This window comes from Myxine glutinosa, chromosome 12 (genome assembly GCF_964187855.1).
Source record: "Myxine glutinosa chromosome 12, kmMyxGlut1.1, whole genome shotgun sequence".
Taxonomy (NCBI): Eukaryota; Metazoa; Chordata; class Myxini; order Myxiniformes; family Myxinidae; genus Myxine; species Myxine glutinosa.
In genome coordinates, this window is record NC_136272.1 from 113483176 (window position 1) to 113555264 (window position 72089).

General features: G+C 46.5%; 1 protein-coding gene across 1 annotated transcript; it reads right to left on the reverse strand.

Moving 5' to 3' along the window:
• Window positions 1-1524: 1524 nt before the first annotated feature.
• On the reverse strand, window positions 1525-34607 carry LOC137437344 (endothelin receptor type B-like). The gene is made up of 7 exons (XM_068131690.2): window positions 33970-34607; window positions 32276-32388; window positions 31735-31939; window positions 31456-31608; window positions 28737-28870; window positions 11821-11929; window positions 1525-4785 (listed from the first exon to the last, which is right to left on the reverse strand). Exons 1-7 carry the CDS (start codon window positions 34390-34392, stop codon window positions 4636-4638), a joined length of 1287 nt encoding a protein of 428 aa, XP_067987791.2. The 5' UTR covers window positions 34393-34607; the 3' UTR covers window positions 1525-4635.
• Between the last annotated feature and the right edge of the window lie 37482 nt (window positions 34608-72089).

A 72089-nucleotide genomic window follows, 5' to 3' on the forward strand; every position in this document is an offset into this window, starting at 1 on the left:
GAAATCATCAATTTTCATCCAATTGACCTGATATTTATATTTACCATTTGAGCTTTTGTCATCAAATTTTCAACAAAGCTTTATTATGAGAATATGGAGAAGGCAAATTAATAATTTGGTCAAAAGGTCAAAGGTCAGCGTCCCATAAAATCGCCAATTTTCATCCGACTGACCTGAAATTTTAAGAATTTGCATATTGGGTCACTGAATTGTTTCACGAATCAAATGCTGGTAGCTGATTGTTTTTTTGTTTTTTTTAGATCAAAAGGTCAAAGGTCAAGGTTGCGTAAAATCACTAATTTTCACCCGATTGACCTGAAATTTAAAGAATTTGTATATCGGGTCACTGAATTGGTTCCCTTTTCAAAAGGTAGGAGTCGATTATTTTTTACATCACAACGTCAAAGGTCAAGGTTGCATAAAATCATCAATTTTCATTTTGTATTTTTTAAAACTGTTTTCATTATTTCAAGCTTACTGAAAAAGAAGAAGAATAAGAAGATGAAGACATCTGAATACAAACGGACGCGGATGGGCTTTGCATTTTCAGATGCTTTCTCGTTGTGTTTATGGTGACGTGGGTGTGGATGTGTTTTTGTAGTTTCTGTTGATTGGTGGGAGGATGTTACAAAGGATGTGACTGTAGTGTCTTTGTGGTGTAGTTGTAATGTGTCTAGGGGCCTGCGGGTGGTTGTATATGTAGTGGCATGGGTGATTAGGGTTGGCATTTGACATTGCAAGGAACTGTGCACCTCTCATGTCTAAGTGGTCTTTGATTTTTAGCATTTATATTTCTGTGAGTTGGGGCTTGATGGGTGTTGTTAATGTGTAACCTGTGATGATGTGAATAGCTTTGTTTTGTGTGGTCTGCAGGGTGTTGAGATGTGTGCTTGATAGGCTGGAGACCCAAGATGAGCTGGCATAGTTGATGGCTGATCTAATGTACTGTTTGTATGTTGGTGACGTTGTTTCTTCGTGGTGTCCGAAGTCGGTGCCTGTGAGTGCCCGAAGTGTGTGCAGCCTGGGAGTGCATGTTTTTTCTGTTTTAAAAAAATGTTTGTGACGTGATCTGAGAATGACATGGATGTGTTAAAAGTGACGCCGAGTATTTTTGCTTGATGTGTGTGTGGAATAGGGATGTCGTTCAGTGTGACGTGTGGTGCAGCGCTATGTTCCTTGGTGTAATTTGTTAGAAGAGTGACCGGTGATTTTGAGGGGCGACTTTGTCTGTTAATGGTGAGCCAGGTTTGTAGAGTGCTGAGGAAGGGTTGAAGTTGTGCTGTGGTGGTGTTCATGTTGCTATGAGTAGAGGTGATGGTTATATCGTCCGCATATGAGGCTGTTTGTATGTTCTCGGGTGGTTGTGGAATGTTGTGCATGAACAGATTAAAGAGTGTGGGGGTGAGGACTGAGTCTCGAGGGACACCATTCTGAAAGTATTGTGTGCATAAATAGAGACAAGTTGGATATGCTGCAGTCACGTTGTCATCTGACATATTATTGCAGGAAGATCCACAAAAGAGCAAAATTTAATGGTTTATTGTCGTTCGAAAAGGCAAATTGTGATCAAGTTCGCGTACAAGTCGCATATGAACCATTGTTACACCTGGACATCAACATTGGCACATCCTTCAGTAACATGATCCAACAAGCATTTCATCTTCAATAACGTCATCAATATGCATACTAAAACAAACACCTTTAATACAATCACCGCTTTGTCACGTGAGGACAACGGTAACCACAGGTTAGTCTCTAATAATGATCCCCAAATAGAACACCATGACCAGTAGGTAACACGACTTCACTCCTCAAGTTTTTGATGTGACCATCACTGTGGTCACCACACAGACACAAGAGGGGGCTCTCTCTCTCTCTCTCTCGCTCTCTCTCTCTCCCCGCACAATCCGTGTTGCGTGTCGAACCTCTCATGTTTAGACAAACATTGAACATTCACAAAGTTGATAAAAGCCTTTTCTTCATGTCCATCGCTCTAAGAACCCGAGTCTAAATGAACAGGACATGCTAGGGAATCTCCCTTCGTCCGTGTGTACCGTGGGAATATGCACTGCAGACAGTTTATTTTGTGCAGTTAAAAACAAGGGGACAGTGTTGTGTCCTTGGAGGGTCATAATGGCCCAAGTGGCTTCCTCCTGAGTCTGGGTGGTTCACATGCCTGAGAGTGAGGGGCACATGTGGTTTACATGCCTGAGAGTGTGGGACACATGTGGTTTACATGCATGAGAGTATGGGCCACAGGTGGTTTACATGTATGAGAGTATGGACCACAGGTGGTTTACATGCCTGAGAGTGAGGGGAACATGTGGTTTACATGCCTGAGAGTGAGGGGCACATGTGGTTTACATGCATGAGAGTATGGGCCACAGGTGGTTTACATGTATGAGAGTATGGACCACAGGTGGTTTACATGCCTGAGAGTGAGGGGAACATGTGGTTTACATGCCTGAGAGTGAGGGGCACAGGTGGTTTACATGCATGAGAGTATGGACCACAGGTGGTTTACATGTACAAGAGTGTTGGACACATGCAATTTAAATGTATGAGAGTGGGGAACATGAGGTTAACATGTATGAGTGTGGAGCACATATAGCTTACATGTATGAGGGTGTGGGGCATATATAGCTTACATGAACGAGAGTGTGGGGCACATGTGATTAAGATGATGGCATGGCTATATGCGGTTAACATATACGAGATTATGGGCACATGCAGTTAACATATATGGGTGTATGGGCACATGCGGTTAACATATATGAGAGTATGGTACATATGCAGTTTACATAGATAAGAATACGGGGCGTATGTGGTCTTAATATGTGAAAGCAATGTGCACATGTGGTTTACATGCATGGGAGTGTGGGACACGTACATGCCACTTGTCGCTTGCAGAGAACAGTTTTAATGATTCGAGACACAAACACTTGTTTCGGATTAAAAACAAACGATGTATTCATCCCATCTCTCTAACCACCGGTCCCCTCCCCATTGTTTTTAGTGAACAATATGAAATTTGTGACGTGTCTTATATAATGACAACACAATGAAGTTCAAACAAAACGAGATTTTATGAAATAGTGAGGATTAAAAGAATTTAATACATGGCTGGTTAATTCAGATACAAGCTACTTTACAATAATAAAAAATATTTAAACACAAACATGGCTGGTGATGTTGAGTCATTCAGTCACTGTAATAAAAAATCTGTACCAATGGGCTTTTTATGATCAGTTATCGAGTCACGGAAGCGTTAATCTCTAGACAAAGCAAATGAAAACCTTTGCTGAGATTTTGAGAAGAACTCAACAATCATTGATTAATAATCCATCGGTACCTGGTCATTCATTATGACCTCACACTACTCACTAGTTGTCCCATGCCCAAGCTCTCAATGCAGTAAACGTAGGGGTGGAGATGTGGAAGGACATGCCAGGAACAGTAGAATGAAACACCAGGGACACTGGGAGGAAACACCAGGGACACTGGGAGGAAACACCAGGGACACCGGGAGGAAACACCAGGGACATTGGGGAGGAAACACCAGGGACATTGGGAGGAAACACCAGGGACACTGGGAGGAAACACCAGGGACATTGGGAGGAAACACCAGGGACATTGGGAGGAAACACCAGGGACATTGGGAGGAAACACCAGGGACACTGGGAGGAAACACCAGGGACACCGGGAGGAAACACCAGGGACATTGGGAGGAAACACCAGGGACACTGGGAGGAAACACCAGGGACACCGGAGGAAACACCAGGGACATTGGGAGGAAACACCAGGGACATTGGGAGGAAACACCAGGGACATTGGGAGGAAACACCAGGGACATTGGGAGGAAACACCAGGGACACTGGAAGGAAACACCAGGGACACTGGAAGGAAACACCAGGGACACTGGAAGGAAACACCAGGGACACTGGGAGGAAACACCAGGGACACTGGGAGGAAACACCAGGGACACTGGAAGGAAACACCAGGGACACTGGAAGGAAACACCAGGGACACTGGAAGGAAACACCAGGGACACTGGAAGGAAACACCAGGGACACTGGAAGGAAACACCAGGGACACTGGAAGGAAACACCAGGGACACTGGAAGGAAACACCAGGGACATTGGGAGGAAACACCAGGGACATTGGGAGGAAACACCAGGGACACCGGGAGGAAACACCAGGGACACTGGAAGGAAACACCAGGGACACTGGGAGGAAACACCAGGGACACTGGAAGGAAACACCAGGGACACTGGAAGGAAACACCAGGGACACTGGAAGCAAATACCAGGGACACTGGAAGCAAACACCAGGGACACTGGAAGGAAACACCAGGGACACTGGAAAGCCCAAGGTACATGTGTGTGTAGTATTTGGTCATATGATCCAATAATCATTGTGTATTGATCTGCCAAGATTTTCATGACCTTGTACTTTCGTTTTGTTTTATAGTTTGTTGTTGCTTTTTTTTTACAAAAGATGTTTCATCTCGGACTTGTTAATTTTTGGAGACATCTGTGCGTCTCTCGCACACAACTAACCATGCTACCATTTCCTAATCCATTCCCATGCTGCGTTGTCTTTCGCACTCCTTGGCCCGCACTCTCCATCATGCGCTCAGGTGAAGCTGAGCTTGTGACTGCACCTGGAGCTGCGCTTGGAGCACACGTCCGCACCGTGTAGTTGTAACTTGCTGCCCAGTGGAGGAGCATCATTGCGTCCGCTGTTGAGCAGCCGTGGGGGCAGATTCCAGCAGCACAAGCACGACTGCGGAACAAAACTCAGCTTCAGCTCTAAGGACAGTCAATGAGATTTAAAATTACAATAAACCACAACGACACAAATTTACCAATGCCAATGCGGGTTACATGTACGAGAGTGTAACCCACTTGTGGTTCACATGCCTGAGATTGTGGGGCACATGTGGTTCACGTGGCTGAGAGTGTGAAGAACATGTGGTTTACATGCCTGTGAGTGTGGGACACATGTGGTGTACATGCCTGAGAGTGTGGGGAAAATGTGGTTTAAATGCCTGAGAGTGTGAGGAACATGTGGTTTACATGCCTGAGAGTGTGGGGAACATGTGGTTTACATACCTGAGAGTGTGGGACACATGTGGTTTACATGCCTGAGAGTGGGAGAACATGTGGTTAACATGCCTGAGAGTGTGGGGAACATGTGGCGAACATGCCTGAGAGTATGGGGCACATGTGGTTCACGTGGCTGAGAGCGTGAGAACATGTGGTTTACATGCCTGAGAGTGAGGGGCACATGTGGTTTACATGCCTGAGAGCATGGGGCACATGTGGTGTACATGCCTGAGAGTGTGGGGCGCATGTGGTTTACATGCCTGAGAGCGTGGGGCACATGTGGTTTACATGGCTGAGAGCATGGGGCACATGTGGCTCACATGCCTGAGATTGTGGGACACATGTGGTGTACATGCCTGAGAGTGTGGGGAACGTGTGGTTTAAATGCCTGAGAGTGTGAGGAGCATGTGGTTTACATGCCTGAGAGTGTGGGGAACATGTGGTTTACATGCCTGAGAGTGTGGGGAACATGTGGTTTACATGCCTGAGAGTGTGGGGGCACATGTGGTGTACATGCCTGAGAGTGTGGGGCACATGTGGTTCATATGCCTGAGAGTGTGGGGCACAGGGGTGTCGAGAAGGGAGGTCAAGAGGGATCGCTGCCTCAGGGCCAGGGGTCCGTTGAGGGGCCCGAGCTTCTCCTGTTATCTATCTATAATTCCAGTAATCTCTGTGTGTATGTGTGTGTGTATGTATGCGACAACGATTTCTCGACAACTACCGGTCCGATATACTTGAAACTTGCCAGGTATATTGCTGGGGACCCGAGGATGTGCCTTTTCAAGGTTTGAAATTAATCGGACAAGTACTTACCGAGCTATGGCGATTTAGCCGTTCGCCGTTCGCTTTGGCGTTGCGAATGGACCAAACCATTGCATGTAAATAGAGGGGGGGGTTCTGTGGTCGTTGCGAATGGACCAAACCATTCATGTAAATAGAGGGGGGGGGTTCTGTGGTCGTTACTGCCACGTGGTTTCAAAGTTTTTTTTTGTTGTTGTTGTTTGCACGCATGTTTTTTTGCACCCACGTACGGGCACGCCCTAGGATGTTTACACACACACACCCCTACACAAATTTTTTTTTTTTTTTTTTTTTGGCAAGGAACGGGCACCCACGTACGGGCACGTCCTAGCTTATATATAGTACGGGCATGCCCTAGTTTTTAACAATACAGTGAAACCCCTCATCGGCTCATCCTCATTTCCTCATCGTTATATTTAAACCCACAAGCTGATTTTGCTTTCCTTGCCGGAAACAAAACAACATTTACTACTGTACTGTTCATGGTACAGTTTCAAACTTTACAGAAAATGGTTATTAAGCAGAAATGTGCCTTACAAAGAAATGGGTTTGTGTCCTCTTTGTCCAAAAACAATAATTATTAACCATCTTCGCACGTATTCACCTCCGCCACCAAAGGTGGATGGAGGTTACGTTTTCACCCCTGTATGTTTGTCTGTTTTTACTCCCGCTAGGGAGTAATGCATTCGTGTGTGTGTGTGTGTGTGTGTGTGTGTGTGTGTGTGTGTGTGTGTGTGTGTGTGTGTGTGTGTGTGTGTGTGCGTTTGTGAACAAGATATCTGGAAAAGTTCTGAACGGATTTGGATGAAAGTTGGTGGGATGATTGCCCTTGGGGTAAGGAAGAATTTATTAGTTTTTGGTGAAGCTCAGGATATTATTCCGGATCCAAGAATTTTTTGGGGAATTTTTTTTTCTGTTTTCCTTTAAAAACCATTTTCTCTGCAATAATTGGACCGATTGAGAGCAAATTTTTACCATAGGAGGGACTCTGTCTGCAGAATATTTCAATGGTAATTATGACGTCACAGGTCACGTGGGTCGGCCGCCATATTGTTTTGAGTGAAACACTAAAATCCAATTTTCTCCAAAACGCCTGAACAGATCGAGGCCAAACTTTGCAGGCAGAATCGCATACTCTTGACGAACAAAAAACGTCAGTGAGCATGACGTCATGCATCACATGGTTTCAGAGTTATGACGTTTTTAAGCGCAAATATTTAAAACCTAGCTCCTCCCTCATTTGTGATCCAATCGAGGGGAAACTTCACAGATCTGTTCAGCATATCAGTCTACTAAAATGTCCTTTTGGAATTTGCGATAGGTCACGTGGTTTTGCAGATATCGTTAATTAAACGCAAATAATAAAAACATTTATATCCCTTGAACCACTTCATTGATCGACGTGAAACTGCATACTTTAGTAGAGGTCATGAAGAGTAACAAGTGTGCAAAATTTGAAGATGATTGGATGTACGGTCTGGAAGCTGGAAGTTGTTATTGCGTGAAAAAGAAGAGTCTTCGACTGTGGACGATTAATTTTTTTATCACATGTGCAGACTTGCAGACATCGTTTGACACAATGTCCCGGGTTAATTTGAACCTCAAATAAAATTATAATTCCAGATTTGTCAATGGCTGAGGTATATTAACAAACGAATAAAACAGATTTGGCAAAATTCGAACTTTTTTTTTAAAAGATCGCATATTCACCCAAGGTTGAGAGGCTGAAGAAGAAGAAACCTCGCATGGGCTTCCCCGACTAAAAAATAATTCTGGCTCTGCGATTTTCAGGTTTATTTATCTATATATCTACATATCTGGGCAGTGTCTGTTGTCACTGAACTACTCCCTGAAACTTTTATTTCCGTGGTGGTGAAGTGTTTTTAATAACGTGGTGGTGGTTTTGAATCACGTGGTGGTGAGGTATTTTGAATCACGTGGTGGTGAGGTATTTTGAATTATGTGGTGGTGAGGTGTAAAATGATGTGGTGGTGAGGTGTTTTTAAATCACGTGGCTGTGAGGTGTTTTTAATCTTCTATATATTCTATATATATATATGTCTGTGCAGTGTCTGTCTTGTGTTGTCACTGAACTACTCCCTCAAACTTTTGTGAAATCGTACTATTCCAACTTGACCCACGGCGGGAGTATGCGCTCTACTGAGTGGCGTTCTAGTTGTCCATTTGTTTGTTTGTTTGTGAACAAATTATCTCAAAACGTTGTGGACAGATTCGGACGAAATTTGGCAGAGATGTAGCATATGTAACAATGACGAAATGATTAGATTTTGATGAAGATTCGTATTCGGATCCGGCTACTAGAATTTTTAAAGTGATTCTTCACCGTTGGGAGATGGGGCCAAAAACTATACATAGCAGGATATCTCAAAAAGTTGTGGACGGATTTGGACGAAACTTGGTGGACATGTTGTGTGTGTGACATGGAAGGATGGATTCAATTTTGGTGAAGATCCGGATCCAGCTAGTATAATTTTTTAAATGATTCTTCACCATATGGCCAACCAGGTGGAGGTATTCTCTCTACTCAGTGCCGTTCTTGTTCTTTTCTGTGTTCACGCTCGATGGAATCATCAGGTCATATGTGAGCATGACGTCCTCATTTTCAATGATTGCCCTTGGTTCGTGTTTCCATGAGTTTTCTGGTACTGGGATGTTTCAATTTTTGCAGACATGCCAATGATCAATTTGCATACTTTGTTGTGCCATTGTACGTAAAGTTGTTCTGATTTTTTTTTTGCATCCTGTGAGCAGGTGACTAGTCTGTTTCTGTCTTGCAGAATCTACACTTGTCCGTCTGGCTCAGTCCCACCATCTTTTTTAATCCATTGGTGTAGTGTCCTTGATCTTTGGCATTTGTTATGATTTGTTTGCCGTCCTAGTTGATCCGACTTCTTCTTAGCCATTCCAATGAGCCTTCTTTGTCTATCCCCACTCTGTCCAACTCCTTTTTGTATTTTCCTGCTCTTTTGTCATTCTCCCAGTTGTTGGTGTATATTTCTTGTTATGTATTTTTATATATTTATTTTGTCCTTTTTGCAATTGTTGGGGCTGTATTTGTTGCCGTTTCATTTTCCTGTGTGGCATCTTCTATTCTGTAAAAAAATGTGTCATAATATATAAATATAACATTCTCCTTACTAACTTCCCCCTCCCCTTCATCTTTCTCTCTCGTTCTCCCCCATTCTCCCTCTCTCTCTCTCTCTCTCTCTCTCTCTCCCTCTCCCTCTCCCCCTCTCCCTCTCTCTCTCCTCTAACCTGTCCTCACTCCCTCCTCAAAAGTGCAGCACTCTCCTCCCACACCCCTTTCTCCCCCCTCCCTCTCTGTTTCTCTTGCTCCCACCCCTTTCCTCACCCCCCCCCCCCTTGGTGTGTATAACGACGTATGAGGTATTGCTCCCCTCCACTCTTCCACGCTTCCACCCCCTCCTCATCTCCCCCCTCCCTCCCTCTCTTCCCCATTTTTTCCCCCCTCTCTCCCTCCTCTCTTGGTATTCGCGTCAGTGAAGTAATGGGTGATATTTGCTTGTGGAATAATAAATTTACACTTTCCCACGTTTGCATTTAAATAAAGTTTCCTCCATGCACATGCCATCATGTGACCATACCACCAAGCATTGTCATCATTTGACCATACCACCAACCTGCCATGTCATTGTGCCACCATGTACCATGTCATAATGTCACTGTGCCATCATGTCACTGTGCTACCATGCCATCATGTCACCATGTCACCATACCTCCTTGTACCATGCAGCTTGCACCATTTTTTTTCTTCTTTTTGTATACTGAATCGAGGCTCGTGAAAGAGCTAACATTTATTTCACAAACAAATCAACCAGACAAACAAAATATATAAAAAGAGGGAGCGGAAGACAAGATGGGGAGAGAAGGGGAAGCACACAAACACAACATTTGAGAGCAGGGAGATGTGTGGGATGGAGAGGGCTTGGGGGGACGAGGCGTGGGAAGGGAAGGGGGGGGGGGGGGGTGGGAGAAGTATAAAACAAAAGGACACCAAGAACTTCCAGGACAGAAATTGGTATTTCAAAAAAGTGGATTTGGGGTGAAATTAGCGGGGGTAGAAAAGATCAAGGTTTTGGATGTGGAAAGATAAGAGATGGTGGTGAACAGATGTTTTAAAGACCTGGAGTATGGAGTGGGATTGACGAGAGTGAGGGAGTTTGTTCCAGAGGTGGGAGAAAAGAGGAATGAAGGAGCGAAGGTGAGCAGAGAGTCTTGATTTTGGCAGTTTAACCATAAGAGGGTTGCAGGCAGATCTTGTGCGACCTGTAGGAATATTTGGGGACAGAGCCCAGAGAGAGCTGTGGGGGGGGGGGGGGGGTGGGGGGGGGGCAAGGCCAGAGAGGAGTCGGTAGAAGACGGAAAGACCACCAACCTGCCTGCGGTGAGTGAGTGAAAGGCCCTTGGAGTTGGCTTCATCGCGGGAGATTCCAATGATTCTGAACGCTTTGGTTTCAACAGCGTGAAGACGAGCTAGGTGTGAGGCAGGAGCACCAGTCCAGAGGGGAGAGCAGTATTCCATTGAGCTGCGGATGAAAGCCGGATGTGGTGAGCAGCTCAGGTGTGCCAAGGAAGGACTTCGCACGACGGAGGATGCCCAGTCGGCGACTGGCTTTCGAGGCCAGATTTGAAATGTGGTTTTCCCAGGAAAGGTCATGGCAGATAGTGAGACCCAAAAGCTTGAGTGACAGAACTTGTTGGAGAGGATTGTTGAGAAAGTGGATGGGAGGGTTGTCCAGTCGGTATTTTCGGAGAGACATCGTAAGAGTGTGAGATTTGTCAGGATTGAAAGACATGTTCCACTTGTTTGCCCAGTCTGTGATTTTGTCCAGGTCTGCAGAGAGTGAGGAGGCTGCAGACTGCCGATCTGAGGGATGAGGAATGGAGCGACAAAGAGTAGAGTCATCAGCAAAGAGATAGAGAGGATTTTCAAGAGAGTCATAGAGATCATTGATGAAGACCAGAAAAAGCACAGGGCCCAGAACCATGCCATCATGTCATCGTGCTACTATGCACCATGTTATCATTTCGCTGTGCTACCATGTGCACCATGTCATCATGTCACTGTGCTACTGTGCACCATGCCTTCATGCCACTGTGCTACCATGCACACCATGTTATCATGTCACTGTGCTACTGTGCACCATGCCTTCATGTCACTGTGCTACCATGCGCACCATGTCATCATGTCACTGTGCTACTGTGCACCATGTCATCATGTCACTGTGCACCATGTCATCATGTCACGGTGCTACCATGCGCACTATGTCATCATGTCCCTGTGCTACTGTGCACCATGCCTTCATGTCACTGTGCTACCATGCGCACCATGTCATCATGTCACTGTGTTACCATGCACACCATGTCATCATATCACTGTGCTACCATGCACACCATGCGATCATGTCACTGTGCTACAATGCGCACCATGTCATCGTGTCACCATGCAGCTTGCACCATGCCATAATGTCACTGTGCTACCATGCACACCATGTCTTCATGACACTGCTACCCTGCACACCATGCCATCATGTCACTGTGCTACCATGCACAACATGCTATCATGTCACTGTGCTACCGTGCACACCATGCCATCATGTCACTGTGCTACAATACACACCATGTCATCATGTCACTGTGCTGCCATGCACACCATGTCATCATGTCACTGTGCTGCCATGCACACCATGTCATCATGTCACTGTGCTGCCATGCACACCATGTCATCATGTCACTGTGCTGCCATGCACACCATGTCATCATGTCATTGTGCTACCATGCACACCATGCCATCATGCTACTGCAATGTGGGCGGAATTAAAGTGGGTTGTGTTGTACTGATCAAGTCACCTCCCTCCCCACCACTCACCCTGAAACAGTTTTTGAAGCGTTTACTGACGAAGTACAGCACGATGGGGTTGATGCATGAGTTCACAGATGCTAGATTGATGCCAATGTAATCCAACACCAACAGGAAGCTGAAGATGCATGTTAGAGAGGGCATAAGCAGCTCACCACCAATATATAATAAACTGTTATAAATACACAGATGGTGTACATCAAGAGAATACATTTGTGGAACTTTTAATTATGTTATCCATCACTCAAACAAGGGATATAACGTCATCGACATATTACGTCTGTAAGGTGGTGGGGAGTTGGGGCAGGACGAAACGGTGAAAAGGAAGAGAATGGAAGCATTGTGTAGATAGCCTGTCTGTGCTCCCCAGCCCCCCCCCTCAATCCCCCGACCCCAGCACTGCCTGTGCTGTGTCCCCCAAATATTCCTACAGGTCGCACAAGATCTGCCAGCAACCCTCTTCGGGTGAAACTGCCAAAATCAAGACTCTCTGCTCAACTTCACTCCTTCCTTCCTCTTTTTTCCCGCCTCTGGAACAAACTCCCTCACTCTTTTCAATCCCACTCCACCCTCCAGGTCTTTAAAACAGCTGTTCACCACCATCTCTTATCTTCCCCCATCGAAAACCTTGATATTTTCTACCCCTGTTAATTCACCCCAGATCCACTTTTCTGAAATACCAACTTCTTTCCTGGAAGTTCTAGCAGTGTCCATGTGTTTTTATTTTTCCTCTCCCCCCCCCCTCCCACGCCTCCTCCTCCCAAGCCCCCTCCCTTCCGATGTCCCTGCTCTCAAATGTTGTACTTGTGTGCTAACCCCTATCTCCACATCTTGTCTCCCGCTCCCTTTATTTCGTCTCATGTGTCCGTTTGTTTTTTTGTCATTAATGTTTGCGCTTACATGAGCCTCGATCTTGTATACAAAAAAAGAAGGTTTGTATGGGGGAAACAGTACAGTAGAGTAGGGTAGGCGAAAAAGAGAAGGAAGGTGAGGTGCAGTGGAAAAGCAAGTGAGGGAAGAGGTGTCTGGTGGGAAAGATGGGAAGGTGAAGAAGGGATGGGAAAGGGAGAAAGGTGATTGCAGGGGAGGGAGGGGCACAGAAGGGGTGGATGGAAGGGGAGGGATGGGAGAAAAGGGGATGAGAGGAGTGGTGAGAGGAGGAAGAGGGAAATCCTGGGGAGGGGAGGGTGGTTTGAAGTGACTACACTTTTGAGGTCCTGTGCTCCTGTCATGTGCATATAGTTTACAAGGAAAAGTATGGGTGTGGCATCATGCATATAGTTTACAAGGAAAAGTATGGGTGTGTCATCATACATATAGTTTACAAGGAAAAGTATGGGTGTGGCATCATGCATATGGTTTACAAGGAAAAGTATGGGTGTGGCATCATGCATATGGTTCATAAGGAAAAGTATGGGTGTGGCATCATGCATATAGTTTATAAGGAAAAGTATGGGTGTGGCATCATACATATCGTTTATAAGGAAAAGTATGGGTGTGTCATCATACATATAGTTTACAAGGAAAAGTATGGGTGTGGCATCATGCATATGGTTTATAAGGGAAAGTATGGGTGTGGCATCATGCATGTAGTTTATAAGGAAAAGTATGGGTGTGTCATCAATCATCATACATATAGTTTACAAGGAAAAGTATGGGTGTGTCATCATACATATAGTTTACAAGGAAAAGTATGGGTGTGGCATCATGCATATAGTTTACAAGGAAAAGTATGGGTGTGGCATCATGCATATGGTTTATAAGGAAAAGTATGGGTGTGGCATCATGCATATAGTTTATAAGGAAAAGTATGGGTGTGGCATCATGCATATAGTTTATAAGGAAAAGTATGGGTGTGTCATCATGCATATAGTTTATAAGGAAAAGTATGGGTGTGGCATCATGCATATGGTTTATAAGGAAAAGTATGGGTGTGGCATCATGCATATAGTTTATAAGGAAAAGTATGGGTGTGGCATCATGAATATGGTTTATAAGGAAAAGTATGGGTGTGGCATCATGCATATGGTTGTCAGGAAAAGTATGGGTGTGGCATCATGCATATAGTTTATAAGGAAAAGTATGGGTGTGGCATCATGCATATCGTTTATAAGGAAAAGTATGGGTGTGTCATCATGCATATAGTTTATAAGGAAAAGTATGGGTGTGTCATCATACATATAGTTTACAAGGAAAAGTATGGGCGTGGCATGCATATAGTTTATAAGGAAAAGTATGTGTGTCAAATCATGCATATAGTTTATAAGGAAAAGAATGGGCATGGCATGCATACAGTTTAAAAGGAAAAGTATGGGTGTGGCATGCATATAGTTTATAAGGAAAAGTATGGGTGTGTCATCATACATATAGTTTACAAGGAAAAGTATGGGTGTGTCATCATACATATAGTTTACAAGGAAAAGTATGGGCGTGGCATGCATATAGTTTATAAGGAAAAGTATGTGTGTCAAATCATGCATATAGTTTATAAGGAAAAGAATGGGCATGGCATGCATATAGTTTAAAAGGAAAAGTATGGGCGTGGCATGCATATAGTTTATAAGGGAAAGTATGGGCGTGGCATGCATATAGTTTATAAGGAAAAGTATGGGTGTGGCATGCATATAGTTTATAAGGAAAAGTATGGGCGTGGCATGCATATAGTTTGAAAGGAAAGGTATGGGCGTGGCATCATGCATATAGTTTATAAGGAAAAGCATGGGCGTGGCATGCATATAGTTTATAAGGAAACGTATGGGCGTGGCATGCATATAGTTTATAAGGAAAAGTATGGGCGTGGCATGCATATAGTTTATAAGGAAAAGTATGGGTGTGGCATCATGCATATAGTTTATAAGGAAAAGTATGGGTGTGGCATCATGTATATGGTTTATAAGGAAAAGTATGGGTGTGGCATCATGCATATGGTTTATAAGGAAAAGTATGGGTGTGGCATCATGCATATAGTTTATAAGGAAAAGTATGGGTGTGGCATCATACATATCGTTTATAAGGAAAAGTATGGGTGTGGCATCATGCATATAGTTTACAAGGAAAAGTATGGGTGTGGCATCATGCATATGGTTTAAAAGGAAAAGTATGGGTGTGGCATCATGCATATAGTTTATAAGGAAAAGTATGGGTGTGGCATCATACATATCGTTTATAAGGAAAAGTATGGGTGTGGCATCATGCATATAGTTTATATGGAAAAGTATGGGTGTGGCATCATGCATATGGTTTATAAGGAAAAGTATGGGTGTGGCATCATGCATATGGTTTATAAGGAAAAGTATGGGTGTGGCATCATGAATATGGTTTATAAGGAAAAGTATGGGTGTGGCATCATGCATATGGTTTATAAGGAAAAGTATGGGTGTGGCATCATGCATATCGTTTATAAGGAAAAGTATGGGTGTGTCATCATGCATATAGTTTATAAGGAAAAGTATGGGTGTGTCATCATACATATAGTTTACAAGGAAAAGTATGGGTGTGTCATCATACATATAGTTTACAAGGAAAAGTATGGGTGTGGCATCATGCATATGGTTTACAAGGAAAAGTATGGGTGTGGCATCATGCATATAGTTTATAAGGAAAAGTATGGGTGTGGCATCATGCATATGCTTTATAAGGAAAAGTATGGGTGTGGCATCATGCATATAGTTTATAAGGAAAAGTATGGGTGTGGCATCATACATATCGTTTATAAGGAAAAGTATGGGTGTGGCATCATGCATATAGTTTACAAGGAAAAGTATGGGTGTGGCATCATGCATATGGTTTATAAGGAAAAGTATGGGTGTGGCATCATGCATATAGTTTATAAGGAAAAGTATGGGTGTGGCATCATACATATCGTTTATAAGGAAAAGTATGGGTGTGGCATCATGCATATAGTTTATAAGGAAAAGTATGGGTGTGGCATCATACATATCGTTTATAAGGAAAAGTATGGGTGTGGCATCATACATATCGTTTATAAGGAAAAGTATGGGTGTGGCATCATGCATATGGTTTACAAGGAAAAGTATGGGTGTGGCATCATGCAGATGGTTTATAAGGAAACGTATGGGTGTGGCATCATGCATATAGTTTATAAGGAAAAGTATGGGCATGGCATGCATATGGTTTATAAGGAAAACTATGGGTGTGGCATCATGCATATAGTTTATAAGGAAAAGTATGGGCATGGCATGCATATAGTTTATAAGGAAAAGTATGGGCGTGGCATGCATATAGTTTATAAGGAAATGTATGGGCGTGGCATGCATATAGTTGATAAGGAAAAGTATGGGCGTGGCATGCATATAGTTTATAAGGAAAAGTATGTGTGTCAAATCATGCATATAGTTTATAAGGAAAAGAATGGGCATGGCATGCATATAGTTTAAAAGGAAAAGTATGGGCGTGGCATGCATATAGTTTATAAGGGAAAGTATGGGCGTGGCATGCATATAGTTTATAAGGAAAAGTATGGGTGTGGCATGCATATAGTTTATAAGGAAAAGTATGGGTGTGGCATGCATATAGTTTATAAGGAAAAGTATGGGCGTGGCATGCATATAGTTTATAAGGAAAAGTATGGGTGTGGCATGCATATAGTTTATAAGGAAAAGTATGGGTGTGGCATGCATATAGTTTATAAGGAAAAGTATGGGTGTGGCATGCATATAGTTTATAAGGAAAAGTATGGGTGTGGCATGCATATAGTTTATAAGGAAAAGTATGGGCATGGCATGCATATAGTTTAAAAGGAAAAGTATGGGCGTGGCATGCATATAGTTTATAAGGGAAAGTATGGGCGTGGCATGCATTTAGTTTATAAGGAAAAGTATGGGTGTGGCATGCATATAGTTTATAAGGAAAAGTATGGGTGTGGCATGCATATAGTTTATAAGGAAAAGTATGGGTGTGGCATGCATATAGTTTATAAGGAAAAGTATGGGCGTGGCATGCATATAGATTATAAGGAAAATATGGGCGTGGCATGCATATAGTTTATCAGGAAAAGTATGGGCGTGGCATGCATATAGTTTATAAGGAAAAGTATGAGCGTGGTATGCATATAGATTATAAGGGAAAGTGTTGGTGTGGCATGCATATAGTTTATAAGGAAAAGTATTGGCGTGGCATGCATATCGTTTATAAGGAAAAGTATGGGCGTGGCATGCATATCGTTTATAAGGAAAAGTATGGGCGTGGCAATCCGTGGCATGCATATAGTTTATAAGGAAAAGTATGGGCGTGGCATGCATATAGTTTATAAGGAAAAGTATAGGCGTGGCATGCACATAGTTTATAAGTAAAAGCATGGGCGTGGCATGCATATAGTTTGAAAGGAAAGGTATGGGCGTGGCATCATGCATATAGTTTATAAGGAAAAGCATGGGCGTGGCATGCATATAGTTTATAAGGAAACGTATGGGCGTGGCATGCATATAGTTTATAAGGAAAAGTATGGGCGTGGCATGCATATAGTTTATAAGGAAAAGTATGGGTGTGGCATCATGCATATAGTTTATAAGGAAAAGTATGGGTGTGGCATCATGTATATGGTTTATAAGGAAAAGTATGGGTGTGGCATCATGCATATGGTTTATAAGGAAAAGTATGGGTGTGGCATCATACATATCGTTTATAAGGAAAAGTATGGGTGTGGCATCATGCATATAGTTTACAAGGAAAAGTATGGGTGTGGCATCATGCATATGGTTTAAAAGGAAAAGTATGGGTGTGGCATCATGCATATAGTTTATAAGGAAAAGTATGGGTGTGGCATCATACATATCGTTTATAAGGAAAAGTATGGGTGTGGCATCATGCATGTAGTTTATAAGGAAAAGTATGGGTGTGGCATCATACATATCGTTTATAAGGAAAAGTATGGGTGTGGCATCATACATATCGTTTATAAGGAAAAGTATGGGTGTGGCATCATGGATATAGTTTATAAGGAAAAGTATGGGTGTGGCATCATACATATCGTTTATAAGGAAAAGTATGGGTGTGGCATCATGTATATAGTTTATCAGGAAAAGTATGGGCATGGCATGCATATGGTTTATAAGGAAAACTATGGGTGTGGCATCATGCATATAGTTTATAAGGAAAAGTATGGGCATGGCATGCATATAGTTTATAAGGAAAAGTATGGGCGTGGCATGCATATAGTTTATAAGGAAATGTATGGGCGTGGCATGCATATAGTTGATAAGGAAAAGTATGGGCGTGGCATGCATATAGTTTATAAGGAAAAATATGTGCGTCAAATCATGCATATAGTTTATAAGGAAAAGTATGGGCATGGCATGCATATAGTTTAAAAGGAAAAGTATGGGCGTGGCATGCATATAGTTTATAAGGAAAAGTATGGGTGTGGCATGCATATAGTTTATAAGGAAAAGTATGGGTGTGGCATGCATATAGTTTATAAGGAAAAGTATGGGCGTGGCATGCATATAGTTTATAAGGAAAAGTATGGGTGTGGCATGCATATAGTTTATAAGGAAAAGTATGGGTGTGGCATGCATATAGTTTATAAGGAAAAGTATGGGTGTGGCATGCATATAGTTTATAAGGAAAAGTATGGGTGTGGCATGCATATAGTTTATAAGGAAAAGTATGGGCATGGCATGCATATAGTTTAAAAGGAAAAGTATGGGCGTGGCATGCATATAGTTTATAAGGGAAAGTATGGGTGTGGCATGCATATAGTTTATAAGGAAAAGTATGGGTGTGGCATGCACATAGTTTATAAGTAAAAGTATGGGCGTGGCATGCATATAGTTTGAAAGGAAAGGTATGGGCGTGGCATCATGCATATAGTTTATAAGGAAAAGCATGGGCGTGGCATGCATATAGTTTATAAGGAAAAGTATGGGCGTGGCATGCATATAGTTTATAAGGAAAAGTATGGGCGTGGCATGCATATAGTTTATAAGGAAAAGTATGGGCGTGGCATGCATATCGTTTAAAAGGAAAAGTATGGGCGTGGCATGCATACAGTTTAGAAGGAAAAGTATGGGTGTGGCATGCATGTAGTTTATAAGGAAAAGGATGGGCATGGCATCATGCATATAGTTTATAAGGAAAAGTATGGGCGTGGCATGCATATCGTTTATAAGGAAAAGTATGGGCATGGCATGCATATCGTTTATAAGGAAAAGTATGGATGTGGCATGCATATAGTTTATCAGGAAAAGTATGGGCGTGGCATGCATATAGTTTGTAAGGAAAAGTATGGGCGTGACATGCATATAGTTTATAAGAAAAAGTATGGGCGTGGCATGCATATTGTTTATAAGGAAAAGTATGGGCGTGGCATGCATATAGTTTATAAGGAAAAGTATGGGCGTGGCATGCATATAGTTTGTAAGGAAAAGTATGGGCGTGGCATGCATATAGTTTATAAGGAAAAGTATGGGCGTGGGATCATGCATAGAGTTTATAAGGAAAAGTATGGGCGTGGCATGCATATCGTTTATAAGGAAAAGTATGGGCGTGGCATGCATATAGTTTGTGAGGAAAAGTATGGGCGTGGAATGCATATAGTTTGTGAGGAAAAGTATGGGCATGGCATGCATATAGTTTATGAAGAAAATTATGGGCGTGGCATGTATATAGTTTATAAGGAAAAGTATGGGCGTGGCATGCATATCGTTTATAAGGAAAAGTATGGGCGTGGCATGCATAAGTTTGTAAGGAAAAGTATGGGCATAGCATGCATATCGTTTATACAGAAAAGTATGGGCGTGGCATGCATATAGTTTATAAGGAAAAGTATGGGCGTGGCATGCATATAGTTTGTAAGGAAAAGTATGGGCATAGCATGCATATAGTTTATAAAGAAAAGTATGGGCGTGGCATGCATATAGTTTATAAGGAAAAGTATGGGCGTGGCATGCATATAGTTTGTAAGGAAAAGTATAGGCATGGCATGCATATGGTTTATAAGGAAAAGTATGGGCGTGGCATGCATAGAGTTTATAAGGAAAAGTATGGGCGTGGCATGCATATAGTTTATTCGGAAAAGTATGGGCGTGGCATCATGCATATAGTTTATAAGGAAAAGTATGGGCGTGGCATGCATATAGTTTATAAGGAAAAGTATGGGCGTGGCATGCATATAGTTTATAAGGAAAAGTATGGGCGTGGCATCATGCATATAGTTTATAAGGAAAATATGGGCATGGCATGCATATAGTTTATAAGGAAAAGTATGGGCGTGGCATGCATATAGTTTATAAGGAAAAGTATGGGCGTGGCATCATGCATATAGTTTATAAGGAAAAGTATGGGCGTGGCATGCATATTGTTTATAAGGAAAAGTATGGGCGTGGCATGCATATAGTTTATCAGGAAAAGTATGGGCGTGGCATGCATATAGTTTATAAGGAAACGTATGGGCGTGGCATGCATATCGGTTATAAGGAAAAGTATGGGCGTGGCATGCATATAGTTTATAAGGAAAAGTATGGGCGTGGCATGCATATGGTTTTAAGGAAATGTATGGGCATGGCATGCATATAGTTTATAAGGAAAAGTATGGGCATGGCATGCATATAGTTTATAAGGAAAAGTATGGGCGTGGCATCATGCCGTATCCATACTCCGCAGGTGGTCGTGTTAATAAGCCAGCTGGTTGCTCTTGCTTGTTTACATAAATGATCCAATGATTTATCGTGAAGAGTTAACTTTTTTTGGTGTGTACGATGGATGACCTGTGGGTCTCGCCAATATTCCGGTCATAGTATAAACGTTGTATGAGCAACGTTGTACGATTGTGAATATTAATGTATAATTTGTTTTACAAAAACGCGAATCTGCATAATATTTGATGTTTTGCACGGATTGAGTGGAATCATGATTGGTGATGTAATTACCTCTGCCACCAAAGGTGGATGGAGCTCATGTTTTCACCATTGTTTGTCTGGCTGTCTCTTTGCTAACAAGTTATCTCAAAAAGTTGTTGATGCATTTGGACGAAATTTTGTGGAGTGCTTGGATATGTGTCAAGAACAAAATGGTTAGATTTTGGTGAAGATCTGGATCTAGATCTGAGATTTTAAAAAGTGATCCTTCACCATTGAGTGATTGGGCTAAAATACGATACAGTCACGTGAAAAAGTAAGGACACCCCATGTAAAGTTTTGACTTTTTCAACATATTTCAACATACAGCTATTTGATCTTCATTTCAACAATATTGACAGATAAAGGTGATATAATATAACAAATATCATGTAACATTTACATTTTGTAGTCCATTGTATAATTTAAATAAACATAAATGCAAATTTCGCAAGTGGAAAAAGTAAGTACAGCCTTGGCTCTTATAGCCATATAATAACCATATCTAATAGTGGTATTGCTCCCTTTGGCAGAAACAACCTCAAGTAGGCGTTTCTTATAACTGTCTACCAGTCTCTGACATCGACTGGGAGAAATTTTTGCCCACTCCTCCATGCAGAATTCTTTCAGCTGTGCGATGTTTGAGGGGTTTCTTGCATGCACAGCTCGTTTCAAATCCCCCCACAACATATCAATGGGATTTAGTTCCGGCCTTTGACTTGGCCATTCCAGAACCCTCCATTTCCTTCTTTTCAGCCATTCCTTGGTGGATTTACTGGTATGTTTAGGGTCATTGTCATGTTGCAAGGTCCACCTTCGGTTGAGCTTCAACTTTCTGACAGATGGCCTCACATTATCCTCAAGCACCCTCTGGTACAGTGAAGAATTCATCGTGGATTCCATGATGGTGAGCTTCCCAGGCCCTGATGCAGCAAAGCTGCCCCAAACCATAGTATTTCCACCACCATGCTTTACAGTTGGTATCAGGTTCTTGTGGTCAAATGCTGTCTTTGGTTTTCGCAAAATATGTCTTCTGGTACTGTGGCCAAATAGCTCTACCTTTGACTCATCTGTCCAGAGCACATTGTTCCAGAAGAGCTTGTCTTTGCCTCGGTGTTCATTGGCAAACTTTAGTCTTGCCCTGATGTTCTTTCGCGACAGAAAAGGTTTCCTTCTGGCACACTTCCCATGGAGATCAAATTTGTGCAGCCTCTTTCTAATGGTAGACTCGTGCACTTTGACATCATCAGTGGCAAGAGCTACCTGTAGGTCCCGTGATGACATTCTGGGGTTCTTAGAGACCTCTTTCAGCATCTTGCGGTCGGCTCTCGGGCTGAACCTGCTGGGGTGGCCTGGCCTGAACAAGTTGGCAGTTGTTTGGAATCTTCTCCACTTATAGATGATCTTCCGGACAGTCGAATGATTGATTTCAAATTGTTTGGAGATCTTTTTAAATCCCTTCCCAGGCTCGTAGGCATCTATAACCTTCTTTCTGAAGGCATCAGAGAGCTCTTTTGATATAGGCATGGTGACGCTGCACACTTCAACAACAAAGGGCAAACGAAACTAAATGTCTGAGGTTTAAATAAGACAGGTTCCTCCAAGATCCTATCTAACGATGTTGTAATCATTTGCACCTGAGCTGGTGCACCTGATTCTAATTTTAGGTATTTGAAGTAGTGATAAATGTAGGGGTGTACTTACTTTTTCCACATGCGAAATTTGCATTTATGTTTATTTAAATTATACAATGGACTACAAAATGTAAATGTTTCATGATATTTGTTATGTTATATCACCTTTAGCTACCAATATTGTTAAAATGAAGATCAAATAGCTGTATGTTGAAATATGTTGAAAAAGTCAAAACTTTACATGGGGTGTACTTACTTTTTCACGTGACTGTATATAGCACGATATCTCAAAAAGTTGTGGACGGATTCGGTCGAACTTTGGGGGACAGGTTGGGTATGCGACAAGGAAGAATTGTTTCAATTTTGGTGAAGATTCGGATCTGTTTCTGCATCAGATCATTTTAATTTTTTTAAAGTGATTCTTCACCATTGAGTGATAGTGCCAAGAATGATGTCTCAAAAAGTTGTGGATGACATTGCAAAACTAGGAGGATGAGTTGGGTATGTGAGCAGAACAAGGCGATTCGATTTTGATTTAGGTCTGAACCCAGATCCGATCTATCAGTGGGATACAAAACGTAAACTGTTCAGTCTGACGAAGGTATGCTCTCTACCGAGTGCTGTTCTAGTTATTGTTGCTTTAGGACTTAACCACATGAACGATTATAATTATTGCTTTGTAATATAGTTGTTTCATTAAGCCACCGCTATACTACAGGATAGTGGGAGGCTTGCTTATTGCTGCTTTGAGCTTTCCATTATCGCCCCCCCCCCCCCATTAGAGTATTTCTTCAATTAGCGCCCCCCAATTTTAAGGACTCCAAGACCATCATTTCGAGAAAAAAAATCTTCATGCATGCCTAATGTTCCCAATTTCCAAGCAGTATCTCGGAGCCGGCTGGGATTTTCAGAATGAAAGTTTGCATAAATAATGGCAATACAAAGTTTGCGCGGTTGACACAATTGTTTTGATCCTTGACTTAAATTTTAAGGTCATGAACCAATTATAGTGTGGTGCTGTGCACACACGACTCGATTGCCAGAGAGGTAGGCCACAACGCGTGGATACAAACACGAGTCTTTATTAAGAGCTCGCTTATCAGCACTGGGCGGGCTCGAGCTTAGAGCCCGCATATATGTCCCGAGGCCACGCCTTGCCCCCAGGTGTGGCCGATCGGCCGAAAGGCGGGGCATGCATTTCAGTTCCCCGCCTGGATGCTCGCGCCACCCACTGGTGCACGGAATTATTACCCCTTGTGACCGCCACACGCGCCCCCCCAGAATTCCCGCGCACCTGAAGGGTGAGCTTGCGGGGAAGCCAGATGACCCGGCCAAAACGTCCCCTGGCGATGCGTGCAGGGCTGTGGGTTAGCGGGACGGCAGGGCTGGGGGGTGCCGGGGGTCTGACCGCCGGGGGGCGGCCTCGACGCGGAGGCAGAGCTGCTTGCGGGGGGTGGTCCAGATCGAGGTGGGCCGGCTTGAGGCAGTCCACGGAGATACGATCCGGGGCACCACCAATGTCCACGGTGAAATGTTTGTCGTCGGTCTCCAGCACGCGGAAAGGCCCGTCGTACAGGGGCCGCAGCGGTGCCCGGTGGGCGTCGTGTCGGATGAAAACGTACTCCGCCGTGCGAAGTTCCGGGGCGACGTTGGAGGGCGGGCAACCGTGGTGTGCCGTGGGTACCGGGGTGAACCTCCTGGCGGCCTCCTGCAGGGTGGAGCGTTGTTGCGCCACGGACCAAGGAGCCGTGGAGTCGGGGATAAACTCGCCTGGCACCCGCAGCAGCTGTCCGAAGACCAGCTCTGCCGAGGACACGCGCAGGTCGTCCTTGGGCGCCATTCTGAGGCCCAGCAGGACCCAGGGGAGCCTGTTGGCCCAGCTGCCGTCGTGGAGGCTGGCCCGGAGTGCGGCTTTCATGGAGCGATGAAAGCGCTCGCACAGGCCATTGTCCTGGAGGTGGTAGGCCGTGGTGCAGTGCAGTTTGACGCCGAGCCCTTGCACCACCGCGCCCCAGAGCTCCGAGGTGAACTGGGGGCCGCGACCGGACGAGATGTCCGAGGGGGCACCAAACCCGGCAACCCACGTGGCGATGAAAGTGTGTGCGATGTCAGCCGCAGTCGTCGCCGCCAAGGGCACGGCCTCCAGCCACCGGGTGGTGTCGTCCACCATGGTGAGGAGGTGGGTGAACCCCCGCGAAGGGGGCAGAGGTCCCACCAAGTCGACGTGGACGTGGTCGAACCGACGCTTTGGCACCGTAAACGGGGCCAATGGGGCCCGGGTGTGGCGGTGGACCTTTGCGCGCTGGCACGCGAGGCACGTCCTGGCCCAGTCGCGGACGTCCTTCCTGAGGCCATGCCAGACGAACTTTGCCACGACGAGCTTCTGGGAGGCCTTCGTGCCCGGGTGTGACAGGCCGTGGATGGCGTCGAAAACCGGGCGCTGCCAGCCAGCGGGCACGATGGGGTGAGGCCGACCGAGGGAGACGTCGCACAGGAGGGCCGTGCCCGCGACGTCGAACGGCACCTCAGTGATGCGGAGGCCCGTGACGGCAGTCTGCAAGACCTGGACGCCAGGGTCGACGGTCTGGTCCTCCGCCATCTGGGCATGGTCGATCCAGAGGTGGACCGCGTGCGCGATGGACCAGGAAAGGCAATCTGCCACCGGGTTGTCTTTACCCGCGACGTGACGGATGTCCGTCGTGTACTCAGACACGGCAGAGACGTGACGTTGCTGCCGGGCCGACCATGGCTCAGCGACCTTGGCCATCGCGAACACAAGGGGCTTGTGATCAACGAAAGCCGTGAACGGGCGGCCCTCAAGCAAATGGCGGAAGTGTCGGACCGCCAGGTGGGGCGAGCAGCTCGCAGTCGAAGCTGCTGTAGCGGCGTTTGTGCGGGCGAAGCTGCCGGCTAAAAAACGCCAGGGGCTGCCAAGCACCACGCACCCACTGCTCGTGTACCGCGCCCACCGCATAGTCCGACGCGTCGGTGGTGAGGGCGATCGGTGCATCGGGCACCGGGTGCGCCAGCATGGTGGCGTTGGCCAGGGCCAGCTTTGCGCCCGCAAATGCCGCGGCCATCGGCTCCGACCAGGCGATGTCACCTTTGCCCGGCTTGCCCCGGAGGGCCTCGTGCAGGGGGCGGAGGAGCTGGGCGACGTGGGGCACGAAGCGGTGGTAAAAATTTACCATGCCCAGGAACTCCTGGAGCCCTTTGATCGTGCGGGGGTGTGGGAAACCCATGACCGCCTCCACCTTGACCGGTAAAGGGACGGCCCCGTGCCCGGTGATGCGGTGCCCCAAGAAGTCGATGGCGGCGACGCCGAAACGGCACTTTGCGGGGTTGATGATCAGGCCATGCTGGCCCAGGCATTCGAAAAGCGTGCGGAGGTGGAGCAGGTGCTCCTCCCGGGACGCGCTCGCGACTAGGATGTCGTCCAGGTCGACATAGATGAAAGGTAAGTCACGCAAGACACTGTCCATGAGCCGTTGGAACGCCTGGGCCGCATTCTTCAACCCGAAAGGCATCCGCAGGAACTCAAAGAGGCTGAAAGGGGTGATGATGGCCGTCTTTGGGACATCGTCCGGTTGTACGGGGACCTGGTGGTAGCCCCGGATGAGGTCCACCTTGGAGAACACGGTCGTGTTTGCCAACCGGGTGGAAAAGTCCTGGATATGCGGGACCGGGTAGCGGTCGGGGGTGGTGGCATCATTGAGCCGGCGGTAGTCACCGCGCTGCCGCCATCCGCCGCCGGGCTTCGGCACAATGTGCAGAGGAGAGGCCCAAGCACTGTTGGAGCGCCGTACGATACCCAGCCGTTCCAGTGTGGTGAACTCCGCTTTCACCACGGCGAGCTTCGTGGGGTCGAGTCGGCGTGTCCGGCGTAGACCGGCGGCCCGACCGTGGGGATATGGTGCTCCACCCCGTGTTGGACGGCCACCGCTGAGAAGGTGGGCCGCGTGAGGGCCGGGAAACTGGCGAGGAGGCGGGTAAACTCGTCCGCTGCCGGAAGCGTGCAGCCTAACCTCGCCGGGACGGAACCTTTCAGCAAGCCGCTTGGCAAGCCGCTCGGTGAACAAGCGAGCGAGCTGAAGGTTTCGGCCTGGACAAGACGTCTGCGCTTAACGTCGACCAACAGCCCATGCGCACATAGGAAGTCCGCGCCGAGCAGGGCCATTGGCACGCTGGTGGTGACGAACGACCATTGAAAGCGCTGCCCTCCGAACCGCAGTGAGAAGCAACGCTTCCCGAATTTGCGGATGGGTGTACCGTTGGCGGCAAGCAAAGCGGGGCCCTGGCCCGCGGCTTGCTTGTCGGACGCGGAGGCAGGGAGGACGCTTACCTGCGCTCCTGTGTCGCAAAGAAAAACGGCACCCGGACAAGGTGTCCGTGATGAACAGGAGGCTGCCGGAATGGCTGACGCTCAGGGCCGCAAGTGAGCGCCGGCCCGGTCGTTTCCCGACCCGTCAAAAGAACACGGTGGGCGGCACGTTCTAGCCTTGCGGCCGAACCTGGCATGGTAGTAGCACCAGGTTTGCGGCGGTGGCGGCCGGGTCGGCCGTGCCGGCGGCGGTGGTGGTGGCGGCAGCGGTAGTGGGTGGGGCGCAGCAGCGGCCACGAGGGAAGCCGGGGGTGCTGTAGCCTCTGCACCGGGATCCACTACGGCAGCACCGTACACCGACCGCTTGTCGCAGGCCGCGAAAAACTTGTCGGCCTCTCCGGCCAGGGCGCGGGGTTCCGTGATTTTGGAACCGGCCAGCGCGAGGCGCACCTGTATCGGTAGCTGGCGGAGGAAAAGTGCACGGAACAAGAAATCCGGGCGCTGGTCTCCAAGCAGGGACAGCATGAAATCCATCCGGATGGATGGTCGTGTGTCGCCGAGGGCGGGAAGGTCCAGGAGGCGGTCGGCACGTTCGACCTCCGTGAGCCCGAACGTGGCAAGGAGGAGACGTTTGAGCGCCCCGTACTTGTGGTCGCCCGGCGGGCACCGAAGGATGGACACGACGCGGGCGGCTGTGCCGGGCCTGAGTGCGGCGAACACGTGGTAATACCGGGTCTCATCCGCCGTGATGTCCTGGAGTTTTAACTGAGCTTCGGCTTGCACAAACCAAACGTCAGCTTGCGCTTCCCAAAACTCTGGGAGTTTGATTGCGATGGCGTTGGTAGCCATGGCGTGTTCGGGGGTCAGCAACGGCTGAACCAATCGGGGTCACCAGTGTGGTGCTGTGCACACACGACTTGATTGCCAGAGAGGTAGGCCACAACGCGTGGATACAAACAAGAGTCTTTATTAAGAGCTCGCTTATCAGCACTGGGCGGGCTCGAGCTTAGAGCCCGCATATATGTCCCGAGGCCACGCCTTGCCCCCGGGCGTGGCCGATCGGCCGAAAGGCGGGGCATGCATTTCAGTTCCCCGCCTGGACGCTCACGCCACCCACTGGTGCACGGAATTATTACCCCTTGTGCCCACCACAATAGACATTTTAACATCTTTCACCAAAACTCGACAAAGATTTGGCCGATCAGACCAAAATTTCCTTCTCTAGATGTCCTATAGCAATGCGCATTTACGCTTTATTTATATCATATCCCTCTGGGATAAAGGTCAAGGTCAAATGATGGTCTGAAAAAAAAAAAGAAGCTTTTTTTCTAATCGCTCAATTTGGCAATACGGAATCTCAATGGCCGCTTGGCCTTTCAAAATGTTCTTTCATCATCATAGTGTGCCTGCACTGAAATTGTGCACCTGATATTTGATTCATGTCCTTGACCTACTTTTTTTGGATTGTGACCTCAGCGCTTTCCCTTGGCGAGTGCTTTGTGATCGCAGATATCTAAATTAGCATTTGCAATGTTCGTTAAGTAAATTATATGAGTTCCCTTACACGAAACTTCAATGCAGGGCTCACTGTTTCAGTAAGGACCAACTCTGCTGTCTGGAGTATCCTTTCATGGTAAAATAGTTGCAGTTGACTCTACTGTTTACTACACCATTAAGTCATACATACACTGCCTAATTGGTAGTTGGAGCTGAAACTGCCTCTACTGCTCACTGTACTGTCAAGGCGATCATCAAATGCTTGATATAACGCCTCAAGTGCCCACAGACTATGTATGCTGCCCAGATTTTTGAATTAAGAGTGTGCTGACATATTGGTAAATTGCTGCCTTTGTGTATTTGCTTCGTTAAGGATATTGGTTTAAGCTGATCTGGGTGATTTCGTTAAAGCATGTAAACTCCTTTTTGGCTAAACGTCTTGTTTACTCCAACTGCTCAGAATCTAGGCCGCGAATGTCTCTGTGACTTAAGGTATGATTAGCATATTTTGGGCGCCATCTTCAGACGGTCGCATCCCCATATCACATCACAATATGTAACGGCTTGGTCTTGGGTGTGTCAAATGCGATAAATTGATTGACCCTGTAGGTGTGATACCTGAGCAGATCACAACGGTTGGGGTCCACGTGGCTGTACACTGTGTTCTTGAGCATCCGGCTCAAGTGAAGAGGCAGCCAGCAGAAAGCGAAGATCACAACCAGGCAGAACACCGTCTTTGCCACCTCTCGGCGCTGTTATAAACACACCCGGGGACTGAATGAGTGTGGTTGTAAACAATGTTTTTTGCTTGAAGTGTGCAATGAGCAACATTATGGTCTATCATACGTGCTCAGGTATTTTGAGACCACCTTAAACCTCTTGGCTCACCAGATGACAATGACATTTAGACACCATCCATGACCACACCGTGCACATATGTAAGTTGTTCTGTTCAGTGAGAGAACATTATGGTGGATTCCAGCCAACTGGGGAAAACATTTGTATTTCAGGCACAATATAGACGTGCTCGAAGGGAAATAACAATTTTTGTCAGGGATAGATCAGGCGCCATTTATTTATTATACTCTAACATGGCAGAATTGTTTTTTAAATAAACATTTCTCATGTATAATTATCGGAGAGTGTCTGTCTTTTTATGCTTCATTTGCTGAATGCCACAGGCATTTTGTTTTTGGGTTTTCCGTCTGTTATTGTATCCGTGCCTTATCAGTTTTTTGTTACCATAATAGATTGTGGACCAACCTGTGAAGTTTTCTTGTTCTCAAAGTTTTGTTCTGAAGGCTCTTTTAAGGATCATCACCGAGCTTCAGGCAGCTTCCAACTGCAGTTCGTTTGTATTAATATTACCAGGGCTGTTTTTAAGATCTCCGTGAGATTCTTCTTTGTCGTTCTTGTTGCTCCAATTATCACGAATACAATTGTGACATTCTTCAGTTTCCAGGATACTGTATTTTAACGTAATTTTTGAGATCCTAGTATTTGGTTATTGATTTCTGCGTTGTTTATGCCAACATCGCTGGGTAGTGGGTACTGACATCTCAATTAGCAATGGCACCTTTTCTTTTTTTGTACTTAAGTACAAAGTCTTGCCCTGATGTTCCTTGCCCTGCTTTGCCTAACCCTAACCCTAACCCTAACCCTAATCCGGTTGCAATGCTTTGTTTTCTATGTCCACACTCGGTGGGATCATCAGTTCGTGTGCTAATGTTATGTCTTAATTTTCAGTGATCACTTTTGGTTCATGTTTCCATGAGTTTTCTGGAACTGACATATTGAATTTTTAGCAGAGGTGCCAGTGGATTACAAAACCAACTTTGCTGTGCCTTTGTGTGTACAGCTGTTCTGACACGAGTGTTTTAATCTCAAGAGGAGGTGACTTGCGCTTTCTCTTTCTTCCTTGCCAAATCGAACCTACACCTGTCATTTTCTTAAAGCCATTTGTTTAGGGTCCTTGGTCCTGGGTATTTATTATGATTTGCTTTCCATCGCAGTTGAGCTGACCTCTTTTTAACCATTCCAATGAGCCTTCTTCATCGATGCCCAATCTGTCCAACTCTTTTTTTCATATAACTTCTTGCTCTTTTATCACTCTCCCATTTGTCGGTGTATATTTGTTGATATTTCGCTTTATATTTTTATTTTGTCCTTTTTACCTCCATCAACGAAGGTGGGCTGAGGTTATGTTTTCACCCTTGTCTGTTTGTCTGTCTGTTTATGTCTGAGCAGGATATCTCAAAAACGTGAGCGGATTCAGATGACATTTGGTGAAACAGGTTGGGTGTGTGACATTGAAGAATTGATTAAATTTTGGTGAAGCCTCGATTTAACTCCCATTATCTCTCCCATAAAGCCTCGATTTGTGAAGTGCTGCAGAGACTGTTGTCCTTCTGGCAAGTTCTCCCATCTCAGCCATGGAAGTCTGTAGTTCTGTCAGAGTGGTCATTGGGTTCTTGGTCACCTCCCTGACCAAGGTCCTTCTTGCCTGGTTGCTCAGTTTGGTCAGACAGTCAGCTCTAGGAAGAGTCTGGGTAGTTCCATAATCTTTCCATTTCCTAATGATTGAGCTCACTCCCATTATCTTGGGAACTTTCAACAGCAAAAATTGTTTTTGAACCTTCCCCAGATCTATGCCTCCTCACCATTCTATTTTGGAGTTCTACAGCCAGTTCCTTGGACTTCATGGTGGGAGTTTCTGCTCTGACATGCAGTCAACTTTGGGACATTATATAGGAAAGGTGTGTTTCTTTCTAAATCGTGCCCAATCAATTGAATTGGCCACAGGTGGACTCCAATAAAGTTGTAGAGCCATCTCAAGGATTATCAAATGAAATTGGATGCACCTGAGCTCATTTTGGAGTGTCATAGCAAAGGGGTTGAATACTTATTGACTCAATACATTTCAGCTTTTCATTTCTAATTATTTTATTAATGTTTCTCAAAAAGAAATTCCACTTTGGCATTATGGGGCATTTTGTACAGTTGGTAATCTTTGCTAATTGTTTTGCGCATTTGTTTGTGATTTATTTGGTGGCCATCTTTTACTCCAAGGTACTGTATTTATATGATGCTTTGTTTTGAAGTTCCCATATTGTTTTATTTCGGTTGATTTTTATGTTATCGATTTTCTTGGTTTACCTTGTACGAATGTGCACTTAGCACACTTATCTAGACCAAATTCCATTTGGATGTCATTGGAGTTTCACTCATTTCAGTTGTTTTTCACTAATTTCACCATTCCTGTCTCTTTGGACTTTTTCTATCGGATGTTGGGGTGTACCTGTGTCCTTGCTCATTAATAAAGCTGTTGTGTACATACCTGCTTGGTATGGTCGCACATAGATAGGCGTAGTTTGCTGGCTTTGCGGCACAGCATCTCGCTTGCCATGAGCGTGTAGAAAAAGCCAGTTACCGCAAGAGGAAGGCAGAAGTAAAATCCAAACACCCACCAATCCTTTGCGTGGCTGTAAAACTGGGCATGTGGAAAGTTGAACAATATCTTCAGTACACTTTGTATATTTTCATAGTATTTGAGGAATGCAATGACGTCATATAACCGCGTGCGTCCATGCCGGAGTTAGTGACCCCCTTTTTCCACCTGCAGGAACCCAGGTAGCCTCTGTGGTTGCAGCATGCAGGTGCGCAGTGTGCGCTGTCGGTAAACCATCGTGATTACATCGAAGGCGAGAATCTCGGGCACGGCGAGCAGAAACGCGCACAGCCAAATGGTCACGATCTCCAGCGAGGTCACCAAAGGTACTCCCATACCCTTGATGCGGCTCCAAGAAGCTACAGCACGGTATCTAATGGGAGGGTTCGTAAGCTGCAGTTCAGCCCTTTGGGAATCTCCAGTGATTCCAAACACAAAACTTCCTTTTAGTGAATTGTAAGTTCGCTGCTATTTTCACGGAGGCACACCTGATGCACACCGGGGTGCACACGGCACAATATTTATTACCTGAGTCCAAAGCAAGAAAGTGGACCAACCGGCTCATATTTACAACCTAATGGAAACGGTTCGTGCATATACATTCATTCTTCAAACAGCTGTACAATATTGAACGATTAGCAATGAGAAGAAGTAGTAGAAGACAGAGGGAAAGTGTGATAAGAGTGATGCGAACGGCATATGGGAATACCTTTCCACGCTCAGGGCACACAGGCTGATGACGGTGATACCCACAGAGGCTTTCTGAAAGAAGGGAACCATTTTGCAGACGACTGAGCCAAAGGGCCAGTCAGCGGCCAACAGCTGCAAATGACACATCACGGTCATGCCTCCATGAAGCACTGGTTGTGTCCTTCCAGCCTATGCAATTAGGCATGTACACCTCTGTGTATAGTCGTATATGCACACACATGGAACTTATTATAAAGCATACGAGACGTTTTACCTGTTTGTTTGTTTGTTTGTTTGTTTGTTTGTTTGTGAACAGGATATCTCAAAAAAGGTTGTGGACGGATTCGGACTAAATTTAGTGGAGAGGTTGGGTATGTGACACTGACGAAATGATTAGATTTTGGTGAAGATCCGGATCTGGATCTGAGAATTTTTAAAGTGATTCTTCATCATTGAGAGATACGGCAAAAACCGATATAGAGCACGATATCTCAAAAAGTAGTGATGGAACAAAAATCTTCACCGCAGTCAAAGGTCTTTTGCACTCTGAATCAGGTTCTCCTTAAGGATTTGACAGTATTTGACTCCATTCACTATTCCCTGTAAACTTACAAATCTCCCAGTCCTTGCCGCTGAAAAGCATCCCCATAACATGATGGGTCACGGTCGGGATGGTGTGAGATGGTGATGAGCTGTGCTCGGTTTCCACCTGACGTAGTGCTTTGCTTTCAGGCAAAAGAGTTCAGTTTGCATCTTGTCAGACCACAGAATATTTTGCCTCATGCTCTTCGAGTCTTTCACGTGCCTTTTTGCAATATGGATCCAGATCAGATAATTGTTTTTATTTATGTAAGTGATTCTTCACGATTGAGTGATGGGGCCGAAAAAAAAGTTGTGGATGGATTATTTGGGTGACATGAAGAAGCCGATTCTAATTTGGTTCAGGACTGAATCCGGATCTGGCCTATCAGTGGGATACAAAAGTTAAAGCGTTCGGCATGGTGGAGGTATGCTCTCTACCGAATGCTCTTCTACTTGTAATTGTACTTGTAGTTAGCGTTATATCGAGTAATGTGTTGGAGTTAAATGAATGAGTGAAATCAGATCACCTTACTATAATTCACCAAATGTCTGTCTGTCTGTCTGTCTGTTCCCAGGTACCGCAAAAACGGCCGAACCGATCGCAACGAAATTTTGGGTGGGTAATCCTGGGACCAACTGGAGTAAAATAGGCTATATTGTTTTTCCAATTTTCCAGTTTTTCCAAACACGATGGAATAATATTTACCGATATGAACAGTGACGTGGCCTTTATTGAAATTCTACAAATACTGTTTAGATTTTGATGACTTGCGTGTGATATGATTTAACGGATGTTTATATGAATCGTTTAAAATAAAAAAGACTTCAATATCTGATATTTTTCCTTTTCATTTGGGCCTCCCAATTGAAGCCCTGCCCATAGGGCGGGTACCGTTGCTAGTGTGTTAAATTAAATGAATCGTAAAGTTAGAATGTTGGATGGATCACAGATTGTTATAAAAGGAACCATTTTATATCCACACGTCACTTGTGGTCTATATTAAAGTTCCAACAAGACTGGATGAGGTGGCAATACGAAACCCCTATAGGACACCAGCAGTCAGCACACACTGCCTGCATCTTAACAAACCATAGTGCTATATGTGGAAGTGAACGAAGGAGTAATCCGACCTTGTACATGCTGATTGGGATGGCGATAACGATGTAGAGGAGGTCGCCCAACGCCAGGCTCCCGATCAGCACATTCGGTCCGTTCCGCATGCGCTTGTTGCAACAAATGATGCGAAGCAGAGTCAGGTTCCCCACAAGACCCACGATGAACACCGCGCACGACACGACCGTGTTGATCGCCTTGAAGGCGTGCTGGATCTCCGGGGGCTTCGTACAGCCGGCCCTGCGAGGGCGCTCCACGTTCCCACCGTTCGGGCCTGGTCGAGCCGCTGACTCATCGGTGGAGATGGTCGCCGTGAGATCCACTCGGAGATCACGACGCTCTGCCATGAAAGTCACGTTGCCGACGATCTCCGCGGAGGTCGACGGGACCCACCGGACGGTGAGTGAGACCATGAGCACCAGACGTAGCGAGGCGTGCATCGCGTGGTATTTACTGCGACTGGACCCTCCGTGAATGGAAGTGCTGGATGGGCTGCAACGAGAGATAAGGATGGAGGATCGCCTGGGAGGAGCGACAAGAATGAGGGACAATTGTTCAGGAGGGTGATGTTTAATTGGGAAAAGGGGGTCGGAAGGGGACCAGATGCCGTTGGGCAGTTTTGCAGTTCTGGTCTTGAGCCATAAAGGACCACCCGCGGTCCAGGCTTGAGTTGACTGCTGTATATTTGTAATGAACATGTCATGTGACTGCAAAATCTGGTACTTTGGTCATGCCTCACTGTGGACAAGATTGATCGATTTGAATGAATCTGGAGGATAATTCATATTTACATTCTCCATACATTCAGAGCGATTATATGACGCACAGCGAAAGGTAAAAGACAAGTTGGCAGGGATTGTTGGACTGAAGACAAAATGCTCCAAAAGATTCTTTGATATCACATGAGGACAGGAATGTGTCTCGCTTTGTTTTTTGTGTGTTACTCGGCCTCTGGGCACGACACGGGGCCTTGTTCTTCATGGCGGGCCGAGACGAATCCACGGCGGGATGAATAACCACGTGCGCTCACAGGATTACTCAGTACCCACGTTTGTTCCCAAAAACGACCTTTACATACATCATATTAAATATATAATATATTGATAAAATATCAATAAACTTTTTTTTTTCACTTCGATGAACCATCCACATTACATAACGTCTGTGTGTGGACGAACCATCCATGTGATGTCTCTGCTTGGACGAACAATGCATATAAGTTTGGCAGCTGACAAACAAGATTTTACAGTTAAAAGATACTTTCCACTTCAGCTGGTGTGCAGTGGGCACAGCCTGTGAGACAGAACCACCCACTGCAAACAGTGTCAGATGCCACACCGCCAAGCACAGGTCAATGGGCCAACATTTTCGCAATGCCAGGCCATCTCTTCGGAATTAATCTATGGACCTGTTTCAGCTCACTAACAACACCTTTAAAATAAAACTAGAGCAATTTGACTGTGTTGCCAATAGGCCTCCGCATAGTCCCTGCCCATGACGACGGGTAGATGCCCTTGTTGACTGTCCTAAAAATAAACAGGTTTGATTTAAATCCCTTCAGCTGTTCTCACGTATCACATTTTTACCAGACATGACAGGTTTCACATCGATCGGTGAAGCGGTTTCGGAAAAGGGTTTTTTTAATATCGGCTTTCAAGCTAATATGGTTGCCAAACCACGTGACATATGACATCAAAAATGTACACTCTGCATATGTATGGGTAGGGTTCATGGTTTTCAAGTTTTGTATTGATCGGATAAGGTTCGTTTTTCTATCCAAGATGGCTCCCAAACCACATGACCTACAATGTCATCATTTTCAAACTATATGCACCATTGGTGTTGGATGACATTTTTTTTTGTCTGGTCCGATATTGGTCACTCTACTCTGGTTTTGTAAAGTTTCACATCGATAGGGTAAGCGGTTTCTGAGATATAGTTATTTAATATTTTCCTTCAATCCAATATGGCTGCCACACCATGCGACCAATGACGTTTTCATGATCAACTTATAATCGCTATGCCTAGTGAATGACACACGTAAAGTTTTGAGTCGATCGCTTTGGTGATTTGGGAGATGTTTTTTTTTTAAGTTTTAGGTTTAATCCAATATGGCTGACAAACCATGTGACCTATGATGTCATAAATTTAATATTCCAATATAAATGGGTCAAAGATCATGTGCAGGAAATTTCAGATTTTTAGGATAAGGCATTCGATTAAATCATTTATGGCTGGAGTACCACTTCACCTATGATGTCATTATTATCATGCCTTTGTTCCCCATCAGGAGTACTTGACAATGTGCCCATTGTAAGTCAAAAACCAATAGATCTTCCTCCAGGATGCGAGATTCCAGTGTTGGCGTGTCCAGCAGTATGGCAAGCGGGCTGCTTAGTGTGTCTGAAAGGTCTCCTGGCTCTGTAACCCCGGCCACGAAGCGTCCACTTATTGGTAGTACCATACGCTTTCCACTTCTTAATGATTGTCGTGACTGTGCGCCAAGGCATATTCAAGGAATTTTTTAATATTTTATCCCTATCCCCTGATCTGTGCCTAACCACAACTTTATCCCAGAGCTCTTTTGAAAGCTCATTGGTGTTCATGGTTGAGTCTTTGCTGTGAAATGCACTACCCAGCAGAGGAAACCTACAGAAACAGCTGATTTTATTATGAAATAATCAGTATCACCACAATTGAACACAGGTGGAGGCCAATTAACTTGGTGTGCGATTTTGAAAGTGATTGGTTACACCTCAGCGAATTTACAATTGGTATTATCGCTTATCCAACCAAGATATCGTAGATTTGTATTTTTAATTTATTTTCTGAAATTTGTAGAATTTGTTTTTCACTTGGAGGTTGTGGGTTACGATGTGTAAATAAAGATGGAAAAAGTTTGAGTTAATGCATTTTGATCCCAGGCTATAAGGCAACATATATAATGTATATATACATGTATAATATAAATATAAGTAATATATATATATATATATATATATACACATACATACATACATACACACACACACACACACACACACACACACACACACACACACACACACACACACACACACACACACACACACACACACACACATATACATACAGTCACGTGAAAAAGTAAGTACACCCCATGTAAAGTTTTGACTTTTTCAACATATTTCAACATACAGCTATTTGATCTTCATTGTTCGACAACATTCGACAACAATATTGATAGATGGTGATATAATATAACAAATATCATGAAACATTTACATTTTGTAGTCCATTGTATAATTTAAATAAACATAAATGCAAATTTCGCATGTGGAAAAAGTAAGTACACCCCTACATTTATCACTACTTCAAATACCTCAAATTAGAATCAGGTGCACCAGCTCAGGTGCAAATGATTAGAACATCATTAGAGAGGATCTTGGAGGAACCTGTCTTATTTAAACCTCAGACATTTCGTTTGGTTTGCTTTTTGTTGTTGAAGAGTGCGGCGTCACCATGCCGAGATCAAAAGAGCTCTCTGAGGCCTTCAGAAAGAAGGTTATAGATGCCTACGAGTCTGGGAAGGGATTCAAAAAGATCTCCAAACAATTTGAAATCAATCATTCGACTGTCCGGAAGATCAGCTACAAGTGGAGAATATTCTAAACAACTGTCAACTTGTGCAGGCCAGGCCGCCCCAGCAAGTTCAGCCCGAGAGCAGACCGCAAGATGCTGAAAGAAGTCTCTTAGAACCCCAGAATGTCATCATGGGACCTACAGGTAGCTCTTGCCACAGTTGATGTCAAAGTGCACGAGTCTACCATTAGAAAGAGGCTGCACAAATTTGATCTACATGGGAGGTGCGCCATGAGGAAACCTTTGCTGTCCAGAAAGAACATTTGAACAAAGCAAGACTAAAGTTTGCCAATGAACACCTAGGCAAAGACCAGCACTTCTGGAACAATGTGTTCTTGACAGATGAGTCAAAGGTAGAGCTATTTGGCCACAGTACCAGAAGACATGTTTGGCGAAAACCAAAGACAGCATTTGACCACAAGAACCTGATACCAACTGTAAAGCATGGTGGTGGAAATATTTATGGTTTGGGGTAGCTTTGCTGCATCAGGGCCTGGGCAGCTCACCATCATAGAATCCACTATGAATTCTTCATTGTACCAGAGGGAGCTTGAGGATAATGTGAGGCCATCTGTCAGAAAGTTGAAGCTCAACCGAAGGTGGACCTTACAACATGACAATGACCCTAAACATACCAGTAAATCCACCAAGGAATGGCTGAAAAGAAAGAAATGGAGGGTTCTGGAATGGCCAAGTCAAAGCCCGGATCTAAATCCAATCGAGCTGTTGTGGGGGGATTTGAAACGAGCTGTGCATGCCAGAAACCCCTCAAACATCGCACGGCTGAAAGAATTCTGCATGGAGGAGTGGGCAAAAATTTCTCCCAGTCGATGTCAGAGACTGGTAGACAGTTATAAGAAACGCCTACTTGAGGTTGTTTCTGCCAAAGGGGGCAATGCCACTATTAGATATGGTTATTATATGGCTATTAGAGCCAAGGGTGTACTTACATTTTCCACATGCGAAATTTGCATTTATGTTTATTTACATTATACAATGGACTACAAAATGTAAATGTTTCATGATATTTGTTATATTATATCACCTTTATCTATCAATATTGTTGAAATGAAGATCAAATAGCTGTATGTTGAAATATGTTGAAAAAGTCAAAACTTTACATGGGGTGTACTTACTTTTTCACGTAACTGTATATATATACATTTATATATACTAGGGCATGCCCGTACTATATATATATCTAAAATTATATCCCCCCCCCCTCTATTTACATGAAATGGTTTGGTCCATTCGCAAAGCCAAAGCGAACGGCTTGCGAGTACGGTAGAACCCCCCCCTCTATTTACATGAAATGGTTTGGTCCATTCGCAAAGCCAAAGCGAACGGCGAACGGCTAAATCGCCATAGCTCGGTAGCTCGCTGCTCTCTGATTGGTCGAATCGTTTTTTGGACATAGCTCGGTAACTACTTGTCCGATTAATATGAAACCTTGAAAAGGCACATCCTCGGGTCCCCAGCAATATACCTGGCAAGTTTCAAGTATATCGGACCGGTAGTTGTCGAGAAACAGCGGTCGCATACACACAGAGATTACTGGAATTATAGATAGATACAGACTTGGCATTTAATATGGAATATTTTTTTTTCTTGACTTGGGTTTACTTTCTGAACTCAGTATATCAATCTGGTGAATTTCTTTTACGCTTTGGTGATTGCTTTGTTAATAGTACCATGTCACTGATTGTCGCAGTAAGAAGTCAATAACAGGATTATATCACAGGTGGCGTGACAAAATGTACGGACAGGTACATTTGACGATTGGCTTCACAATCCGGTATGTAAGGGTTGTTGCATTCTGTATTAGAAGAAAACAACTGCTGCACGTCTACAAAAGTTATTGCCGCTTCCTCTGGAGATGGTCCGTTAACTTGACAATGCTGTTTGTCATGGAGTGGTGGCTTTACGAAATTCTGGCATGCAACAGCGTGCTATTGCTCGGCAGTATTGCATCACTCAAGGTCAGGTGTCAAAGATGCTGAAACGAAATGCTCAGAGGGGTGTCCCTCCTCCAATAACGAGGCCAGGACGTCCCCACAGAACCACAAGGAGGGATGATAGCCAGCTGCACCGGTCAGTCCGCAATGGCCGTACCAATTCAGCTAATCGGCTTAAGGCTGAGTGGCAGCAACTGACAAATGTGCCTGTATCCAGAAGGCTAGTCAATCAACGACTGGTTGAAGCAGGCTCTCGTGCTAGGCGTCCCCTGAGAAAGCCACGCCTGACCAGACAACACAGCCAGCGCCGATTGAGGTGGGCCAGAGAGCACCGTCAATGGCAGCCAGGACACTGGAATCACGTGATCTTCAGTGACCTGTCTAGATTTCTTGTCTATCGTCAAGATGGCCGCGTCCGAGTGCACAGACAAGTGCATGAAGCCTACAACGAAGATTGTTTAGTGCCAAGAGTCCAAGCTGGAGGTGGTGGGGTGACCGTTTGGGCTGCTTTTCATGCAGGGGCAAACCTGACCTGGTTGTTCTGAATGAAAACCTGAACCAGTTGAAGTACAGTGCCATTCTGGAAGAAACATTGCTTCCATTTGCTCATGCAGCCTTTCAAGGGAAAAGGGAGGGGGAGGGGAGAAGGGGAGGGGGAGGGGGGGAGGGGAAAGGGAGGGGGAGGGGGGAGAGGGAGGGGAGAAGGGGAGGGGGTAGGGTGGAGGGGGTAGGGTGGAGGGGGAATGGAAGGGGGGACGGAGGGGGGGAGGGGGAAGGGGGAGGGAAGGGGATGGCCAGTCAACAATGACGTTGCAGTTCTCATGGTCGGAGAGCAGCACAACAATCGGACATAGTCCTGCATATTCGCAACAGCACGAAGCGGATTTTGGAGACTCACCGATCCTGTGACGTCCTCCAGTACCGGCGTTGCCGGGCGGGGGAAGGGAGACCCGTACATTCCCAACCCGTACATTCGCCCTCTCGACTCAAGCTCACTCGGACAAAAGCCTCACACAAATTACACCGTGAAGGCCCAATGGTCATGTCTATGCCACAAATCACGGGCGCACTGAATTGAAAATACGTATATAGAACGCTCATACTCCGTGAAAAGTGAAGCCGCCGTGTCGCCATCTTGGTCAGCACGACTCGACCAACTCGCTTCGCGGATCTCGTTTGATGCGGCAATAAACTGCTCCAATCGGTTACGGAAGGGTTGTGGAAAGACGTTTCACAGCTGTTTCAAAGACATTTAATTCATATCGCACAAAATCGATACAAAACACGATTGCATAAAAGGTGAAAAAACGTGTGACGTGTGACGGGATGGAACATCACGTGATCGCTCTGAGCGAAACGGCTCGACCAACTCTCTTCGAGGATCTCGTTTTGTGCGGCAATACAATGCTCCAATCGGTTACGGAAGGGTTGTGGAAAGACGTTTCACAGCTGTTTCAAAGACATTTAATTCATATCGCACAAAATCGATACAAAACACGATCGCATAAAAGGTGAAAAAACGTGTGACGTGTGACGGGATGGAACATCACGTGTCGCTCTGAGCGAATCAGTCTAGCGGCGGTAATGGAACATCACGTGATCTCGCTGAGCGAATCAGCGAGCTGCTCTGGAACCGGCTGAGATTAGCGGGTACTTCGCTGAAATGCGCTGAGGTAAATATGAATAAAAAATATGGATCGTCAAATATTTTGAGTTCGGCCATGTTCGTCCCACGCTCAATGGCCATGTCTATGTCAAATATCAAGCACGTAAGCCTCTCCGTTTAGGAGTCTATCGGTAACATTACACACACACACACACACACACACACACACACACACACACACACACACACACACACACACACACACACACACACACACACAAACTGTTATATATACTAGGGCATGCCCGTACTATATATATATCTAAAATTATATCCCCCCCCTCTATTTACATGAAATGGTTTGGTCCATGAAATGTTTTGGTCCATTCGCAACGCCAAAGCGAACGGCGAACGCTTTACATGAAATGGTTTGGTTCATGAAATGTTTTGGTCCATTCGCAACGCCAAAGCGAACGGCGAACGGCTTGCGAGTACAGAACTGCTACCATCATCAAGTAGAAAGAGAAGAGAAAAAAAATGAAAAGGAAAAACATTCCAAACCGCGAGGGAAAACAACACGGCACGTCGACACAACAACGTGTCCTGTGATTGGCCGTACGTGGCTGCCAGTAGCTGCCCCCAAAAAAAAGCTTTCACCGTCCGGCGACTGAATTTAAGGGGAAAAATAAAACGCTCTTCGCTTAAAACAACGCCCTTCGCTCTGACTGAATTGGGACAATGTTTTTATGTTTTTAATTGAATTACTATCCGTAATGGCGCACGCTCTCACGGGAGCTCCGGAAGGTCGTATATCGCAGTTACGATGAATCGCAAATTAGTTTTTATTAGTTTTATAATTAGTTTTAAAACATAGTTTAACGGCAACATAGTTTGCCGACGGGAAATAAATGAATACGCTCTCAAATGTGCCATCCGAGGCAGAGTGTGTCCGCCACGTTCGGCACACGCGATAGCTCGCTGCTCTCTGATTGGTTGAATCGTTTTTTGGACATAGCTCGGTAAGTAATTGTCCGATTAATATGAAACCTTGAAAAGGCACATCCTCGGGTCCCCAGCAATATACCTGGCAAGTTTCAAGTATATCGGACCGGTAGTTGTCGAGAAACAGCGGTCACAGACATACAAACAAACAAACAAACGTACAAACAAACATACACACAGAGATTACTGGAATTATAGATAGATATATATACATACATATATATATATATATATATGTATGTATATATATATATATATATATATGTGTGTGTGTGTGTGTGTGTGTGTGTACGTGTAACCTGATTCCTTTAAGTTCATCCATACACCCAATGTCCCTGCACCCTTTTCACTTTTCTCTCAAACAACCCGTGTCTTCTCTTCTATCATCTTCCCAAATGCCCCCCTCACCCCACTTTACCCACATCGCCTTTTGTGCACTGTCACATCCCTCGAACCCGTGCTGCCCCTCGACGTTCCATCAATAGGCCCGTTGTACCCCTGCGTCGTGAGCCGAGGTCTTGTTATAAACAGCCTGCCCTGCCTGACTGCCATAACTCTCCTTTCGATCCATAATGTGCTTTTTGCCCCGACTCGCATCCCCCTGCTCATCTACTTCCTTCAGGACCCTGCACTTCGAGCACCTCTTTCAAAATGAACCTATGGTCAATAAACGTGTGCACCTGGTTATCTGCTCCCCCTGAGCAAATCGTGTGATACTGCATCGAAACCCCGTTATGCACCATTGTATATAACCGACCAAAATGTGTACATGCATAGGTTAACCTCGGGATTCCAGGAATAACGTGACTCAGAATATCTGAAATCACATCTTTATGAGGTTTCGTTTATTCGTTCATTGTATAAGCATTGTGGATAAACGAACTTCGAGTTTCTCTCTTCAATCGCACTCCTCCCTCCAGGTCTTTAAAACAGCTGTTCATCACCATCTCTTATCTTCCCCCATCCAAAACCTTGATCTTTTCTACCCCCGTTAAATCACCCCAGATCCACTTCTTTTGAAATACCGACTTCTTTCTTTCCTGGAAGTCCTAGCAGTGTCCATGTGTTTTATACCTCTCCCACCCCCCCCCCCCCCCCCACACATTCCCGTTGTCCCTGTTCTCTGCTCTTGTAATTTTGTTCTTCCCTCTCTCTCCCCATCTTGTCTCCCGCTCCCTTTATTGTATGTTTTGTTTGTCCGATTGGTTTTTTTGTGATTGATGTTAGCTCTTACACGAGCCTCGATCTTGCATACAAACAAACAAAAAAAACATTTCTTTCGAATCAAGCTTCTTCAATCCCTTCCGCAGGCTCCTCCCTCTCTTCCCCATGAACCCCTCACCCCCACCCTACGCCAAACGAGCCCCATGCAGATGAATATTATTATTATTTATATTTTTATTATTATTATTACTCCGATGATGTCAAAGATCGTGGGGTAAAGAAACTCAAGAAGGACAAAGTTACTGTATGTAGAAATTTTATTTTCGTACATAATGTGTTAGCTCACCGGAATTGTTTCAGTTATTTATGGATTTGATTATGTGTAAGGTAAGGGAGGGTGTACATGGAGATGTACATGAAGATGGAACAGTTGCTAAGGAAACTGGTGCGATATTTGGGTTTCACTGATGATTGGGTCGAGGAAGGTGATGTTAGTTAAAACATTTTTTTACGAAAAAATTCTTTTTTACATAGTATGGTTTTATTTAGAAAAGCAAAAGATAGTGCACTACATATATACGCATACGTGCTGCAATTATAATATATTAAGAAATGCTAACATTTGACAGTTACATGTGCATATCAAGTCAGGTGACCATGTATGAAGTGTTCCAACTAACCCAGACCATTGGGCTATTTGGAACATGCTGTGGGGCAACTTGGAACATTCATTATTTTATGGTTTTAGAGTCTTAACCCAAACTTCCGTCACGTGAATAATAATCATTAGTGTAGCTGCAGTTTAGGTTAAGCCTTAAAACCATAAAATAATAGAGTTATTCTCAGATAAATATGTTCATTACAATTGGTTTTGACACAACTACTCTTGGATGTAAGCAGACAAATCTATGGAAACACAGGTTTTTGCGAGCGATTATTTATACCACCACTTGTGTATGGGGCTGAGTTTTATTACAATGTATTTGTGTTCATACTGACATTCTTAAACTCAGTCAGGGTCAGGGAATGAAAATGTAGGATATATATATATAGGATGTGGGGGTATATATATTGTCGTGTGATTCCCTCCCAGTTAACACCAGGAGAGTCACGGATGGCCAATAGCGAGCTTTTACTCCGAAGCATTCAGTTCAATTGCGGACTTTATCTTTGCGTGGGAATAAAGAGGAGGAAGCTGAAGCGCTTACCTGAGCGATCCTGCCGGGCAGTCTTCAACCTGCAGAAAATAACTCAAACAAAAACCGGGTTTAGAATGTACAAAAAAAAAAACGAACGGATTTATTAAGACGGAATGCCAGTACCAAGAAAAACGCGACGAAAACTAAAGTTCCTATATGGAACGCTCCCAGAACAGACACCGTACACAGAGGGAAATTCAAGAACTGGAAAATAAGTAATTATAGCACTTAGTTTAACTCGCTCGGTGCGTCGTCAGCAATCGTTAGGCCCAAATCGCGCAGTCCGAATGTTGCTTCTGCCTTGGTGGGAACAAGGCCTCGCGGTCAGTCTGGAATGGCAGGCGCGCAGCCTGCTTTCCAACCGCGTTGGCAAAACACCAGCTCTTCCGCCTCGTCCCAACCACCACTGGCAAGATCTCGGAACACGACCGCCGCGATGAAGCCTAATGAGAGGAATGTCTGCGCACCACCGTCTTCCACAAAAGCCTGGAACCAAGAGGAGAGAGTCGATGGCAGAGGAAGGCGTGAGGGGAAAGTGAGAGAGAAGACAAGAATAAGGCAAGAGCAGGGCAAGAGAGGAGAGCAAGAAGAAAATGTCGGTCATAGAGTTCTTTTGACATCAGGTCGTGATGTCATCAGCGCTTCTCCACCAATCAGTCCAGCCCAACCACCACCTCGTCTAGCTCTCCACCAATCAGTGTGCCATTTCATGCTCGCCCCTCCTTCACCAATGGATGAGTGCCTTCTTGGTCTGCCGGCTCCTCGGGGCGTGTTCTCAGCCTGCCCGAGCTATGTGTGGCGATGCAGATGGTGGTGTCCATCGGCAGTGTTCAGAACTCGCTTCCGATTGGTTTTATTGTCATTATTTAGTGCAATTAATGGGCATTTCCTCACCAGTGTCTATGGTGCGGTGACAAAAGAGATAAAGGATAAATTACTGAGGTTTGACGAATAGGGGAATTAACATAATCCCTATTCTAGTTAACATGCCCCATTCCTCGTAATGGAGACGAAGATACACCTTACTCCAACATTCGGCTAAACAAAACATATTACATGGTGATGGTTCTTACCTGACATCTGGAGCACTACCTATACAAATCTACCTGACTCTACATATCACTGCCTACCTCACAGACATAGCAATATATTGTTGCGGTTTTGAAAACCCACACAGGTAACATCATTAAAGGTTAAAGGTTGCACCCCATAGTTAGGGCACCAGCAACACGTAGGTCACCTTAGGACGTTAGTTATTTCATAGTATGTGTTTAGGATAAGGCCATTTCCAATAGTTGCATCTGCGTTGTGTAGAACAAATAAGAGTAGGCCCCGTTCGTCCATTTTTGCAGCCTCCCTCCAATCGACGCCATTAAGCGCTATCCAGTCTGCACCCCATTGCCCCTCGCAGTTTGTTACACCTCCTTTGCCAGCAGCGTTCGCTGCCCTTGGGCCTCCGCTCGAACCAGCCCAAATGCAATGAGGTAAGGCCCAAAAAGGGGGTGGAGCGCAAGGGTGGGGGTGTGGCCACGTCAAGCAGCCGTCAAAGGCCGAGCCGGGAAGCCCTCAACAGCCAACCAGGGCTGAGGCGACATCGCCTGACAGGGTGTGGCTGGACATTCCAGAGGGTTCGCTGGGCGTGGCAATATAACCCTACGCGTGAGGCCCCCACCTCAGTTCTATGATGGGAGAGGCGCTTGGTTAGTGTAACGAGTTATGAGGCAGGAGTCGAATCGTGAGCTCAACTTATGAGCCGGGGTCCTCTGTTGAATCACCTCAGTTGAGACGTGAGTTCGCTTGTTGAGTTATGAGGAGAGAGCTCGAGTTGAGAAGGGAGAGGCACTCACAAAGTTTGTGTGCAGAGTTATGAGGAGAGCGCTAGAGTTATGAGGACGGATAGGATGCAACTGCAATCATTGTGGGCTTGAGTTACGAGTCTTGATCGGAGTTGAGTTTTGAGGAGGGACGCGCGCTGTGAACAGTTATGAGCAGGGAGAGACGTGCGGTGACAAGCCTTGAAAGGATTGATTGCGCTTTACAAAGGACTGGCGCACAGCACGCATTGCAGAGGACTGCAGCGTGGAGAAGGGCTTGTGCAGAAGGACGTTGGTGAAAGGTGTTTGGTAACACCGTTTGGGGAAGTGGTGCATCGTTCATAGCAATACCGGGAGCACGTATAAAGGCGCCGATACAAGTATTACATACGCCATATAATCGCCACTTACCGATCCCCCGATATATAATTGTCCGCTTCGCGCCAACGCCATGTGGAGAGATGCCTGCCGTCTTCCATCGCCTGCACGGTACGAGTCGGGGACCGGACGAGCTGTGGACCCTTGGACCCTCAACCCGACCATCTACAAACCCCGTGTGAGTGAGTCTGAGTGTGAACGGGCCCGTGTCCAGGGAATAAGTAAGACTGTATAAGGCTGCCCTGTGTATCTGCTTCTTCCTCTTCCCTGTACATTCTTTCTTTTCCTTCCTCTTCTTATTTGTACAAAGTGTGTACTTCTCTTCCTTCCCATACCATCGTAATAAATTGCCTGTTCTTCCTGTTTTCCTCTCAATTCGACCGTATCAGTCTTTTCCTCAATTGGGTAAGCGTGGCACGATTAAGAACCGCTCGAATCGGGTTTAGTACCTGTTAACGGCCCGAATCGCGGCTCGCTTCGCTCGGCGTGTCCACTAACGCCGTGGTTCGGGTGGGGTTATTTCCTTGCTTCACGGTCGGTGTTAGTACTTAGGTAATAGGACTAATTCGACCTTCAACCCTATTTAACACCGACCGGAAGGAACGTGATAGCCTCGGGATCGCGTCGGCCAGTAAAAGGACAAGGGGATTAACCCCCTCTTGGTAAAGGGGAAGGCCGATGGTAGAGATCCGCAACAATATATAGCACATAAAGGCACTGACCTTTATCTAACTACATCATGAAGATAAATTCCTTTTCCTCAAGGATAAATATTTACTCAGAATTACAAAAATTTTACATGCCTTTCTCTTCAGAACAACTCCTTTCCTTTTTATTGAAACCAATATGGTGGAAGGGTGACGTCATTATCTACCATTATATGGCAGCACCACCATCGAGACATCATCCTTGGTTTATTTGAAAACTGCGATGTTTCAACTAACCTCACCTTCCCCGACTGTTGGTATACGATAAAAATCCTTACTGCATTGATAAATCAATGATAGAATAACTTAATATTTTGGTTTAACAATTAAAATAAATATCTTGATCCTTTAGTTTAGTAATTCGGAGAAATAACTTGATCTTTAGTTTAGCAATTAAAATAAATAAATTAATCTTTTGGTGTAGTAATTAAAATAAATAACTTGATCTTTAGTTTAGTAATTAAAATAAATAACTTGATCTTTAGTTTAGTAATTAAAATAAATAACTTAATCTTTGATTTAGTAATTAAAAGAAATAACTTATTCTTTAGCTTAATAATTAAAATAAATAACTCAATCTTTGGTTTAGTATTTAGAATAAATAACTTGATCTTTAGTTTAGTAATTAAAATAAATAACTTGATCTTTAGTTTCATAATTAAAATATATAACTTAATCTTTGTTTAGTAATTAAAATAAATAACTTAATCTTTTTTTTTTTCTTTTTTTCTTTTTTTTTTGTATACTTAATCGACGCTCGTGAAAGAGCTAACATTTATTTCACAAACAAATCAACCAGACAAACAAAATATACAAAAAGAGGGAGCGGAAGACAAGATGGGGAGAGAAGGGGAAGCACACAACCACAACATTTGAGAGCAGGGAGAAGTGTGGGAGGGAGAGGGCTTGGGGGCAGGAGGCGTGGGAGGGGGAGGGGGGGGGGGGGAGAGGTATAAAACACAAGGGGACCGAAATTAGCGGGGGTAGAAAAGATCAAGGTTTTGGATGGGGGAGGATAAGAGATGGTGGTGAACAGCTGTTTTAAAGACCTGGAGGGTGGAGTGGGATTGAAGAGAGTGAGGGAGTTTGTTCCAGAGGCGGGAGAAAAGAGGAATGAAGGAGTGAAGGTGAGCAGAAAGTCTTGATTTTGGCAGTTTAACCATAAGAGGGTTGCAGGCAGATCTTGTGCGACCTGTAAGAATATTTGGGGGACAGAGCCCAGAGAGGGCTGGGGGGGCAAGGCCAGAGAGGAGCCGGTAGAAGACGGAAAGACCACCAACCTGCCTGCGGTGAGTGAGTGAAAGGCCCTTGGAGTTAGCTTCATCGCGGGAGATTCCAATGATTCTGAACGCTTTGGTTTCAACAGCGTGAAGACGGGCTAGGTGTGAGGCAGGAGCACCAGACCAGAGGGGAGAGCAGTATTCCATAGAGCTGCGGATGAAAGCCTTGTATGTGGTGAGGAGCTCAGGTGTGCCAAGGAAGGACTTCGCACGACGGAGGATGCCCAGTCGGCGACTGGCTTTGGAGGCCAGATTTGAAATGTGGTTTTCCCAGGAAAGATCATGGCAAATAGTGAGACCCAAAAGCTTGAGTGACAGAACTTCTTGGAGAGGATTATTCAGAAAGTGGATGGGAGGGTTTTCCAGTCGGTCTTTTCGGAGAGACATCGTAAGAGTGTGAGATTTATCAGGATTGAAAGACATGTTCCATTTGTTTGCCCAGTCTGTGATTTTGTCCAGGTCTGCAGAGAGTGAGGAGGCTGCAGACTGCCGATCTGAGGGATGAGGAATGGAGCGACAGAGAGTAGAGTCATCAGCAAAGAGATAGAGAGGATTTTCAAGAGAGTCAGAGAGATCATTGATGAAGACCAGAAAAAGCACAGGGCCCAGAACACTACCTTGGGGAACTCCAGCCTGAACAGGAAGAGGAGATGAGAGAAACCCATTCAGGGCCACATGTTGACTACGACCAGAGAGGAAGTCCGCCAGCCATGCATGGAGATTTCCATGGATACCAAAGGAGGAGGGTTTGGTGAGCAGAGCAGGGTGCCAGACCGTATCGAAGGCACGTGAAATGTCAAGGGAGACAGCTCTAATTTCCTGTTTGGCGTTGAGGACCTCCATCCATTGTTGAGAAAGCAGAAGCAGCATGTCCAGAGTAGAGTGACCAGGTCTGAAACCAAATTGATGATCAGAGATCAAGCCATTGGAGAAGAGGAAAGATTTCATATCTGAAGCAATGATGGATTCCATGACTTTGCTGATAATTGGGAGAAGGCTGATTGGTCTGTAGTTGCTGGGATCTGTTTTTGCACCTTTTTTGTGCAAAGCGGTGATGTTGGCTGATTTCCAAGCAGATGGCAGATGACCTTGAGCAAAAGAGAGGGTGAAGAGAACAGAAAGAGGGAGTGAAAGAGCGGAAGAACATGATTTTAGGACCCGTGGGCTGATGCCATCAGGACCAGTTGCAGAATCAGAGTCGAGGGTTGACAGAAACTTTTCCACCTTGTCAGGAGGAAAGGACACAGAGTCCAGGAGCAGCTGGGTACGACTGGGTACAGTGGGTACAGAGAGGGATGGGTTTGGGACACAAGAACTTTGGTTTAGTTCTTGTGGTTTAGTATTTAAAATTTGGTTTAGTATTTAAAATAAATAACTTGATCTTTAGTTTAGTAATGAAAATAAATAACTTGATCTTTAGTTTCGTAATTACAATAAATAACTTGATCTTTAGTTTCGTAATTAAAATAAATAACTTAATCTTTGGTTTAGTAATTAAAATAAATAACTTAATCTTTAGCTTAATAATTAAAATATATAACTTAATCTTTGGTTTAGTATTTAAAATAAATAACTTGATCTTTAGTTTCGTAATGAAAATAAATAACTTGATCTTTAGTTTCGTAATTAAAAGAAATAACTTCATCTTTGGTTTAGTAATTAAAATAAATAACTTAATATTTTTAGTAATTAAAATAAATAACTTGATCTTTCGTTTAGTAATTAAAATAAATAACTTAATCTTCGGTTTAGTATTTAAAATAAATAACTTGATCTTTAGTTTAGTAATTACAATAAATAACTTGATCTTTAGTTTCGTAATTAAAAGAAATAACTTCATCTTTGGTTTAGTAATTAAAATAAATAACTTAATATTTTTAGTAATTAAAATAAATAACTTGATCTTTCGTTTCGTAATTAAAATAAATAACTTAATCTTCGGTTTAGTAATTAAAATAAATAATCTGATCTTTGGTTTAGTAATTAAAATAAATAACTTAATATTTTTAGTAATTAAAATAAATAACTTGATCTTTCGTTTAGTAATTAAAATAAATAACTTAATATTTTTAGTAATTAAAATAAATAACTTAATCTTTAGCTTAATAATTAAAATATATAACTTAATCTTTGGTTTAGTATTTAAAATAAATAACTTGATCTTTAGTTTAGTAATTACAATAAATAACTTGATCTTTAGTTTCGTAATTAAAAGAAATAACTTCATCTTTGGTTTAGTAATTAAAATAAATAACTTAATCTTCGGTTTAGTAATTAAAATAAATAATCTGATCTTTGGTTTAGTAATTAAAATAAATAACTTGATCTTTTGGTGTCGTAATTAAAATAAATAACTTGATCGAAGCCTATAACACAAAAGTCTATGACATTCTAAAGCATATAACACTAATATCTATAACATTACAAAGTCTATAACCTTTTTTTTTTTTTTTTTTGGATACAACATCGAGGCTCGTGTGAGGGCTAACATTAATCACAAAAAACCCCCCCCACAAACGGACACACAAAACATACAATAAAGGGAGCGGGAGACAAGATGGGGAGAGAGAGGGAAGCACACAAGTACAACAGTAGAGAACAGGGACATCTGGAGATCTGTGGGAGGGAGAGGGCTTGGGGGGAGGAGGCATTGGAAGATAAGAGATGGTGGTGAACAGCTGTTTTAAAGACCTGGAGGGAGGAGTGGGATTGAAGAGAGTGAGAGAGAGGAGAGTGCGTTCCAGAGGCAGGAGAAAAGAGGAATGAAAGAGTGAAGGTGAATAGAGAGTCTTGATTTTGGCAATTTCACCATAAGAGGGTTGCTGGCAGATCTTGTGCGACCTGTAAGAATATTTGAGGGACAGGGCACAGATCGAGCTGGGGGAGCTAGGCCGGATAGGAGTCGGTAGAAGACAGAAAGACCACCAACCTGCCTGTGGTGAGTGAGTGAAAGGCCCTCATAGAGCCTCTTTAGTTTATTTCATCACGGCCAATCATGAAGTTGAAATCCTGAATAAGAGCAGCATTTGATGTCAGAGATCTGAGGGTAGATTTAGCTGTGATCGAACAGTGTAAGAACAGGTAAGTTTGTCAACGAGTGAGCCTTTGTGGCTTCATGTTTTTGCCTTCATGCTTTGTGGCTGCAATCAGCTTCATCGCGGGAGATTCCAATGATTCTGAAAGCTTTGGATTCAACAGCGTGAAGCCGAGCTAGGTGTGAGGCAGGAGCACCAGCCCAGAGGGGAGAGCAGTATTCCATTGAGCTGCGGATATAAGCCTTGTATGTGGTGAGGAGCACAGGTGTGCCAAGAAAGGACTTCGCATGACGGAGGATGCCCAGTCGGCGACTGGCTTTGGAGGCCAGCTTGTAAATGTGGTTTTCCCAGGAAAGATCATGGCAGATAGTGAGACCCAAAAGCTTGAGCGACAGAACTTCTTGGAGAAGATTGTTGAGAAAGTGGATGGGAGGGTTGCCCAGTCGGTCTTTTCGGAGAGACATAGTAAGAGTGTGAGATTTGTCAGGATTGAAAGACATGTTCCACTTGTTTGACCAGTCTGTGATTTTGTCCAGGTCTGCAGAGAGTGAGGAGGCTGCAGACTGCCGATCTTGAGGGATGAGGAATGGAGTGGCAGAGAGTAACTTGCATCTAGAGAGTAACATGATAAAGCTTATCACACTTTTAAGTCTATAACACTATAAAGTCTTTTCGCTCTTTCACGAGCCTCGATCTTGTATACAGAAAAAAAAAAAAAAATAAAAAAAAAAATCAATAACACTCAAATATACGAGTATAGAAGACGTTCTAAAGTCCACAACACTCTAAAGCCTATAACACTCTAAAGTATATAACACTGAAATCTATCACATTCTACATTTTACAACAAACTGAAGTCTATAACACTTTAACGTCAATTACACTCTAAATCCTATAACACTGAAATCTATAACAGACCAAAGTCTACAACACTCTAAACTTTAAAGCTTATAATGCTAAAGTCTATAACACACGACAGCTTATAACACTCCATCGTCTATAACAGTTTTAAACAAAGAACACAAACAGGCGTTTAGTTTGCTATACTCGTTCAAATGATCTAACAATAACATAAACCTGATAGAGGAGGAGGAGGAAAGAGGGGGAGATATATATATATATATATATATATATATATATATATATATATATATATATATATATATATATTGTTGCGGATATGAGGACTGTATTTTTTTTTGATTGTGTGCTTTATTATTATTATTATTGTTATTCTGCGCCTCCTGCCTCCGGAGCTGTGTAAAGGTCAAAGGGCGTCCCATAATTAGTCCACAAGCATACACGTCAGCCAATCATAGAATACCCCTGTTCGATAGTTATATCTTATTCTGTGTTTTAGGGTAAGGCTGTGTCTCCCATTAATAGAAGTACTCCATTGCACCAAGTGAAAGAGATAGATTCCCTTAATTCCCATTCCCAAAACTTCCATTCCCCCTTTTCGTCAATTGCCAACTGCATTTTGGGCGGTTTTCCCTTCATCCGCCATTGACCACGAGGCAGGGTTGGGGAAGAAAGGCGGGTCCCCACCTCGTCATAGAGGGGAGGAGTGAACCAGCCCTTGCCGACCAACCCAGAACGAGGGGTTGGCTTTAGAGGGCGGAGAGAGAATGTTTTGGGGAGGTTCGCAAAAAGGGTCAAGGGTGGGGCTTATATAACCCGAGGCAGAGGCCCCCAGAGAGAGTCGAGGAGGGAGGAGATCAGAAGACAGAAAGGCCTTGAGTTGGACTAAGCAAGAGAGGAAGTTGTTGGACTGGGTGGGACTAAGAAAGAGAGAGAAAGAGTCCTGAGGCTTGTGAGGGAAGGAGAGAGAACCCGTCACACCAACCCCCCACCAGCCGCGTTGGCTCCACCAAGCGTTCACCTCCACCAAGGCTCCACCAAGCTCCGCGTTGGCTCCACCAAGCGTTCACCTCCACCAAGGCTCCACCAAGCTCCGCATTGGCTCCACCAAGCGTTCACCTCCACCAAGGCTCCACCAAGCTCCGCGTTGGCTCCACCAAGCGTTCACCTCCACCAAGGCTCCACCAAGCTCCGCGTTGGCTCCACCAAGCGTTCACCTCCACCAAAGCTCCAGCCAGCTCCGTGCCTTCCTCCCCCTCCAGCCATCCACCTCCTGCCATTTCTGTCATCATTCCCCGCGTGAGTCTGTCTTTTGTTTGTTCTGTCCTGGGTTAATTAAGACTGTAGGTAAGCTAGTATTTGCACTGTGTCACCTGCGTCTTATGTGCTGTAAATAAACGTGACTGCTTTCTTTTTGCTTATGTGTGTAAATAGTAAATAAATCTAGTAGTATTTCCAAACCTTTCTTTGCCTTCGTCTTCCTCTTTGCATTCGTCGTTTTAGTCTTTTCCCTCATTGAGCAGCCGCGGTGCGATCCGGCCAACGTTTGGGTGGAATCGGGTTCTAATCGGGGAATAACTGTTCGGTCGCGGTAATACCAACCGCTCGGTAAAATAACATCTTTAACCGCGTCCGCAACAATTGGTTGTCAGGAGTTGGATACGAGGCCCGAAGCGCGCTTAACGCGCTCAAAATTACAAAGTGCTGGAAATTTGTGTTGTTGTAAAGGAAAACCCGAATTTTGAAATCGCGCCATGGCTGGTCAAGGCGATCGGATGCCGGTGGGTGAGCTAGAGGAGGGGTTAGGAGTAACCCAGGATCAAATGGAGGGGAGCAATGAGGAGGCGGTTGAGGGGGTATCAGACGCACAAAATGGCGTCCTCACGCACGTGGGTGTAGCGGCACCAAATTTTGCCGCGCCCGCGACCGTAGCCACGCCACTGGTGGATTGGAATCTTTTTATGATCCAAATGAAGGCCCTTATGGATGCTCAGAGTGAGCGATTGGAGGGCCAAATGGGGGTAATGGGGAACCGGATGGATGCTCAGGGTGAGCGATTGGAGGGCCAAATGGGGGTAATGGGGAACCGGATGGATGCTCAGGGTGAGCAATTGTGGGTAATGAGGGACGAAGCGAGGGGTACCGGTGAGGGATTAGAAAAAAAATTTGAGGGGTTAGACAATGGGATAAAAGAGGTGAAAAATGGGTTAATGGGGTTAGAAAATAGGATGGAAGACAAATTGCGGGAAATAGGGGAGCAATCCGCCCGGGAAATCGAACAGATGGGGAACCAAATAGCGGAGGTGAAAATCGGGTTAGAAAGTAAATTGGATGCTCAGAGGGATGAATTGGGACAGATGAGGGTAGCATCTACAAAAGAGAGGGAGGAGATGAAAGAGGAGATACGACGAGGTGTAAGTGAGGAGGTCTCGGGGGTACGTGAGGAGGTAAAGCGAGGTGAAAAGCGTATAGAGAAAGAGGTGAGGAATAATACGGCTAGGTTACAAGGGGGAATAGAAGATCTGACGGAGGAGGTGGAACAGCTGACGGAGGGACAGACGGAGTTAGTGGAGCAGGTTCAAAGGAACACTGCAGTACTAGGAGGGTTAAAGGCGACACAAAAAGAAATTAAAAATGACTTGATAGCGACACAGAGGCAATGTCAGATGGTACGTGAGGGACTGACAACGAGGTTGGAAGAGGTGACAGAGGTAATGGAGACGAAGGACCGGCAGGTGAGGACGCACATAGAGACGGTCAAGGTAGCCTTAGAGGACGAACTTGAGGAGACGCACCGGGAAATAAAAGAGGTGAAGCAAAAATTAGAGGAAGTGGAAGACGAGGTGAGTGAAATTAAGAAGAGACGGACAGAAACTAAAAGAGAAATCCAGGAGGAGGTGATGGAATATGTACAAGGTCGGTGCTCAACTCATGATGTGCTGCGCACTAACCAAATAAAGAGTGTGCAGGTGGCGAAGGAGGTGAGGAGACGAGGTGCCAAGGTGAGTGGCGATATACGTGGAAATGCATATGATGTGAGGGGAGCTTCAGTCGGCTTGGGGGTTGTTGTGGACCCGGGTGTTCGTGAGAGGCCGTTGGTGAAGTGTGCTACAGGTCTGGTGTGCGAAAAAAGAGGTGTGCGAGAATGTCCGACCATGGGGTGTGTGAGGAAAAAGTGCGCGCCGAGGAAAGAGTGCGCTGTCGAGAGTGAGTTGGTTGTAGCGCGTGTGCGAGGGAGCACATGGAAGCGCGTAGTGAGGAGTGTTACAGAGGATGTAACGGAAGCATGCACGCCTGTGGTGAGTGTTACGGAGGAAGTAACGAAAGAGTGTGCGCAAGAGGATGCGGGAGAAAGGTGTGTAACGGACGGGTGCATGGGGAAAGAGTGCGCTGTCAAGAGTGAGGGAGAATGCATGCCTGTGGTGAGTGTTACGGAGGAAGTAACGAAAAAGTGTGTGCAAGAGGATGTGCGAGAAAGGTGTGTAACGGACAGGGGCATGAGTAAAGAGTGCGCTGTCAAGAGTAAGGGTGAGTGCGTGACCGAGAGTGGAGGTGAAAGTAGTGAGAGTGACACGGAGCGTGAGTTGGTTGTGACAGGTGAGCGAGGATGTACACCTGGAATGGAAGGAAGCACACCTGGAATGGTAGAGCGTGTATGGGAATGCACGCTGGAAATAGTAGTGAGGCACGTGGTTGGGTGTGCGAGTGAGAGCACACCTGTGATTGTCACAGAGGAGGTGACCGAGAAGGGAGCGCGAAGAGGTGTGTTGGTGAGGTGTGCGAACAACGAATGTGTGCCAAAGTGTTCGGTGGTCAGGTGTGTGACCAAGTCTGTGAGTGGAATGAGTGTACCTGGGTGTGTAAGAGAAGGTGCAATGACCAAGAGCAGGGAACGGCTGGATGTATGAGCAAGAAAGGGGTAGCGTATGCGTGTAAGCATGCAGGTGAGGCATCGACGGTAACCGGGTTAGCGGTTAGAGCGACTTATAGCCGAATCGGGCCCTCGGTGCATGCCGGGCTTCGCGTGCCACGAGAACCAGCGGGGATCCGAGCCACGGCGGGTTCGAAAGGACCGCCATACGTGATCCACGCTGGGCCGCGCTTGGAACGGCCACGTCCGTGCTCTGCTAGGCGGAACGGGCAGACCGATAGAAAGGGTCGTCATGGCGACCCCTTTTTGTTAAGGCGTTCCGGCAGGTCGAGATCGGGCAATTGGATGGCTCCACGCCGAGGTGGTGCGTGGGATCTTGGCCCGGGTAAGCGTCCTTCCCTGCACCAAGTGCCGGATGCATCCAGCCGCCGGCACCAAACAACCCGCATTCATTGCGCGGCTTTACGAAGCCGGGCTTTGGACAGGAATTGGCGCACCGAGAGGCATTAGTGAGTAGACTGTGTGATGAGGTTAGTGTTTTGGCCCCAAAATTAGAAAAAGGCGAAATTTGATGATTGGTACGGTGATTGGCAGATGATTGGCAAAATTTTTGATTGGTTGGATTTAGGTGTGCGAAATTGATAGTAGGACCTCCCCGATGTGGTGGGATGGCAAATCCACCATCCCTCACAGGGGGGGGGGGGCAAAGGAGCACTAGGTTTATGGGGTTGATGGCAGTGAAAACTAGCCCGGGTGGGTTAGTGTATTGTGTGTAGGGATCTAGAAGAGATTGACAATAGGTAACGGTAAGGTTAGGTAGCTACATTGGACAGGTAGCTGGGGACATAGAGAGGGTAGTGTGGATGATAATGACGTGGTATGTGCTTAGTTTAAAGGGAAGACGGGGAGCACTAGGTTAGCAGGGCAACAGGTAGTTCAGATGATGCCGTGTGTTTGAGGATTGAACAGGTGTGACTGAACAGGTGTGATTGCACAGGTGTGCAACTGAACAGGTGGATGGAGCAGTGTTTGAGTGATGGTGAGGTGTGTTGTGTTGACCAACTGGTCCAGGGATAAGGAGGGTGCAGGTGGCACCAGGGGTGATTGCACAGGTGTGCAACAACAGGTGTATGTGGTTGTGTGGAATAAATGGTATGGAGTATATGGGGTATTGGAATGGATGGTCGTGGAGTGAGTATGGTGGAAACGATGGAGTGGAGTGGATGGTGCGAAGGTGTGAATGGGGGAAGAGTGGACCCCCATCACGAATACCCGGGGCGGGTAGTGTAAGTGTTAGGTAGAGGGTATAGATAAATTGTGGTTGGATATTGGCATCTGTGGTGCGGGTGGAAGAATGGTGATTGGATGGGTGCATTAGTGTTGTGGAAATGGCTGGGCGTGTAGCCTGTTAGTGTGTGTAGTTGGTTTGGGCACTCCACCACTGTGAGGATGTCGGCCAGGTGAGGCCGCAGGTGGGCTCTGGGAGCCGGTAGTAGTTGTTGTGGATGGGGCCCGAGGATCCGGAGGACGGACCCGGGTAGCCCAGTGCCAGAGGGCACCAAGGGGTGACAGAGCCAGGAGGGGCCTTCCCCAGTTCGATAGGTTAGGGTGAGGAGCAGGTAAGCTCGGGAGGCAACTGCAGTGGTGGAGGTGTGCAGGTGGGTAGACCTGCTGGGAGAGCTACACGTCACAGCCCAGAAATTGTGGAAGGGCACCGGGAGATGAATCGGGGGAGTGAGACCCCAAATTGAGAAGCACCACAGTTTGGTCAATGGGAATTTGGTTTTTAGAACCCATAGTGTAAGTTGGCCAATGGATTGGCAGGGAGAGACCCCGGGTAGTGTAAAGTGTGTTAATGTCATTTAGAGAATAGTTAGGATTAGGAAGTCTCCTCGCACCATCTGCATCCACTCACCTGAGGTGACAGGTACTCCACACCATGCCATGTTTTGATTATTTTTTACTGTGCAAATGTTTGGAATGTGAGACGCATCATGACGTGGGTGTGACATTGTGCTTTGTTGTTCCATCTCTTCCTCCTTATGAGGATTGGTGATGAATTGGGTGATGGCAAATTTTGGTTAGAGGGATTGTGGAGACGAATTTGGTATAAGGGAAATAAGGGGAAGACGTGACGGTAGCGACGGATTGGTAATGTGTAGATTTTGTACATATGGGGTAAGGGCAAGGGTAGTGTAGGTGACAGGGGGGTGACGTACGGTAGGGACGAGCTTTCTCACTTCGCTCTCCGTACGCATTTCGCCTTGCATTGCCTTATTGATGTGTACCCTTGTGACCTTACCCCTCGCTCATTTGTCTCTTTTGTCTCCCACATGACCTGTGCGCCATTGGGCACCGAGGGGAGCGTGCGTGAGTCGGCCATTGTGCGCCCGGCACTCTCAGAACCAGCTGTCTGCATCGATGCACCACATTATGGACCACATGTCTGTGGCCGAGCACCACTGATGGACCCCATGGGTTGGGGCATGGCCCCTCTGCTGGAACCGGCCATGAGGGCCCGAAATCTTGCTGGCGGACCTGGGCCACAGGGCACCGATGCCCCACAGGTGAACCACACGTAGTCGGCCCTGTGGGCCATAAATAAAATAAAATAAAAAGGACACATTGGGTGCAAGTTTTAATACAAATAGGCCGCCAGTAAGAACATGAAAGAAAGACAACATCTGGAAGAACAAATAATAATAACCAGCAGAGGGAGCCGAAGAGCAAGAGATCACCTGCAGGGTTAGGGGTTGTTGGTTTTATTTTCTCGAACAATGGTGACTGCACCGATTGGTGCTTGGGTGTGTATTGGTGCGTTTTTGGGTGCTTTAATGGTGCATTGATGCAGAGCAGACTGTCTCCCCCCCAGAAAGAACAATTACAGGTCCTGGGTTAGTCTTGTAAATAAAGGCAGAGTCATTGTAAATAATGCTCCCCACCGTCAATGTATAGTTTGAAGACCATTCCGCAATTCGGTTAACTGTGGGCATAAGCCTGTTAGGCAGGGTGCAATGGAGCAGCGGGACACATTTATTTATGTTTTAAAAACTGTCGCACTCAGGGTCAGGTTAAAAGTAGAGGGAACTACACCTACGTGTCACACTAAATAAAAGTTGTAGGCCCGGGTCGTGCCTAAGAGGAGGAGGGTGCAGTGTTGCGGATATGAGGACTGTATTTTTTTTTGATTGTGTGCTTTATTATTATTATTATTGTTATTCTGCGCCTCCTGCCTCCGGAGCTGTGTAAAGGTCAAAGGGCTTCCCATAATTAGTCCACAAGCATACACGTCAGCCAATCATAGAATACCCCTGTTCGATAGTTATATCTTATTCTGTGTTTTAGGGTAAGGCTGTGTCTCCCATTAATAGAAGTACTCCATTGCACCAAGTGAAAGAGATAGATTCCCTTCATTCCCACTCCCAAAACTTCCATTCCCCCTTTTCGTCAATTGCCAACTGCATTTTGGGCGGTTTTCCCTTCATCCGCCATTGACCACGAGGCAGGGTTGGGGAAGAAAGGCGGGTCCCCACCTCGTCATAGAGGGGAGGAGTGAACCAGCCCTTGCCGACCAACCCAGAACGACGGGTTGGCTTTAGAGGGCGGAGAGAGAACGTTTTGGGGAGGTTCGCAAAAAGGGTCAAGGGTGGGGCTTATATAACCCGAGGCAGAGGCCCCCAGAGAGAGTCGAGGAGGGAGGAGATCAGAAGACAGAAAGGCCTTGAGTTGGACTAAGCAAGAGAGGAAGTTGTTGGACTGGGTGGGACTAAGAAAGAGAGAGAAAGAGTCCTGAAGCTTGTGAGGGAAGGAGAGAGAACCAGTCACACCAACCCCCCACCAGCCGAGTTGGCTCCACCAAGCGTTTACCTCCACCAAGGCTCCACCAAGCTCCGTGTTGGCTCCACCAAGCGTTCACCTCCACCAAGGCTCCACCAAGCTCCGCGTTGGCTCCACCAAGCGTTCACCTCCACCAAAGCTCCAGCCAGCTCCGTGCCTTCCTCCCCCTCCAGCCATCCACCTCCTGCCATTTCTGTCATCATTTCCCGCGTGAGTCTGTCTTTTGTTTGTTCTGTCCTGGGTTAATTAAGACTGTAGGTGAGCTAGTATTTGCACTGTGTCACCTGCGTCTTATGTGCTGTAAATAAACGTGACTGCTTTCTTTTTGCTTATGTGTGTAAATAGTAAATAAATATAGTAGTATTTCCAAACCTTTCTTTGCCTTCGTCTTCCTCTTTGCATTCGTCGTTTTAGTCTTTTCCCTCATTGAGCAGCCGCGGTGCGATCCGGCCAACGGTGGAATCGGGTTCTAATCGGGGAATAACTGTTCGGTCGCGGTAATACCAACCGCTCGGTAAAATAACATCTTTAACCGCGTCCGCAACAATATATATATAGTCACGTGAAAAACGTAAGTACACCCCATGTAAAGTTTTGACTTTTTCAACATATTTAAACATACAGCTATTTGATCTTCATTTCAACAACATTGATAGATAAAGGTGATATAATATAATAAATATCATGAAACATTTACATTTTGTAGACCATTGTATAATTTAAATAAACATAAATGCAAATTTCGCATGTGGAAAAAGTAAGTACACCCCTACCTTTATCACGACTTCAAATACCTAAAATTAGAATCAGGTGCACCAGCTCAGGTGCAAATGATTAGAACATCATTAGAGAGGATCTTGGAGGAACCTGTCTTATTTAAACCTCAGACATTTAGTTTGGTTTGCTCTTTGTTGTTGAAGTGTGCGGCGTCACCATGCCGAGATCAAAAGAGCTCTCTGAGGCCTTCAGAAAGAAGGTTATAGATGCCTACGAGTCTAGGAAGGGATTTAAAAAGATCTCCAAACAATTTGAAATCGATCATTCGACTGGCTGGAAGATCATCTACAAGTGGAGAAGATTCCAAACAACTGCCAACTTGTTCAGGTCAGGCCGCCCCAGCAAGTTCAGCCCGAGAGCAGACTGCAAGATGCTGAAAGAAGTCTCTAAGAACCCCAGAATGTCATCACGGGACCTACAGGTAGCTTTTAAGTCTATACAGGTAGCTCTTGCCACTGTTGATGTCAAAGTGCATGAGTCTACCATTAGAAAGAGGCTGCACAAATTTGATCTACATGGGAGGTGTGCCAGGAGAAAACCTTTGCTGTCCAGAAAGAACATCAGGGCAAGACTAAAGTTTGCCAATGAACACCTAGGCAAAGACCAGCACCTCTGGAACAATGTGCTCCAGACAGATGAGTCAAAGGTCGAGCTATTTGGCCACAGTACCAGAAGACATGTTTTGCGAAAACCAAAGACAGCATTTGACCACAAAAAACCTGATACCAACCAACTGTAAAGCATGGTGGTGGAAATATTATGGTTTGGGGCAGCTTTGCTGCATCAGGGCCTGGGCAGCTCACTTTCATATAATCCACTATGAATTCTTCATTGTACCAGAGGGTGCTTGAGGATAATGTGAGGCCATCTGTCGGAAAGTTGAAGCTTAACCGAAGGTGGACCTTGCAACATGACAATGACCCTAAACATACCAGTAAATCCACCAAAGAATGGCTGAAAAGAAAGAAATGGAGGGTTCTGGAATGGCCAAGTCAAAGCCCGGATCTAAATCCCATCAAGATGTTGTGGGGGGATTTGAAACGAGCTGTGCATGCAAGAAACCCCTCAAACATCGCACAGCTGAAAGAATTCTGCATGGAGGAGTGGGCAAAAATTTCTCCCAGTCGATGTCAGAGAGTGGTAGACAGTTATAAGAAACGCCTACTTGAGGTTGTTTCTGCTAAAGGGGGAAATACCGCCTATTAGAGCCAAGGGTGTACTTACTTTTTCCATATGCGAAATTTGCATTTATGTTTATTTAAATTATACAATGGACGACAAAATGAAAATGTTTCATGATATCTATATAAATAAACACAGTTTGTGTGTGTGTGTGTGTGTGTGTGTGTGTGTGTGTGTATGTTACCGATAGACTCCTAAACGGAGAGGCTCACGTTCTTGATATTTGGCATAGACATGGCCATTGAGCCTGGGAAGGACATGGCCTACCTAAAAATATTTGACGAGATCCATATTTTTTATTCATATTTACCTCAGCGCATTTCAGCGAGGAACATTATACACTGAATCTCAGCATGTGCCAGAGCAGCTCGCTGATTCGCTCAGAGCGATCACATGATGTTCCATCCTCGCTGCCAGACCACTGAACGGAAAATATATAGAATGACCATTGCCATTCACACCACACAGGTGGAGATGCAGCTACCGGGCGCCATCTTGGTTGCCACTCGATGCTGGGCGATGGTGATTTCCGTCACACATTTGCACGTAATTCAGAGTGAAAAGCGATTGCGTTTTTTCACCTTTTGTGCGATCGTGTTTTGTGTCGATTTTTGTCGATTTTGTGTGATATGAATTAAACGTCTTTGAAACAGCTGTGAAACGTCTTTCCACAACCCTTCCTTAACTGATTGGAGCAGTTTATTGCCGCACAAAATGGCATTTTAACATTTGTCTCGCTTTTAAAATCTGGGACACGTTCTAAACAAACGAGATCCGCAAAGTGAGTCGGTCGAGTCATGCTAACCAAGATGGCGACACGGCGGCTACACTTTTCACGGAGGATGAGCGTGTTGTGGAAAACCAATCAGGTCCACACAACTTTAGTCCAACTTGTGGTTTAATTCCATTTAGATCATGACATCATCCTGTAATGCAGGAAATGCAATAAGTATACGATATGGCATCACATGGGACCATTCATAACATTCAATGCAAGCAAGCTGGATATGCTATGCTGGCGTACCGTTAGCGAGTCTACCAGATGTAACGTGTCACAGGAGAAGTCTCGGAGCACCGTCCGCAGCAGCGGGTCTTATAGTCACGCCCCTAGCGGTGTCAATGAGCAGCGAGCATCACCCCGGGTTCAGTACGAATACGATTTCACTACATTCTCCCCCCCGTCAGAATTAAACGGCGGTGCGGCTAGAAGCGAGCGAGCGTCAGCACGAACAGGGTGCGGAACATCAGTCGACCCAACCGTATCGGGCCGGGCGGCGAATTTCTCTGCCAGCACGCGTCCGAAATTCCCCGGGTACGGCATCACGTATCCTTGTGTCCCCGGCGTCAGAGGCGCCATCAGGGTCGGGTGACGAAGGGGGTAACTCCAAGTCGTCGGGCCCAGGTAGACCCGGCGAGGGGAGAGTCGGTAGACTTTCGGCGATGGGAGCGTCGGGAGAGGCCATAGTCTCATAGATGGGTTCGGTCGGTCCGTCCGATTCCCTACTCAGGTCGGCGACCCCGCAAGGGGCAAGGTGACGGACGGAGACAGTAGTCTCACGGCCATCAGTCGTCATCACACGAGCATGCTCAGGATTAGCCTGGAGAATCTGCACTTTGTCCACTATGGGGTCGTACTTGCTCGCGCGAACCGCCCGTTTAAGGTAGGCCGGCCCGGGCCCAGCGAGCCAACTGGGCAAAGACCGTATACACCCCGTGCTTCTGGGGTGGTGGAAAAGTCGCTCGTGGGGAGTTTGGTTGGTTGCCGTACACAGGAGAGCCCTGATCGAGTTCAACGCCGCAGGTAGCGACCAAGCCCATTTATCGAGGCCCCGGCCGAGGGTCCGGAGGTTGAGCATGACGGCCCTCCAGATAATCCTGTTGAAGCGTTCGATCTGCCCATTAGCCTGGGGTCTGTACGGCGTGGTGTAACTAGAAGCAATGTTATTTTGGAGCAGATAGCCGCGCACCTCCTGAGACAAGAAGACCGCACCCCGGTCGGTATGGACATAGGCCGGGTACCCGAACATTGAGAACAAGTTCTGTAAGCATCGCATCACCGTGGCAGCAGTCATGTCCGCGCACGTATAAGCAAAGGGGAATCGCGAGTACTCATCGACGATAGTGAGCAGATAGCGAGAGCCGCTCGACACCGGCAATGGGCCCTTGAAATCCATCGCCAAGCGTTCCCACGGTCGCGTAGCCTTAACCAGAGTCCCCATGGGAGGGTTATAGAAACGCGGTTTGATTTCCGCGCAGATAGCGCAGTCGCGACAGATACGGCGGATATCGTCAATCGAGTATGGGAGATTGCCACGCTGCACAAAATGAGCGAAACGCGTTACGCCGGGATGGCCCGCAGTGGCATGCAGCACCCGTAGGCCCTCCAAAGAGGTGATACCCGCGCATGTAGCCGGTCGTGATAAGGCATCGGCGGCCTGGTTATCCTTCCCCGGGCGATATTTGATGGTGTAACAGAAGTCGGCGAGTTCGATACGCCAGCGAGTGATTTTCTCATTCTTAATGCGCTGGGCGTGTAAGGCGTCGTACATGAACGCAACGCTTTGCTGGTCCGTGATGATTTGGAAGCACCGCCCGAGTAAGTACGGGCGCCATCGCCGAATAGACTCGACGATCGCATACGCTTCATTTTCGACGGACGAGTGTCTCCGCTCAGCGGTGGTAAGAGTCCGTGAAAAGAAAGCCAAGGGACGCCCCCCTTGGGAGAGGGTCGCCGCGATGGCCTGATCCGAGGCGTCACTTTCGAGGACGAAAGAGCCGCTCTCGTCGATTGTCACCACGGCGGCTCGGGCGATGTCGGCCTTAAGGCCGCCAATGCGGCCGGACTCAGTGGGAAGGTGTCGCAGGCCACGAGGGGGCGAAGTTTCGCGGAGAAATTTTGCACCCATTTGGAGTAATGGGCGAATAGCCCGAGGTTGCGCTTCAGGGACGCCCGATCACAGGGAGGGGCCATGTCGAGCAAAGGTCGCAGACGCTCCTTATCCGGAGCGACAGAGCCATGGGTCACGGTGTACCCCAGAAGATCTATCGTGCGTAGGGAGTATTGGCACTTATCCTCGTTCATAGTTAAGTGATACCTCTGCGCGACCTCAAGGAAGCGCTTCAGATTAGCATCATGGTGCCCTTGGTCATATCCACAAACCGTAAGATTATTGAGGTAGACGAAAACATCGGTTAAGTGCTCCCGCGCAATGAGGTCATCCATGGCCCTCTGGAAACAAGCGACCCCGTTCGTTACCCCAAAAGGCAATCGCGTAAATTGGTACAACCGCTGCCCCAACTCAAAAGCGGTATAGATACGATCCGCCCTAGAGATAGGGATCTGGTGGTACACACTACGGAGATCGAGAGTGCTATAGACCGAATACTGGGACACCTGTTGCACCAGCGCGTCCATCCCCGGAAGGGGGTAGGCATCCAGCTGTGTAAAGCGGTTAATCGTTTGGGAATAGTCGATTACCATGCGTCTGCGGTGGGCCTCGCTGCGCACCACCAAGACCTGGGCGCGCCACGGCGACCTGCTAGGTTCTATGATGCCGTCTTTCAAGAGCTGAGCCGTTTCGTCCGCAATGAATTGCATGTCTGCGCGAGAGTAGCGCCGTGATTTCACCGCGACAGGGGTACAGTCGGAGGTTAGATTGGGGAACAGCGAAAGCGGCTGGATGTCCATTTGCGCTAGGGCGCACACCGCAAGTGCGTCGTCCGCCCCCACAACAAGCGTGTCAGGCCCACCAAACTCCATTACCAGACGTCCATGCAGCTTAAGAAAATCGTGTCCTAACAGAATATCAGCACATAAAGCGGGTAAAACCATAAGGTGTACATCAGGAAAAAACCGTCCCTTTAGCACGAGTTTCAATCGGCATTCCCCCTTCGTGCTGAGTCGAAGCCCCTGGGAAGCCATGAAGATCCGTCTCGTAGACCTCCAGATCCGCCATCCATGCCTGAGCACAAGTCGCTGGTCGATAAAACTATCCGTAGACCCTGTATCCACCAAGGCCCGAACACAATGGCCTTCGACCATGAGGGGAATAAGGGCTTGAGCCAGGCCACACGAGGCTGCTGGGAGTGGGACTGAACCCCCCGAATGGGTCGGACAAGCCTCGCGGGTGGATCCTATGCCAGCAGCAGTTTTGCGGTCGTGGCCAGAGTATGCGTTGTCCATGGGGAATCCATTAATGCCATCAGAGGGCTTTCCCAAGCATTCCGGTGTTTCGCGATTCAAAATCTGACAATTCTGACGGGAAAAGGCCTCCGTAGTATTTGAAAACGCCTTTTGACACTTTTGGCAGGAAAAGGCCTCCGTAGTATTCGAAATCGCCTTTTCCGGGGTGAGGGCCACCGTTAGCTCGTGGACGACACGAGGAGAACGTTCCGCTGGGGCTTGGCGAGGCTTCAAATCCCCTTGCGTGGCCCGGAGTTTGGTCAAGGACACGTACTTCGTGCCCGATTGAGGATGAGACTGTGGTGGCTGTCCGGTGATGCCCGCCAAAGACGTCTGAGCGCCCAGGGGCCAGCAGAGAGGGGCCCTCCCCTTCGAAGACGGGTAAGGCGCCGGGTTTCGGGCTCGGCTCGCAGGCTCCGCAATGAGCCCATTCAAGGTCGCCGCGACTGCGCGACCGCGACCGCGCGATTCAAAGAGCCGCGAGCCGCGTGCCGTTTTCCTGCACACTTTCACGTAATGTCCCTTTTGTGAGCACAAATGGCATATAGCGTCTCGTGCCGGACACACGGGCCGGGCATGGCGTGGCCCCCCACAGAAAAAGCATGCGGCCCCGCATAAGGCCTTGGGTCTGGCCGTAGCGGCAGCCGTCAGGACTGGGTCTTCCTCCGGAGCATCCCGGAGTTCCGCGAGCAGGTCCGCGTCCTCGGCGGTAGCACTCTCCGGCCGGGCGTGTAGTGTAGTGCCCGCCAAGAGGCGCGTGCGATCATAGGTTTTCGATTGCATCCGCGCTTCGGTGTATACTTTCCCTTGCTCGAGTGCCGTAGCGAAGGTCAGGTCGGTCTTCTCTAGGAGCTTGAGCCGTAGTTCCTGGGAGGAGACCCCTGCAATAAAGGCATCTAAAAGAAGATCATCCTGAGACTGCGCGGGAGTCCGTGGCTCCTTGATGCTGTCCAGCAAGAGCTGCTGGAGCTCCTGGGCGTAGTGGTCCATCGCCTCGTTGGGTTGCTGACGTCGCGTTAGCAGCAAATATCGTGCATACACCGGGCTTTTTTCCTTTATGTACAGCCGTTTGAGCTCCGCGATCGAGAGGTCATACGTCGCGAATTGAGCGATGGAATTGTACACCTTGTAGTCGATTTTTGAATGAAGCGTTGCTAGCTTCGCGGCAGCTGTCGGCGCGGTCTCAGGCTCCTCGAAATGATTCTCCAATGTTCTGAGCCAGTGCTTCAGTTGCAAGCCACCATCCGGGGCTTGCGGGTCGGCGCAGAATACGGCAACCGCCAGCGTCTTGTTGCCAGCCATGTCGGTAGATATAAATGGAATTAAGTGTTGTGGAAAACCAATCAGGTCCACACAACTTTAGTCCAACTTGTGGTTTAATTCCATTTAGATCATGACATCATCCTGTAATGCAGGAAATGCAATAAGTATACGATGTGGCATCACATGGGACCATTCATAACATTCAATGCAAGCAAGCTGGATATTCTATGCTGGCGTACCGTTAGCGAGTCTACCAGATGTAACGTGTCACAGGAGAAGTCTCGGAGCACCGTCCGCAGCAGCGGGTCTTATAGTCACGCCCCTAGCGGTGTCAACGAGCAACGAGCATCACCCCGGGTTCAGTACGAATACGATTTCACTACAGAGCGTTCTATATATTTTCAATTCAGTGCGCCAGACTCGCTCACGTACTTGATTTGTGGCATAGACATGGCCATTGGGCCTTCACGGTGTAATTTGTGTGAGGCTTTTGTCCGAGTGAGCTTGAGTCGAGAGGGCAAATGTATGGGTTGGGAATGTACGGGTCTCCCTTCCCCCGCCCAGCAACGCCAGTACTGGAGGGCGTCACAGGATTGGTGAGTCTCCAAAATCCACTTCGTGCTGTTGTTGCGAAGATGCAGGACGATGTCGCGATTGTTGTGCTGCTCTCCTCCCATGAGAACTGCAACATCATTGTTGACTGGCCTTCCCCTTCCTCCCCCTCCCCTTCCCCCCTCTCCCTCCCCTCCGCCCCCCCCTCCCCCTCTCTCCTCCATCCTCCCCTTCCCCTCCCACCTACCCTTCCCCCCGCCCATTCCCCCTCCCCTTCCCCCTCCCCTCCCCTTCCCCCCTCCCCTCCCCTCACCTTCCCTCCTCCCCCTCCCTTCCCCCCTTCCCTTCCTTCCCCCTCCACCCTACCCCCCTCCCATTCCCCCCTCCTCTCCCCTACCCCCTCCCCTCCCCTCCCCTCCCCCTCCTCTCCCTCTGTCTTTCCCTCCTACCCCTCCCCCTCCCCCCTCTCCCCCTCCCCCCCCCCCTCTCCTCCCCTCCCCCTCGCTCCCCTCCCCTCCCCTCCCCCCTCCCCCTCGCTCCCCTCCCCTCCCCTCCCCCCTCCCCTCCCCCCCGCTCCCCTCCCCCCCGCTCCCCTCCCCTCCCCTACCCCCTCCCCTCCCCCGCCCGGCAATGCCGGGGTACTTCTGCTAGTTTGTTATATTATATCACCTTTATCTATCAATATTGTTGAAATGAAGATCAAATAGCTGTATGTTGAAAAAGTCAAAACTTTACATGGGGTGTACTTACTTTTTCACGTGACTGTATGTCAGATTTCATATAAAAAGAGATTGAAGCACATGGTGGATCCATGGGGCAGCAATAGGTATTTTAAAAATGGAAAAAGAACATGTATCCCTATCAAATTTCTTCTTCTTTTTTGCCAAGAACAATGTTCAGTAAGAGCTTGATGAGAGTCGGATCTTCATGGGAATCAGACCTTGATGAAAGTCGGATCTTCATGGGAATCAGACCTTTATGAGAGTCGGATCTTCATGGGAATCAGACCTTGATGAGAGTCGGATCTTCATGGGAATCATACTTTGATGAGAGTCAGATGATCATCACGGTTTCTGGTGACATCGTTGCCAAAGGCTATTTCAGAAGTGCAACTTAATGAAGAAGAGCACCCGATTTGGGTACTAAAGAGAGAGGTGGGAGTAGGTGAGACCAGGGAGGGGTGAAGGGTAATGGACGGGAGAGCAAAGCACACCCCCTGCTTCTCCCACCGCAAGGTTCTGCCTGTCATCACTGACGGAACAGTTAACCCTCTTGGCCCATTGACCCTCAGCGCTACTGAGTAGCCATTGTTCTTTGTATCGACGTCGCCTGTGGCAAGATCTCCCTCTCTCCAGGCTTCGCCTCCTTCATCATTGACGATCGTCACCTCCTCATCTCACTCCATCACGCTGGCTCCACGCAGCGCCCGTGATGACAGAACACTGGTCAATTGTCTGTGCACATGCCACAAAGTCTGCTCAGCGTCTGTAAGAGGAGCCGCCATGATCTCCCCATCTACAACATAGCAAGCTTTGCTCCGTGGAACCGGTGCGAGACCTCGGGTCATCGGGCACGTGGCTCACACCGGTCATGTCATTGAGAACGTGGCTCACGCCGGTCATCGGGCACGTGGCTCACACCGGTCATCGGGCACGTAGCTCACACTGGTCATGCCCTCGGAAACGTGGCTCACGCCGGTCATCGGGCACGTGGCTCACGCCGGTCATCGGGCACATGGCTCACACTGGTCATCGGGCACGTATCTCATACCGGATAAGTCATTGAGCACGTGGCTCACGCCGGTCATCGGGCACGTAGCTCATACCGGTCATCGGGCACGTAGCTCACACTGGTCATGTCCTCGAGAACGTGGCTCACGCCGGTCATCGGGCACGTAGCTCACACCGGTCATGTCCTCGAGAACGTGGCTCACGCCGTTAATCGTGCACGTAGCTCACACCGGTCATGTCATCGAGAACGTGGCTCACGCCGGTAATCGGGCACGTAGCTCACACCAGTCACGTCATCGAGAAAGTGGCTCACGCCGGTCATCGGGCACGTAGCTCACACCGGTCATCGAGAACGTGGCTCACGCCGGTCATCAGGCATGTAGTTCACATCGGTCATTGGGCACGTAGCTCACACTGGTCATTGATAACGTGGCCCACGCTGGTCATCGGGCACGAAGCTCACACCGGTCATCGAGAACGTGGCTCACGCCAGTCATCGGGCACGTAGCTCACACTGGTCATTGAGAATGTGGCTGATGCCGGTCAGCGGGCACGTAGCTCACACCGGTCATGTCATTGAGAACGTGGCTCACACCGGTCATCGGGCACGTAGCTCACACCGGTCATGTCATTGAGAACGTGGCTCACGTCGGTCATCGGGCACATACCTCCTCACGTCGGTCATCGGGCACGTGGCTCACACCGGTCATCGAGCACATGGCTCACACCAGTCATGTCATCGAGCACATGGATCACACCGGTCATCGGGCATGTGGCTCACACCAGTGATCGAGCACATGGCTCACAGCAGTCATGTCATTGAGCACGTGGCTCACAACAGTCATCGAGTACGTGGCTCACACCGGTCATCGAGCACGTGGCACATACCGGTTATCGGGCATGTGGCTCACACAAATGTTCATTGATAACTTATATGCTATGATATATTGGATGCAGATTTAATGTGTTTCCCAATCGGCCCGTTACCGGATTTTGTCCCAGGTTGTGACCACATTGCGGTCATTCTGGTTTTACCTGAGGAACTGCTGGGAAGCCTGTTCGCCAGTTCGCCACTTTTGCCCATTAGTCGTCATGAATCTGCTGAACTGTTGGGGCAAAGCAAGAACACAAGGAACTGTAGAAACTTCCAAGAATGCCGTAAATGCCGTTTCCAACGATCAATTTTTCAAAATCTCCTGCTTCCAAAAGATATTTGAACAAATAAGGTGAAAGTGAGAAAGACCACTGATGAGTGATGACCTTTGAGGGTACATGGTGCCAACTTTGTGTCGTAAACTTCATTGTTTATAAATAATAATGTCGCTTTCTTCACTTCCTTGAATATCTATATCACAGCCCTTCGGCCTATCTTCTTTTCCTCAGGGGTTCCAATGAAAACTTTTAGAAGAACCACCTTTAGAGGCCATTTTTCCCCGCAGAGCGGTGGTTGGCCTTTTTCGGGCACCGTGGTCCTCTTTTTGAAGCAATGTTTTATGGCCGGATGCCCTTCCTGCCGCCAACCCTGTTAGTCGCATTTTGCGGCATACAGGGAATTACCAGTGAACTGGTGCTCAATTTGCCGACCTCAGAAGGATGACAGGCTTCAACCCCCCTGGCGTTAATTCAGCGATCGACCGGGATTCGAACCCAGGATCCCAAGCCGGAACCCTAACCGCTAAGCTTATAGGTCATTATTAAATGTGTACTTATAAGTAGGCGCGTCGAGAGCCAGCACGGGCCACGAGGTAGCGACCTCCCCTAACCCCCCCCCCCCTCTCGATGCCCCTGCTTACAGGTCTTTGGCACATTGCGCGCGCCCCTGCTTACAGGTCTTATACGTCATTGGCACATTGCGTGCGCCCCTGCTTACAGGTATTATACGGCATTGGCACATTGTGCGCACCCCTGCTTACAGGTCTTATACGTCATTGGCACATTGCGTGCGCCCCTGCTTACAGGTCTTATACGGCATTGGCACATTGCGCACGCCCCTGCTTGCAGGGCTTATACGTCATTGGCACATTGCATGCGCCCCTGCTTACAGGTCTTATACGTCATTGGCACATTGAGCGCACCCCTGCTTACAGGTATTGTACGTAATTGGCACATTGCGTTTGCCC

Excerpts from the sequence above, each read along its gene's own strand:
- LOC137437344 (XM_068131690.2), bottom strand. The coding sequence starts at position 34,392 with ATGCACGCCTCGCTACGTCTGGTGCTCATGGTCTCACTCACCGTCCGG. Across the intron at positions 11,930-28,736 it reads AACCGTTGTGATCTGCTCAG|CTTCCTGTTGGTGTTGGATT; the intron begins GTATCACACCTA and ends ATGCATCTTCAG. Across the intron at positions 4,786-11,820 it reads GCTTCAAAAACTGTTTCAGG|TCGTGCTTGTGCTGCTGGAA; the intron begins GTGAGTGGTGGG and ends TTTGTTCCGCAG.